We start from the raw sequence: 60948 nt of genomic DNA, 5'->3' as shown, positions 1-60948 counted from the left end.
CCCCTTATTCCTTCAGCCCCCTTCCCCCGACCCCTCCCAGCTCTGCATAATTCCTCAGAGATCATATAGGTCTCCACTTTAAATATAAATATATATATAAAACTTCCCCCTGTCTTTTTCTCCTCCTCTTGCTCTCCCCCCCTTTTTTTTTAATTTCCTATAATAAAGTTTCCTATTGGATAAAATCAGCTCCCTGATTTATGCCCGGCTCCTATTGGAAGTTCTCAGGGGCTGACATCACTTAGGAAAGCGAGGGGGTAGGGCTGCCAGATCAGTTTGTCACCACCCAGGCTCCCTAGCCTCTGGCTGGGTGCAACTTCCATTTTAGGTGTTGGATCTGAGAGAAAAAAAAAGAGGGAGAGAGAGAAAGAAGAGCAGGAAAGATCCTGAAAGGAGGAAGAGGTGGCGAAAAATCAACAACCTTGCTGGATTTGTCTTTCTCAGAACATTGACGAAGCCTTGGTTTTCTTTCTTAAAGGACTGGTTTTTAGAAGTCCACATTTGAGGTGTGTGCCTTTTTAAAAAATATGTGTATAGACGGGTAAAGGAGGATAAGCCAAGTTGAATTTTTGTCTTATGGTAACCGAGGGAATTTAAAAACGAGAGGGTCTGTTATGCTGACGGGTAACTTTTAAGCAGTTAATTTTTCTTTCTACTTATTTTGGGGAATTTTGGTATTTTTATCATATTTAAAGCAAAGTAAAATATTCAAGACCCAGAAACAAACTTCTGGTCTCTCTAATGTAGGGAGATGAATAGATTCAGGGGGGTGAGAGCAATTCCATAAATTTACATTTTGGTGTGTTCTTTGATTTTATGTATTTTTTTTCTAGGTTAGGCTAACAAACTTCTGTTTTCAGAGCCCAAACCAAAAGTTGGTTTTTTTGGCATGTTGCGTGTGGGTTGGGAAAGGAATTTGTCCGGGTCGGAAGCTAGTTATACAGATGGTTCTTCATACGTTTCAAAACTTTTTTTTCTCCCTTTTATCATTAGATTTGTGGAAGTGGAAAGTTGCAGGGAGCTTTGCAGCTTAAATGGTGATATTTTTTTCCCATAGAGAGTTTGAACGGCCCAGATCGGTTTCAGCCCTGCTGTTCCTGGGTGGATCCTTCTTTTACTTTTCCAGGTGTGGTGGGTAGGAGCCTCATTCTCCTTCTAGACTTAGCCTCCCTGCTTTGCCTTATAAAAGAAAATAAATGGATCCATGGTAACTGAATTGCCATCCCCTTACTTCTAAAACTACCTTTGCTAGCAAAGATTTGTGGAGGTATTGTATGTTCAGTCTGCATATACGATAACGTTTGGTTTATGTGCTTAAAGGAGTAAGGAAATTCTAATCATGCTTGTTAGTTCACCTGAGTAAAGTGGCACATGTGAAAATATTTTCAGCTTTGTGCTCTCTGAAAGGGCCTTGGATTAAAATAAGGTTAGGCTAAGAGTAAAACACTTACACAAACTTTAGTGTTTAGGATGCAGTTGAGAAAGCACAAGGGGAATTCTTATTTTTAAACCAAACTGAAAGTTGTTTTTTGGAGGTGAGTTTTTTATTTGGTTAATTTGCCGTGAAATCAGAAGTTTTTAAGATCTGAAGGCCCATGACTGCTTTCATATCTTATATTTAATTTTAAGATTTGTTTTTGTTTTGCAAACACATTCTTGTAAAAATACTGATGCCAGATAACCATATAACCAACTCATCAGTGGCTGAAAACTGGATGTTCTCTTCCTTCTCCCTTTGAAAATGCGAATCATTTGAAAATTAAAACTGCAATAGATACTGCCTAATTGTAACAAGGTGGGCCTTAATATGTAAGCTGCTCATTAGCTTTAAACTGGTATGTATCTATAATAATCCTCTGATTTTGTACCCCCCACCCCTTAATTCTTTTCAGACTAGAGCACTTCCTTGAATTTCTTTTCCAGACATGAGTATTTCTTGAAAGCTGATTTCATTCTTGTGAGGTTGTGGCTTCAGAGGAAATGGAACTTTGTTCCTTCTTTTAATATAATTTATGCAAGGGCTACAGTAAGATTTTAATGTCTGGATCTCCTAATTATAGCAAGTGCAGTTAAAAAGAAAGAAAAAGGACAGTGTGTACAGTTTGTTGGGCTGTAGTTCTTGTTTCATTTCCAGATTTTCAAATGCTCTTTCTGCCTTGACCCCAGCCTAGGGGTTTCTTGGTGGATCTTTGGAGAATTGGTCATGTTGCTACCGGAGTGTCAGTTTCCCACTCAGCCTTTAGGGGGAGGGATGAGGGAATCTGAAGAAGGAGTACAAAGGCAGTTTGAAAATAGATTCTGGATGACTGAGTGGTGGTGGTTTGGGTCCAGCTTTAAATGCTGGGCTTTGTGTAGCTGCAGTGAACATCCTAGTTAACTAGCGTCCAGGACTGTTTCACGAACTGAGGCATTGTTTTGACTGGTGTGTACTATTAGAGCCTTTTGGTTGATAAGATGGAAGATTTGTCTTTTACCTCACCTCTACTAGTTCTTCCCGGAAATATAATAAGGGGTGTGAATAAGTAAATCTTTTATTTTTTGTTTTGCTCCCCATTTTGGTTTTGGGGTAAAAAAAGACAAGTAAGTGAGAGTTGTGCAGATTTTTCTTTCCTTGTCTGACTCCTATATGCTGTTGGTTTCTTTGTTGTATGACTAAGGTATGGTATGTTCCAGGTGGGGGCCTCCTTTGGGTGCTTAGAGCCCTAGTGCCTTTCTTAGGGTTCCAGTTATGGAGAGTTAGAGGGGTTAGAACATGTTCTTTCAGCTAGGATAAAAATGGGGACTATTGGAAATCTTAAAAATAAAAAAAAAGCTCCAAGTAATTGCAATTCAGCCTTGAATTGGGTTTATGAGGTAGTTGCTCTCTAGGGATGAGTGAGAGAGGATGGATGCAAATAAATTAAGCATAGATCACTATTCAATTGGAATAGCAAAATGATTAGCCCTGTAATAATTTATTGCTTTCTATTTTGGTACCTGGTGGTCCCTTGTTAATAACTGCCCACCCTCCCTCCCCCACCCCCCTCCTTGTTTTTTTACTGAGTGCTAAGCATTTTGCATAAACTATTGTATTTACTTAATTTCCTACAACAACTTTTTGTTTGTTTGTTTCTTGGTTTATTTTTTGTTCTTTAAGGAATTTGAGCCTCAGAGAAGCTGAGGTTTGCTGAAAATTTCAGTGCTTGTAAGTGACCAAGGCCAGGATTACACCCTGGTCTGACTAACTACAAAGTTAGTGGACTTAACCACTAAAACACTGCCATTCTCCACAGAGAATAGAAACAAGAGCCAGAACTAAAATGAGCCCTTGCTAGAGGCGCATCTTGCTGAAGGTCAGTGCTCATTTAGATTTCCAACCCCCTCCGTGTTAGAGTAATGTACGTAAAAAAAAATCCATTTCCCATAAAGCCTGTGGGGAGGTGGGGAGCGAGCTATGTTAGAATGGCTATTATTTCAATCCTTAGAACAGGAGTCTTTCCATATGCACACCATTGCCCTCCTCGAATTTCTTAAACTTACTAGAAATGTCTCAAACTTCATTTGATTGTCAGTGAAATTTCTTCTTCCAGAGAATTTTCTGGCATGTGGTTTGGAATGATATTGCCAACTTGCAGGGAGAGGTTTGTAGCAGGTAGTTCAAATAATGTTTATCACACTGTATTAAAATTGTCTATTTATTTATTTTTTGAATTTTATTTAATTTATTTTTTATACAGCAGGTTCTTAGTAGTTATCTATTTTAATACATATTAGTATATATATTGTCAATCTCAATCTCCCAGTTCATCCCTCCCCCCTCCCCCCACTTTCCTCCTTTGGCGTCCATACATTTGTTCTCTACATCTGTGTCTCTATTAAATTATCTTTTATTTTTGTCTTTCCCTCTGTACTGACCTGCTTGAGTGTAGGTACTGTTTTACCTCTGTATCCTCTTAGCACCTATCTTAGTGTCTGGGATATATTGAGGTGCTTAGTAAGCTTTGGTTAAATAGGCACTATGGGAATCAGTGAGGGACTTTTGTGGGGAAGGCTGAAAGGAAGTTGAAATAGGAAGCAATTCAACAAAGATTAATAAAATTGCAATGTAATTTTGAAACTTTAGTCTGTAGTTTCAACCTTTTACACATCTCCCACCTTCCTTTTTTTTGTTTTTGCGGTACGCGGGCCTCTCACTGTTGTGGCCTCTCCCGTTGCGGTGCACAGGCTCCGGACACGCAGGCTCAGTGGCCATGGCTCACGGGCCCAGCCGCTCCGCGGCATGTGGGATCTTCCCGGACCGGGGCACGAACCTGTGTCCCCTGCATCGGCAGGTGGACTCTCAACCACTGTGCCACCAGGGAAGCCCCACCTTCCATTTTTAAATAAAGTTTCTGGAAATAATTGAAGATTTAAAATTTTAATTTCTCTTTAATCCTGTTTTCTTTCTGGGCAGACGGTACAAATAATAGTGTAAAAAGTAAGGGTCCGGGACTTCCCTGGTGGCGCAGTGGTTAAGAATCCGCCTGCCTGTGCAGGGGACATGGGTTCGAGCCCTCGTCCGGGAAGATCCCACACGCCACGGAGCAACTAAGCCCGTGTGCCACAACTACTGAGCCTGTGCTCTAGAGCCCGCAGATCACGACTACTGAGCCTGTGTGTCACAACTACTGAAGCCCATGCGCTTAGAGCCTGTGCTCCACAACAAGAGAAGCCACCACAGTGAGAAGCCCAAGCACCCCAACAGAGTAGCCCCTGCTCACCGCAACTAGAGAAAGCCCGTGTGCAGCAACGAAGACCTAACGCAGCCAAAAATAAATCAATAAATAAATTTAAAAAAAAGAAAAAAGTAAGGGTCCTAGTCAGTTCATTTCATACTATAGGCAGCTGTTAACTTCAACCACTGAAACCTTAAATGCAGCCATTTTCTTGGGGAGAGGAACTCATTACCCAGAACATATTAGGGCAGCAGCAGGGAACTATTGCTTTCAGCCATGTTGGAAGTGAATGGTTTTTATACTTGTTAATAAAAACAAAAAGCTTGGGAACATAGTGTTTTTTTTTTTTTTCCCTCGGTACGCGGGCCTCTCACTGTTGTGGCCTCTCCCGTTGCAGAGCACAGGCTCTGGACGCGCAGGCCCAGCGGCCACGGCTCACGGGCCCAGCCGCTCCACGGCATGTGGGATCTTCCCGGACTGGGACACAAACCCATGTCCCCTGCATCGGCAGGCGGACTCTCAACCACTGCGCCACCAGGGAAGCCCGGGAACATAGTTTTGAACATTAGTGCTTCAAAGAAAGTATGTTTGGATATCATTGTACTTTTTTCACTGCTTTCACTGTGAAACTTCAGGAGATTTTGTTCACAAAGTGGGAAGTTTATGAGTTTAAGAACCCAAATTAATTTTCATGGGAAATTTGGAATAATAGTAACAAGAAATTTGCCTAAAGGAACAAGCCATAGGTTATCAGTATGTGATTTCATGTTCTCTTCCCTTGCAAAAGGGGTTAAATGCTTTGAGAAGCTGAAATAGGGATTGCTCTGCCTAAATGCAGCTGCCTCCAAGGTTTGCAATAGAGGGCATTGATATAGCCTGGCAGGGAGATTGTGAAGGCGGGGAAGAAAAACTGTTCAAGTGGGATATAAGGGTATGGATTGATTTGTAGTTAGTTATATTGTATAATGTATTTTTAGAAGTAATTTTTTCCCACTAAGTCTACTTGGAATTGCGTGTTATTGATTATTAAATATTGAGTATTGAGAACGGGGCCCACATTTACTATTCTGGTTCAGGGACAGTGTTCCCCATTTTTAAGGCCATTTCCTCTCCAGTGAGTTCTTAAGCCTTTCTGGAGTGGTGTGGGCAATTTATTTTATTTTTTAAAAATTTATTTATTTATTTTTGGCTGCGCCGGGTCTTCGTTGCTGTGCGCAGGCTTTCTCTAGTTGAGGCGAGCGGGGTCTACTCTTTATTGCAGTGCGTGGGCTTCTCATTGCGGTGGCTTCTCTTGTTACGGAGCATGGGCTCTAGGCGCACAGGCTTCAGTAGTTGTGGCACGTGGGCTCAGTAGTTGTCGTTTGCGGGCTCTAGAGCACAAGCTCAGTAGTTGTGACGCATGGGCTTAGTTGCTGCGTGACATGTGGAATCTTCCCAGACGAGGGCTCGAACCCGTGTCCTCTGCACTGGCAGGCGGATTCTTAACCACTGCACCACCAGGGAAGTCCCGGGGTGGGCAATTTAAATCAGGCATGTAGTGGGAATTCTAAGGATCCAGAGTTTTCTTAAAGCCTTCTTTGATGGCTAACAGATAATTTGGGCATCACTTTCACAAAACTTGTGCCATTGTGTGATGATAAAAGAAACTTTAACTTTTTATTTTGAAAACATTTCAAGCTTACAGAAAAGTTGGAAGAGTAGCACAATAACTCCTATATACCTTTCATTCACCTTGACACCAATTGTTAAAATTTTGCCACAAATGCTTAATTATTCTGTATTTTTTGATCAATATGCTGACTAAACAGGGAATTTCCAATCTCAGTGTTCCATAAATGTAGAGAGGCAAGGCAGCTTTGCATGGTTAAGAGCATGGATGCCAGAGCCAGACTGCATGGGTTCAAATCGTCTACCACTTAACTAGCCAAGTAACCTTGGGAAAATTGTTTAATTGCTCTATGCCTTGACCTCCTTGTTTGTAAAATAAGGACAATAATATTAACCATCTCACAGGATTGTTGTGATGATGAAGTGACTTAATACGTGCAAAATTCATAGGATGTTGCCCAGCTCATGGGAACACCTTGTGTTTGCTATTAGAATGGATACTTTAAGTGAACTCAAACAAACATCATTTGTCTGTTGGACTAAGTTCCCTCTAAGGTGTCTTAAAACCTGAGACTCTATGGTGGATATAGATGCTTATATTACAGAATAAATGGGCATCCTGGATGGATAGGCTAACTTTTTTTCTTTAATGGGGAAAAAAGTGCCTTTAGCAATAGGCAGGTTTGGGGAGTTACATGGGCAGGGTTGTCCAAAATATGGGTGCTAGGGGAATGGATAACCCTTAATAAAGTAAAGTAAGGTGTGAGTGAGGGAGGAGAAGCTGGTGGCAAAGCTTGAATCTCTTGCAGTAATTTCTTAGGAGTCTTGGATACTTTAGGGGAAAAAACAGCAATACAAGTTTCTCCCACCTTTTTGTGTCTACAAGAGACAGAACTCTAGCACCCAAGGATAAACTTCCTTTAATCTTGGCAGAGAGTGGGTTGAAAAAGCTCTCTTTGGGTTTATTATTCTTGACTTTGAACCAGATTCTTTTCCTTGCTGTCTCACTTGTCCAACCAGGATTTTTTAGGATAACGTTAGTTTTGAATGTACAGGAAACAGTTACATAGCAATGAAGGCAGTTTTTTTTACTATGTCTTTCTTGAAATAAACCTCCCTTTTTAATGTTCAGGAAACATCATTTTCTATTTTCAACCTTTATTTAAACTGAGACTTGTAGAAATTTTGAGTTCATCAGTGCTTCCTATGAGAAGTGTGCCTCTAAGAAAAAAGTCTGCTCTTCTATGTGGAAAAGCTAAATTGTGGCCTGTGGGAAATACATATGTGTTAGATGCAGCCTTGCCTGGAAACTTTTGGTTTCTTCCAGCCTAAGATTTTCCTTCTTTTTTTCCTTCCCTCATACTAAATAACCCATGAAACTAGTGTTCTGAATAGTATTTAAACTTAATTTCTATTGACACTCCGTAGCTTCCTGTCATAACTCCTTCACCCAGCTCTCCATATTTTTTTTAAACCCCCATTTCCCTCTACTGATTCTCCTACATTTTCTTCTTTTCATTTGCTTTCCCCTTTTTATTTGGTGTCTCCCTTTGTCTTTTTGCCTCCCGTCTTTTTTCCCCTTAGATTGGTGGTCTTCATGGGCATCACTTTGCCTCACTGACACATAATGTGGAAGAAATTTCTTTTTTTTTCTTAATTTATTTATTCATTCATTTATTTTTGGCTGCGTTGGGTCTTTGTCGCTGAGCGCAGGCTTTCTCTAGTTGTGGCGAGCGGGGGCTACTCTTCGTTGCGGTGCACGGGCTTCTCATTGCGGTGGCTTCTGTTGTTGCAGAGCACGGGCTCTAGGCGTGCGGGCTTCAGTAGTTGTGGCACATGGGCTCAGTAGTTGTGGCATATGGGCTCAGTAGTTGTGGCGAGTGGGCTCTAGAGCGCAGGCTCAGTAGTTGTGGCGCATGGGCTTAGTTGCTCCACGGCATTTGGGATCTTCCCGGACCAGGGCTCAAACCCGTGTCTCCTGCATTGGCAGGCGGATTCTTAACCACTGTGCCACCAGGGAAGTCCTGGAAGAAATTTCTAGTTCTTAAAATAGAATAAATTGTACTCATGTGGTGAAGGTACAAGTATTAGGATACTGCTTTTGGTTTATTTCAATTAGGTCTAGATTAGGATTAAATGTTATGATTCAAGAAGATTGATTTCTTCTAGTAATTAAGATTAGGTTTTATTTTTTCGATTTTCAAATCTCATCCACATTTACTCATTAATTACTCATTTTGGTTCAGTTGACAGTAGAGCAAAAGATACTTAGTTTTCCCAAAGTACATTGTCAATTTTGTGTGTGCTTCCCATGTTCTGTATTGGAATGTGGTCTCATATTGAGAGGTCTCTTTGTGGAGTGAAAAGGTTTTTGTTTTAGGGAGCTTACATTTGAAAAACCAAAATATATTCTGGTGGTTGAGGTTATAAGGCATTGTTGTAGAAATTAAGTCAACTTCTCGGTACTTTTATCAAGGCACCTACAGTTCCCATTTCATTGCAAGTGAAGTAAATCTCATTGAAATAAAGTAGCTGGTGTATATTCAGTACACTTTTAAAAATAGAGTGGTCTATTTTAAAGGAGAAATTGGTGCCAATCTGATTTCTTTCCATTGTTTCTTTGTTGGAATGGGGGAAGTACTGTAACCTCTCTGTTCTTCTCTTCTCTGTTGACTACTTTGTAAACCAGGGCAGAATTGGCCATTTGAATGTCTGCCCCGCTGAAGGTCAGCCAAATCTGCAGGTAAGGCTACTGGAGACCCCAATTGATGGGCCTAAGGTCACAGTTAGAAAAAATGTGTAGAAAGAAAAATGAAATAATACTGATTTATTTTTCTAAACTTTAACTTTTTGTTTTCATTAAAAAAGTAAAACATCTTCATTCATTCATTCAAAAGAAATTTGAGAGCCTGCTATGCACCAAATAGACCTCACAGAGCTTACATTCTAGTTGGAAGAGATAGATACTAAGTAAGCAAGTAAATATATAGTAAGTCAGAGTGTGATAACACTATTGAGAAAAAAATAAAGCAGAATATGTAGGCTGGTGAATAAGAAGTGCAGGGGTGGGAGTGAGATTGTTTAATACAGAGTGGTCAGGGAGGGCCTCACTTACAAGGTATGTTTGAAAGAGACTTAAGAAATTAGAGATTGAAGTCCTATAGATATGGGTACAGAGTGCAGAGGCCCTGAGGCTGGTTTGTTACCAGCAAGCAAGAGAGATGGGGGCAGTATATGTGTTCAGAGAGGTCCAATGGGTGTGTGTTGGAGATAAGGGGGGACACAGTGTAGGACCTCCTCCTGCACTATACGGTACCAAGAAAAGTCTCCTCGCTTCAGACCCCAGAGACAACAGCTGTTAACGATTTTTTGTGTAGGCTTTGTAAGGAGTTGAAGGAACACCTGGCCCAGCCTCCATCTTCGTCCCATTGTAGAAGTTGCATGTGAGTATAGTCAGCACATAATTTGCAAAGTAGCAGAATTTGCATAGGTTGATGACCCTTGTCTTGGAGAATGATAAAAGTAAGGCAACTACTTAGAATAAGCTTGTATGTGTTTGGGATGGGAGATCAAAATTTTCTTCCCTAGAGAAATCTATTTCTCTACCTTCTTATCTACAGGTTCAAATTTCTATGAATAGTAGAAGTGACAGCCTTCTTTTTGAGTACATTGAGTTTCCTTTTGAGTACATTTGTTGATTTGGTTTATGACCAAATATTATGCCTACCCCGCTTATCTGCTGCTTTTCGTTTTGCTCATTAGACCAAAAAGCTCCTGCTTCCCCGCAGCCCTAATCATTGGAATTAAATGGCTTCAGGTACCATTTTATAGGTCACCGTATCCACATTTCTGTCTGGCACATCAGGGGACGTGATCAGTCCTGATAACTAACCGTATGTCTCTTTTCCCTTTCTATATGTGTGTTTAAGCAGTAATGGTTGTTAAAGCGTGTTGCTGAACCACTTGGCCTGGTTGGCTTTGGTGGGATTGAAGAAGAAGCACCAACTGTTTAGTGATTGATGTTCTGTGGCAACCCCATAATGGAAAGTAAAAGGATATTTGATTACCAGAGTAGCTGTGTCTTGAATCACCCATTCTTACTTTCCCTCTCAAGATTTCTGGTTTAGCTAGCCTGTCCTTCAGTGAAAGAATTTCTCTGTCTCTCTCTGTTAGGAGTTTAGCCCTAGAACTTGACCTGGTTACCCTCTATTCTTCTTTTTAATTATAACTATCTAGTTGTCATTCTGTTACATAATATCATCCTTGGGCCATGACCTCAATCAGGAAACATTTTTCCCCCTTCCATCCGCTTCCTCTTTGGTCAGGTAACTGTATATCATCTTGCAGGAAGTACTCTAGGCAATCAGGTTCCCCCAATTTTGAAGTTGCTTTAAATAACTGCTTGATGTATATTACTTCAGCATTTATAGATGTTTGTAGTTGTCTTGAAAGTATGTCTTGCCATGCCATTCTTCTTTCCTAAGTCTTCAGTGACATGCTTCTTTGTGGAAATATTTCTCTTTATGCCTCTTCTAAAAACATCTTGCTACTCACTTGCCCTTACTCAAACCAGAAGTTAGTGACTTGGATAAGTGTCAGAGGTAACACTTGAATCCAGAGTTTCTGGTTACTTCTATTGTCAACTGGGCTAAAATTATCTAGGGTCTTGAATGCTAGATTTAGGACTTCGGACTTCTTTGGGGATGGAATGTGGAACAGTCTTTGAAAATGTGGCACAGCTCTTTGTTCCTTGGAGGAAAGTTAAACTGAGTCATTTAAAAAATAACTGGGTTTACAAATTGGTACATTGTCTTCACAACAGTTGCAGGTTACATGGTGGCACATTTTAGATTATTAATAACTCGTGTTACTCTTGAATATGTACATATGTGACAACATGCATGCAGTATGAAATTATTATATTGGCAACTAGATGAACATTGAATCCTAGAATTGTGTATGGTTTCATTTTTATAAAAATATTTAATAAGATTTGGTTGGATTTTCATATTATTAAATAAAAATTCTAGCTCTGTATGTTAAATTAAAAAAAAATAGTTGGGTTGTCCAATCTGCAGTGTAAATAGGGATGTCCACCACTGTAGCAACTCAGGATTCCAAAGTGAGACAGTTCTTCCTTTTAGGTTCTGAGTCTAGAATATAGCATTTAGGATTGTGTCATTCTGGCCATTTATATATTTAAATCCATGCTTTCAAATCCAGACTGAACAATGAGCTGTCTGCTGAATAGTAAAGCAGGTCCAAATAATGTATTTTATAACTAATGCTTTTTTGGGAGAGGAATGTGGTGGTCAGAAGGTTGTCAGGGATAGGCCAGTACGGTGGTTCCCAGTAGCTGACTCTCAGAATCACTTTGAGGGCTTTTTGCAAACATGAATTCTGAGGCATTCCCTCCAGAAATTGAGGTATGAGGGTTGGGGAGGTAGATTTGGGAGATTGTATTTTTAAAAAAGCTTCCCAGGTGATTCTGATCACTTAGGCTTGAGGACCACAAGATCTGAACATTTGAGTTAAGCTACATATCTATATGATTTCTCAGATGGGTGGTTATTTACTTAGTATAAGAAGTAGAGAAGAATAGTTCATGGTAGTAGACACGGTAAGAAGGTGGCTAATTTGAAGTTTTCTACCTCTGTATCCCGTATTATTTTGGAATTACAGATGTCACTGCCTGATTTGGGGATTCTGCCAGCACTTAGTATGGAATTGAGGACTTGCCTCTTAGGGGGAAGGGAAACTTTTAGACCATATCTCCATTTCCCCTCTCCATTTTGAAATTGTGGAACAAATTCAGGAGAGGATGTTAACATTGAAACTCAGCTGGACAATTTGTTTAAAACTCGACAGGAAGGGCCAATGTTACTTCCTGTCTGAAAAGGAAGTGCTGGCTTCCTTCCCTTCCTCCTTGGCTAATGCTGGTCAACTTAGAATATGGGTGGGGGAGGGGCTGATCACATTACTACTTCAGCTGGCTGTTCGTTCCATGGGAGATAGGGCTATCATCAATGTTCAGTAGCACAAGCATTTGCTCCCTTCTTTCCTTGCTTGTAACATGGTGATGGGTGCTCTGTGGGCTCCTGTCTACTTGCCCTTATGTGATAGCCCTGTGCTAGGTTTGGCTGTTGCAGTCCAGGAAGGCTTCCAATCTCCCAGACATTATTTTACATTCAACCTTATACCTCCCCTGTATTCTCTGACATTTGAAAATAGATCAAGGAGTTGTAGGGAAGAAACTGCAATCCATTTGACACTGAGGGGTAGGTTGTGGAAAGGAGAACATAATTGGGCAGAGGGGAGTGGATGACAAAAGTTTCTTATTTTAAATTGAGCCAAGAAAGCATTCCTTCTAAGTGGGGCCAGTTGGCACTCTTCCTGCTATTTTAGTTCTGGCTTCTCCTTCCTACTGGCCAATTGTATTACGTGTTTGATGTGAGTTTGAACTGTGGTCTCTGGGGTTGGGGGGAGGGAGAGTGGTGGAAACAGCTGGCGCCTTCATCAAGCTATCTCAATTATGCTGCTTTTCAGGGTGCTTAGCGGGAGGGTGGTAGAGGAATTGGATGTGTGTTAGCAGAGTCCTAGCAACTCTCAGTAGTGGGATTGGATTCTTGGGCACTCTTAATGCTATGTGGGATGTTGGCTACTTGGAATGCAGCAAAACCTTTTCCCAATCACATTCTTTTCTCTGCCTCCCCTCCCTCCAGTTCTTTCAGCTTTGGGCCTGACTTGGAGAGAAAGGGGGTACGTGGGAAGTTATATAGCAAAACAAATTCATACTTTTCCAACCATTGAGTATTCAGCTTAAGTCTTGGACCCTTCCATTGACTTTCTCCTTACCCATTTGTTATTCCTTTGGTTGGGTTTTCTAAATGTCTGCAAACAGCCAGAGATACAAGTAGACCAGGACTTTTGAAGAAGTTGTGCTGAATTGCGATCAGTTGGCTATACTGGTCTCCTTCCCTCCTTCCCATCGTGGGTTTCTATATTTCTGAGTCAGCGTGCAGTTTGTCTCACCTACTCAGTTTGAGGCAGAGAACCTGCGGAGCATCCTTTTGGAGTAGCAGTAGCAGCATTGATACGGATGTGTCCAGTTCTGTCTGGGGTGTGTCTTTTATAACCCTCTTTTTTTTTTTTTTTTAAGTATCTCAGAAAACTCTTCTACTCTACTATTTTTATCTGCTTTTTATATAACCATCTCACACAGTAGTACTTAATTGACTGATTTATTTGGCCTGGGCTATAAATAAGGGAGAATTGGATAAGAATACCAACAATTGTAACTAATTTTTAAAATTATTCTTGAGTGAAAAAGGGAGTTAGTCCGATTTAGTGCTAGGTAAGAGATCTCTAACTTTTTTGTGTGTGTACTTCAGTGATAGAGTTTGCAGTGGCTAGGACCTGCTGTTAAGTTCTGTTCTAAAATGTAGTGTTGCTCAATATTCTTTTTTCTATCCCGTTCTAGAATGGCTGACTATTGTGTATATACCTGCCCCACTTCCTTTCATCTGGTTATATCATAGCCAGATATGGACTAATTCCTTCTAATTGTGCTGTTTTAGACTTATCTCCTTTTGCATCAGCATGTACTATCCGAATCAGGCTTCTGCACAGAGTACTTCTAGCAGATCCAAGAAGGGGAAAGGAGTGGAGGAGAAAGGGAGGAGAAAAGATGAGAAATGATAGTGTATTACTAGTTAGTTGCCTGGAATGTCCCTCTGGTTTGAGAACTGTGTGCTGAGCCTTATACTATGCTTTATGCAAGAATTGAGCCCTGGGGGCAAAGGGTGTTGTTTTGGATATCAAGAGTCTGGCTAAATAGAGCTTGACTTCTATCTGCATCTTTGCTTCTGAAGTTTAGAGCTGACGTCCAGTGGGCTTGTTTAAGATAGCAGAAAAATGTATCATTTATCCCATTCTTGGTGTCAGCTGTGGACCCTTACTAGGAAGGGAGGCTTTCTTTTCTGATGAGGTTCCAAGTCTACAGCCCCTGATCCACTCCAGGGGGAGTAGTGAGCGGGAAAAGCTGTTTGTTGTGTTGACTTTTTTTTGCTGCAAGAACTACTGTGCAATTCCTAGTGGGCCTCCTTTCATTCCCTAGGGAAGTAGATAACTTTGCTCCTAGCATCTGCTGATACCTATTCTGCCTCTTTGTAGGGTGGAGTCTGCTGCCTTTGTTTGTTCTGTTTGGGGCCTCTTAAAAAATCAGCTTTATGCTTGTGGGGAAAAGAGTTTGAAAGACTTTGAAAACAGTAGAAATGGGTGAGAGAGAAGTTGACAGAGGATGTGTCCTGAAGTAGTTTTTCCAGGTGGGAATATTCCATTGACTGAATTCAGGTTGGTTATCAGATTGCCACGATGAAGCTTTCTATGAGATGTATCACACGTAGCTGAGCTGAGTATAACACCAGTTTTAAGATCCGCGGTCTCCAAAGTGAAGAAACTAGCTAAGCGGGAATGTTGAAAATCCCCTCAGCCCCTCTGAACCCTTAGATCTTCACACAGTATCTTTCTGATGATTCTTAAAGGCCTGAGCTTTGTCCTATGTAGTGTTGGCTTGGGTCGGGGAGGAGGGTTGTTTTCCCTGAACATGATAAGGAATTGAGCAGGGCAAAGTGGGAGCTCTGGCTGGTGATTGGTAGACAGGATGCCCTGGAATGCAGTTGGCTTGAAGCCCAGAATCCAGCACTTTGTATTTGTTTGTTTCTGGGAGACTGTGGTCTGGTGCTACTGTGACAGGAAGTGAGAAAGCTGGGAGTGGGGGAATGGAGAGGGGCGATGTCTTTGTGGTTCTCCTGTGAAATCTCTTTGTCCCTGGAGAGCAGCCCTGCTACAGGGCTCTACTGAGAAGAGAGCAGCCTTTGTGTGTCTAATGGGTCTCAGAGCATCTAGCTACTCCGAGGGATTAGGGAGTGTGAATTCTGACTGTGGCCTCTTGCGTTTTAGCACTTGAGTTATATAAATGGCTTCGATCTCGTAGTATTGGGGATCTCACTGACTTTTATGTGTGCTACTATTATTTACAGATCTCTAGGATTTAATTAAGAAAGGAATTTTAAAGGAGATAGATGTTTATTTGTATTATGTTTATTCACTGTGTATATTGCAGATACCTTGTTGAGTCTGAAAGGAATAGAGAGAACCAGGCAATGCCGGGCCCCTACATTTTAGGTCTCATCCTTCCAGTTGACATCTTACTACATACAGAGCTGGAGAAACCTACCCATTTTTTATTTTAGTATTGAGAGGTACTGGCAATTCTCTGTTTGCGCTTAACTAGGGAATGGTTGGTAGTTTCCTAGGATTTTTTTTTCTCCTCTGTCTAGACTGAAATAGCACCTGTAACACTCTCTGTCCCCGCCCGCCGCCCCCCACCCCCTCCCGCCGCCTTTTCCTCTTGTTTTGTGTTTTCCCTGCCCTCCATTCCAGCTGTGAAACAGGCATCTCTTCTCACTTTGTGGATTGGGTGGCTGAGTCCTCAGCTTCTTGCCAGGCTGGCTAGTCCCTGAGCACACACACAAGCCGGCCTTTGATTACCCAGGAGGACAGCTGCCCTAGAGGCAGATTGCTAACATACCGCTAGAACAATCCCTCCCCTCTGTTCTGATGCTGGCTAGCACAGTCTTCCCTGCTTCTAGTTCCTTCTGTTTCCCACCCCACCTCTGATCTGATCTTTGCTTTTGGTTTAGTGAGATGTCACGTTAAAAATGAGAGTAGGGATGTTTGTGATTAGATTTCTTTCTTGAGCTGTGATTAGAGAATGTGACAAGTAGTCAGATTTCTATAGCGGGCCAGTCAGTGGAAAAGTAGGTGATTGTGTACCAAGTAATACTATTACTTTTGCTCCTCTCACCTTTTCTCCTGAGTTCTTTTTCCTTTTAAAATGGGAAATCTAAGGTATTTCTCAATTCTGGCCTTCTCCAGAATTGAGTGAGGTCTTGCTCTTTAGAATGAAGGCAATACCCAAAGGTCTAGGTGCTTCCACCTCATCCTTTCTCACTCCCCTCCCCCCCTCCCCCCAAAATTTACTTTTGGTCACCTTCTCTATTTGAGTTAGAATGACTTTTAACCACAGGAAGCGTAGAAAGTTCATACTCATTTCACTCTATCAAGGAGAAGGAACATGGACTTGGAGTAGAAGAGATGCGTTTCTACCACTTACTAGTTATATGATGACCTTGAGCAGGATAGTGAATACTTTTTTAAAAAATTAATTAAATTTAATTTATTTATTTTTGGCTGCATTGGGTCTTTGTTGCTGCACACGGGCTTTCTCTAGTTGCGGCACGCGGGCTTCTCATTGCAGTGGCTTCTCTTGTTGCAGAGCACTGGCTCTATGCACAGGGGCTTCATTAGTTGTGGCACGCGGGCTCAGCAGTTGTGGCTTGTGGGCTCTAGAGCGCAGGCTCAGTAGTTGTGGCGCGCAGGCTTAGTTGCTCCGCGGCATGTGGGATCTTCCCGGACCAGGGCTTGAACCTCTGTCCCCTGCATTGGCAGGTGGATTCTTAACCACTGTGCCACCAGGGAAGCCAGTACTTCTGATGCACAGTTTACTCATCTATAAAAGGGGCCAACATTACCTCAGAGGTTGTTGGGAAGAGTATCTGTGATAATTTATAGGGGGAGGTCAGTAATTAATGACTCACAACTTCTCTCCCCCTGTAAGGTCAGATTTTCTTCTTTTAGATAGGGAGAAACATTTCCTTCAGCTATCTGCCCTGAGCTGAAATGGGACCTTCATATTTCCTATGATTTCTTCATAGACTCACACCTTCTCTCTCTTGCTTGTCTCAAAAGGGAGGCATACTCTAAACCTAATGGAAGGGGTGTCTTGTTGCTCTCTTCAGGGCTCAGGGCTTTCTTAGGAAGCTGGACTGTAACTATGATTCAGTTACATGCTTTCAGCTTTTCCAAGTCATCTTCAAATGATGGGCAGAGAGATGGTGGGAATGCCAGGGATAGAAAGTTAGGAGGTTTGGTGAGAAGCTGCCACTTTAAAAAAGGACTGTGAGCTCAGACAGTTGGGTGGGCTCTAGTAAACCTTAAGGTTAAGCTTTTTTTCCATGAATTTTTTCCCTCTAGCCTAGGGTAGGGAAGAGTGTAAGGTGTCCTAGTTAATTTTAGGATTTCTCTTTTATGACAGGAGTTAAACACTACTGTTCCATTTTGACTAGACTTTTTCTAATTTCCCATTGTATACCTGACCTCCTCTCTTTTCCCCTTCTTTTGTAGAATGGAGAAAGGCATTTGGCCTCTCCCCTTCCTCCAGTCTGACACCTCCCTCTGTTTTTTGCCCCTCCTTCTTATCTTTGTTTCCTTATTGGCCTCTCCCTAAAGCTCTGCTTTCTCCTTATAAGGCTGCGTGAGGTGCCTTTGGCAGGGTTGCAACAGGGATACAGGTAAGTAACTTGATGTGTCTCAGAGGCTCAGGATTGAGAGAAAATTCAGTGTTATCTGTCCCAGTGGAAGGCCTTGGAGAGGCACGTGGGTGGTGGGGGAGGAGAAGGAGGTGGCCTGGCCTGAGAGATCAGAAGGGCTTGTTAGACCAGTCCTGTGTGTGTGTCATACACTCTCCAGAGAGAAGCAGGTTTTGTTTCTTTCCATACCCTTTCAGTCCTGGGCCCCCTCAGGAGCTGAGAGCCACACCCTTCCTTTGCTTCAAAGCCAGTCTAGCATTTAGACATTTTAGTATCTTATGGTTTGGGGGGTTCCCAGAATACTTGGGAGGGGAAAAGAGAGCAAGAAGAATGTTCCATCTGGTTTCTGAATTTAGGGTCAAGACGGTGGAGGTGATTTTTTTTTTTTTTCCTTTTAAAGTCACAGTAAAAACTTTAAATCCTGACAGGTAACAAGAATGTTTAAGGTGTCCTAGTGACCTATAGAGATTGCTAGCTCAGCCGCCTTGTAACAAGTATTTCTTTAAAAAAAAAATCCTTTCATATATTTATTTTCCCTTTTTTCTCTGAAACTCCAATGAGATAGAATGATCACTCCTTCCTAAGAGGAGGGTGATTTGCCGGAGACTCCCTTAATTCATCAGATTTGTGTTGGACACAGTGAGACCTAGTCCTTCCTTGTAAAACTGAGACTCCTTCAGTCAGCCTTTTGAGTGCTCTTAAGTGGAGAAACTGAGCCTATCATAAAGCAGATCCCCAGGGAAGCACAGAAACTGCTAAACACCTAAGACAATGCCATTTCTGGAATGTCAAGTTTTGTAATTCTGAGAAGTGCCCAGTTGACATGAGACTGTGAAGTGAGCAGAGTCCTTTCTCCATCTTATTGCAAGTCACGTTCAGAGACTTGGGGTTAGTGTGGGAGTGAGTTTTTCCAGCAGGGAGAAATATGAGAGTTGTTCTGACTGAGCTTTGAATTGTTCTAAGCTTTGGATGGTGGAACTTCAAGTGGTGGGTGGAGTACTAAGACTTTGGACTTTGGTATAAGCACTCTGTGATAAGAAGCCATAGAAAAACTATTGACAAAACACATTCCTTTTGATTTAAAAATAAGGTGCCAATTTTCTCTGTTTGTGGTTGAACAGCATTAATTGCTTTGAACTTGCGGCAAATGCCAGTTAATGCAAATGAATGCCTTTTCGGTGTTTGGAAGACCTACCTTTTTTGGTTTGAATGTTATGTAATACAGTTCTGTAGTGTTACAGGTGCTATATTTTATTGATTGGTATTCTTTAATAGAAGGCTCAGTGTGCTTTTTAAAAAAGCAGTTTGAAATCCCTAGGGTGATGTAGAAGAGGAATTTTGCTTATCATTGCATTTAGAGGGAAGGGATAACTTTCTGATAATCAAAAAAACTTTCTGATAATCAAAGGGATAATCAAAATTGGTTTTGATTTCATAATGAAGAAATAGGAAGAAGTGAAGAGGGCTGCGTTTGGACCTGGCTCTACAGAAGATAACACTTCTTTCCTAAGAACCCAAAGACTATTTTTCGGGGTTTAGAGTTCTCCATCTGAAGACACGTAACTTCTCTGCTTTCCGCAGAGGCCTCTATGCCTGATCCTGCTCATCTCTTTGGATATACTTCTCTGAAGTGCATGGAGGCGGCAGACACGTTCAGAGTTACCCAGCCTGTAGTTTTACATATATTAGCCCATTAAAGCTAAACTCTGAAAAGTAATAAAAAGTAAAACTTACAGGGGTTATTTATAACTTCTCCAAGGTCTCACAATTTGTTTTCGGCAGAGCCAGGACTTGAACTCCGGGTCTTTTGACCCCTGGCCTGGAGTTTAATTTTTTTTTTTTTTTCCCTTTAAGAGTGTGAAGGATTCCTGTAGTTTACAGAGCTACAGTAAGTGGGAGAGGGGAACATGTGGAGACGTGTGGTTTATTCAAAAGCCCTAACAACACGACCAAAACTCTAGTCTCTTGTGTTAACTGTTTGTAATAGTATTGTATTGGTAGCAGTAGCTTTCTGTGCGTCAAGACATTTTCTAAGTACTTTCCATGGATTGTCTCGTTTAATCATCACAACCACCCTGTGTATTTTATTTTTCCCATTTTACAGAAAAGAAACCTGAGGATTAGAGAGATTTGCCCAAAGTCATATAGCTAAGAATCAATGGAGCTGGGATTTGAACGCAGTCAGTGTGATTCCAAAGTTTATGTTCTTAACCTCTAAAAATTAAAATTTCAAATTATATTTCTATGGCCAATTTACAGTAGAACAAGTCATTGTGGGGACTGTGCTATTGGCAAGTGACTTTCTTCTTTTCCTCTTTTACCTGGTTGGCATTGTCAGACTGTTTGGTCTCTCTGGGTATTTGATTTAATTCAACTTCTTCTGGTTCAGAATTCTTACAGAAGAGATTGAATGTTTACTGTTGTCATTGCTTGAATGTGGGAGCCTTGTTGTAGACTCGTAGGTCTATAGGACCTATGGCTTGTTAAGAGTAAAACCAGGGCTTCCCTGGTGGCGCAGTGGTTAAGAGTCCTCCTGCCAATGCAGGGGACACAGGTTCGATCCCTGGTCCGGGAAGATCCCACATGCCGTGGAGCAACTAAGCCCATGTGCCACAGCTACTGAGCCTGCGCTCTAGAGCCTGTGAGCCACAGCTACCGAGCCCTCGTGTCACAACTACTGAAGCCCACACGCCGCAGCTACTGAAGCCTGTACGCCGCAACTACTGGAGCCCATGCTCTGCAACAGGAGAAGCCCCCGCAACGAGAAGCCCGTGCACCGCAGCGAAGAGTAGCCCCTGCTCACCGCAACTAGAGAAAGCCTGCACATAGCAACGAAGACCCAAATGCAGCCAAAAACAAAAAAATAAATAAAATAAATTTATTTTTTTTAAAAAAAGAGTAAAACCAGTTACTCTGAGAAAATCTACTGTTAGGGGAATTGCAAGGTTCACTTGTTCACTTTGCTCCTCTCCCTCACCTTGGCAATTCCTTGATGATCTTTTTTTATTTTTTGGCTGTGCAGCTTGGCTTGCAGGATCTTGGTTCCCTGACCAGGGATTGAACCCGGGATCACGACAGTGAAAGCCCCAAGTCCTAACCACTGGACCACCAGGAAATTCCCGATGAGCTTTTTTTAAGTGAGAACAAGTGTAATCCATAGTAAGTGGCCAGCCTGTAAAGATGTTGGCCTGTAGTCTTAAGGCTTTCCTGATTCTAACTGCCAACATCAGTTAATGGTTTGCAGATTCTGGTCTATAGTATAATTTTCTTATGATGTGTATGTTTGGCATGGAGAAGACTCTCAAGTCTCTGAGTTGTGAGGTGGGGTACTATATATCTTGCCTAACTGCTTCGTTCTCTTCCCCCACATATGCTTTCTTTTTCCTCCCATTTATTTCTTTTCTCCCACTTATTTCTTATTTGTAGACATTATGGATAACCCTTTAACCTAAAGATAAATGGAAATTTTTTCTTTTCCCTTTTTCCTGTGATGTTTGGGTAGAAAGCTCTTAAGAGTTGTAAGAGAGAGGTGCTGGACTGTCCATTTTATATTGGACTTAAGTTCAAAATTTGCTATTAACTGAGACCTTGGGTAATTTCTACACCTATAGCCTGTTTTCTCATTTGCAGTAAAACTTCCTTAGAGTTGCTGTAAGGATTGCCAGGATAGTAAATGTAAAACATTCAGTAATTGCTAGTTCTTTTCACCTTCCCTTTCTCCTTAGTAATAAACTGCTAAGGCCTCACACAGGGAATCGAGAGCTCATTGTAGCAGATGTGTAATTCTGTGATAACTGCCAGGCACTTAGGAGAAGCACCCTGTGTCCCAGAAACACTGGTCTAGGTGGGACCTCCTAGTAAATAGTGTTGGAGTAGGGAAACCAGCCTCATCCTCTCCTTAGAACCCAGTTATGCACTTGATCCAGTTAATTTCGTCTACTAGTTCACAAAATAGTTTTGGGCTGAGGCATTACTATTAAGTAATGTAATTGGAAGATAGAAACTAACTCTTGAAACAACTTAATACCTCACATTTGTATAGCATTAAATTCTCAGCCGATCCTCACAGCAACTCTGAGTTAGACGGGGCTGGTGGTATTGGCATCTTACAGATGAGAACGTGGCAGTGACTTACTGCCATTGTTGGCTAGTGGCAGAGCCAGGACTTGGACCTGTCTTCTGAGTCCAGTTCTGTCCTACAAAGCTCTGCTTCTGCCCTCTTTCAGGCAGAAAATTTCCCCCATGCTGTTAGGCCTAGGAATCTGATCTTCTTTTTCTTAACTTTTCTGCCTTCTTCTCCAAATTAGAGCCAGGTGGTCAGCTTTTAAAGCCACGAAGATGGGAGAAGCTGATGTTTTTCCAGATATTGCTTCCCGACCTAGAGCCCTGGGTAGAGGCCCTACTGCCCTTCCTAACTCCCTGTATTGTATTAGCTAAAGTTGTGGGGGCAGAAAGTGGCAATTTTATGGAAGGGTGACAGTTTCTCTGTGCAACAGGGAGTGTTGGCACTGTATGCCTGAAGTAGTGGTAGTTTGGTCTTTTATTAGCAAAGAAGATTACAGGGCAGAGACTGCCAGAGTGCTAACTACAGTTCAGACAGACCCTGTTGAAACCCAGAACTGGAAGAATCTCCCCAGCTCCGGGTCCTCTTGGTGTGGAAGGTTCATAGGTCATTGTACATAGCAGATGAGGGCAAGTGCAAATGAAGTAACAGAGATGGAAAGGGAGCAACATTCAAAAAAAATAAGGCTACTTATTAAAGACCTTTGAGTGGCCTGTTGGAGTGCAGGGTGGGAATTGAGAAAGTGACAATGGGCTTTGGACCTAAAGGAAGAACAGGAGTTGATAAGTGACTGCGGGAGCCCAGAGCCTGGGTAGGAGGACTTTGGAAAAAAGACTGCCACATTCTTGGATTTAGATCCACTGGAAGGAGACCTAGATCCACTGGAAGGAGTCTTGGTGATGGAGAATTAATTAAGGAGTTTATTGGGCACCTATTTATCAGTTCCTCTGGGTACTCTTGCTTGCTGAATACTACATATACTCTAAAGCAAGCAGGCCCAAGCGATTGTGCTTGGTGTAGGGCTCTGGGGAGCGTGGGAAAGGGAACTGAAGCTAAAGGCTTAGCCTAGGCTAGTCCCCACATGTCTTCCCCACGACGACTATTGCATTCGTTTCTCAATATCTTTGTGGGCATGCTGGGACTGGGCTCTGAAGTTTCTGCCTTAGGGGTGGGAAGGAGGGGGAAGGGCATTCCAACAGCCATTTTTTTTTTCCTTCCCAATTTGGTTGCTGGGAACAGGGGGTAAGTGAATATATATCCATATTATGACCTGCTCCTGGTTCTCTACAGAAATACATGTAGAGGAACTCTGACATGACAGTAGAATCCAGGTTTTAATGAAAACTACGACCAAGGTCCAAGTATTTGAAAACAGAGCAAAGTCCAAAGGGCATTTGTCACATTAAGCAATTCCAAGTCGTATTTTAAATTACTCCCTTCCATTCCCAGATTGTTTTTTCCCCAACACGTGCCCTTGCTGCTCTTTTTTTTTTTAATGTATTAGGTATATTTTATTTTCCTCTCATTCCTATTTTTCCTCCAAATATTTCTACAGCTCTCTTCTTCCTGCTTCCTCCTTGCTGTGGTGGCTGGGATGCTTCTCCCATGATATTTTGAATCTAGACTGGGCTGTTCTCTGTTAAACCAATCAGTTACGACCTTCTCTAAACAGGTGTGTATGTAAATATGTTTATTAAGAATAAAAAAAATTTTTAAGTGCCTTTTTTCTGGAGGGGTTGAGGAGAGGGTGGGGAATAGGGGAGAGGGTTTATTCTAAAACCTGCCTTTCAACGTGGTATATCTTGGGCTGACCAGAAAGTCTCTTATAGCCAACTTGTAAGAGAGAAACCCTACTAAATCCAACAGTATGACTACAATGCCCCTCCACTTACTAGCCAGCTTGCAGATTATGTAATAGGGTATGGGGAACTCTTCGCTTCTGAATATCATTTATTGTGGAAGTGGTACACATAAACCCTCTAGATACTTGGATATTTACCCTTAGTTGGAATATGTAAAGAGGTAAAAATGTAGCCTGTTTAGAGCTTTCTGCAGGATAACAGAGATGTAGGAAGTTCCAGCTATTAATTGAAGGTTAGAATACGAACTACTTCAAGGGGTAACTTTATAATTTAATATAATGCTCCTTTTCCTACTCCACAAAGAGATGTGAAGGTCACTGAAAATGTTGCCTTTTTACACATAGACTTTTTTATTCTGTTGCTTTCTTGCCTCTGTTAGCCAAGGCACACATTCTGCCCTCAATATTGTAGTATAGTGTTGTTTTTTTTTTTTTTTTTTGCGGTACGCGGGCCTCTCACTGTTGTGGCCTCTCCCGTTGCGGAGCACAGGCTCCGGATGCGCAGGCTCAGCGGCCATGGCTCACGGGCCCAGCCGCTCCGCGGCATGTGGGATCCTCCCAGACTGGAGCACGAACCCGTGTCCCCTGCATCGGCAGGCGGACTCTCAACCACTGCGCCACCAGGGAAGCCCTGTAGTATAGTTTTTAGAAGTAGAAAATCCCTTTATAAATGTATCCAATTTGAGGGCTTTAGTTTTATTTCCTGCCTTTGATGGTGGGAATTTTTTTTACTGCATCCATTTCTTACCGGCGTTTTAATTTAGCATATTCATTTAGTATATTTTGCCACCACTCCAGCAATTTCAGTGTTCAGATTTGGGAGAGGTTAAGTAAGATCTGTACTGCCCCCGTATCTCAGAGGTGGCTCGCCCCAGCAGGAGAGCGTGTGCTTGTCTATACTGTGGAGTTACATCTTTCATTGAGTTGATGCCAGCAAATTTTTCCAGGGGAGAATAACCTAATTTTAAACTCATGTCATGACTACAGCCCCTAGGCACATTCTCCCTTGGATCTAGTTGCACTTTTCCTTTCAATAGGTATTTCTTGTGGGGTGTTGAAGAGGGTAATGGCCAAAGGATCCTGCTTGAACAGACACTGGTGGTGGGTCCAGGCTTGGTGGTGGCTCTCTTTCTGTGCTGCAGTAAAACCACGAGAGGGCATCTTTGGCTCTGGGATTAATAATTCATCTGTCTTCTCTGACCTGTGACCTTTTCTTTCTCTCCTCTCTCTTACCTTTTCCCGGTAGTGTGAAGTGAGGGGGGCCTTCTCCCTCCTTCCTCCTCCCCCTGTGATCCACCTTCCCTTTTTACCCTGCCCTGCGGCGGCTCTGCCCCTTACCTTCATGGACGACTCAGAGGTGGAGTCGACCGCCAGCATCTTGGCCTCTGTGAAGGAACAAGAGGCCCAGTTTGAGAAGCTGACCCGGGCGCTGGAGGAGGAACGGCGCCACGTCTCGGCGCAACTGGAACGCGTCCGGGTCTCACCACAAGATGCCAACCCACTCATGGCCAACGGCACCCTCACCCGCCGGCATCAGGTAACCCCTCTCTCCATCAGACCTGCAGGTAGGACTTTGGCATGGTCATAGAGAGACTATGATCCTTCTTGGGAAACTACTCTCCTCGTGGTTATGGGCTGTCCAGTGCCCATGCCTCATGATAACCTTTACAGGCGTGATAAATACTGATTAAGAGATAGGGAATATTGCTGCTGTGCTGAGTTGGGTGGACTTATCTCTAGAAGCATCCATCTGACTTCTTGTTTGCTGGAGTGGGGTTTCTGGGTTGGGATGCAGTTCTAGTAATGGCAGATCCTATAATTTGAAGCTGTACTCAGGTTACTTGTTTTTTTTCTTGTATGTCCCCCCCCCCCGCCCCCATATCAGAAATTCAGGAAATTAAATGCCTACTTAGTGGTTGGGGCAGTTGGGCATCTTGTATCCTCCCTCAGAGAACAGTTTGCTCAGAAGGTGTGGCAGTCAGCGTTCATAAACTGTGCATCCCTGCGCCATGCTCTTCTTGTTGGCTGTGCAGATCATTCCTTGGAGGAAGGGGTTATTGTTAATTCTTTCGGTTAGAGGTGGAGAGCGAGCATCATGCTGCTGTTTAACCCAAATAACCACAGGAGCCAGTGGTCTCTGGGTTGGCTGACTCTGCTGTGACTTGGGAGAGTTGGTGTTAGAAATGAGAAGTATCTTGTGTTTCCTATGGTTTCTGTAGTCTGACTTCGCTGTGATGTAATCTGTCTGAGGTTTTGTGTGTGTGTGTGTGTGTGTGTGTGTGTGTGTGTGTGTGTGTAGTAGGCATTGCCTGATAGACTTCATTTTAAGAGATCTCTGATGGGAACGAAGAACAGTGCTCATGCTCCAATAAGTCCTTTCATTGATTACTTATTTATTTTTTAAGATGGAGAAGGTCCCTCATGCTAAGGAGCGTGTTGAGTGAGAGGATATAATTCCAATTGGGGATGATCAGGAATTTGGAAGCAGTGTGTTTGCAGTGTTCCTAGGATTTTTATAGGAACAAGAATAGAGGGTTAGGGTTGAGGGAGGGGTATGTATTGAAAAGGAGAGCAGGATTGCTCAGCCTTGGAGGTGGTGGGGAATTCCAGGATTTAGTACGTGGATTCTCTCTCTCTCTCTCTTTCTCTTTTATTTTTAACTTCTGCTCAGCAATGAAACCACACCCTTCCTTCTTCCTGAAAGTAATGTTTAACTTCCTTTCCCTACAGCATTACACTCCCTATGTAATGGGAGTAGGGTGGGGGAAGAGTCTCCCAAGGTGGCTGAATCTCACTGTATTCTTTTTGAAGGGGAGTAGTCAAATGTATTTTTACGTAGTATAATGTTATTAGATTATTTCCTGCTGTTTAAGACAGAGCAACTTAAGAATGACATTTTTGAACGTGTTCTGTGGCTCTAATAATTGGTGATGAAGATACTGAGACATCTGCTTGAGGGGAGTTGAGATACTTGTTTTCTTTCTACTTGGAAAGAGAAACTCATACTTCTTGCCTCTTTCTTTAAAAAGCTGCCTGGTATGGGAGTTTCCAGTGGTTGTAGAGCATGAAGATGCATGAAACAATAAAGAAGGCTTTGGAAACCCCCCAACCTAGGCTTTCCAAGTTTCCTTATGTTCTTATGGCTTTCCAAAAAGATTTCGTGGGGAACTTATCTGAGTCTCTGCTATTTATTCAGAAAATAGTTTTTGAGTACCTATTATGTGCCAGGCACTGATCAAGGCACTAGGGAGACAGTGAACAAAACTGACCAAAACCAAAACACAATAAACCTCTGCCCTCATAGAGCTTACGTTCCTATGTTCCAGAGACCCAGTCTGCCAGAGTTCTAGGCCCGGTTCCAGTTTTGAGGTGTTAAGTCTAAGGAGTGATGTGCTTCTTTTATCTGTACTGACAGAAGGACTCCAGGCCACAAATGTTTTCTTGAAAGGCCTTTTCCTGTTTGGAACAAAGATCATTTGTGTTTGATAGAGCAAAAGAAGGCCACAAAATGAATTGTCTTCTTGTGGGCTATGTTTCAGAACGGCCGGTTTGTGGGCGATGTTGACCTTGAGCGACAGAAATTTTCAGATCTAAAACTCAACGGACCCCAGGTAATTCTTTTGGCTCAAGGTCTGGGTTGCTTGTTCATATCTTTCTTACTTCCTCAGCTTAAGAGCATATTGGTGTCTTCTAAAGTGCCTGGCACATTGTAAGCGCCCATTAATTAGTTTCTTCATTTAGGAAAATTAAAAAATGGAGTTTCAAAGTATAAATGTAGTTTTATTTTGGAATTAATTGTAATGCCCATTGATCCAGTATTTGATCTCTCAATTACTGCATCCCTTTTCTAGAATGGGCGTGGTTCTACTTTGCAGAAAACCATGCCTAGAATCTGGCTGACCTTGAGCCTTAGGCATATCTGAAGAATAGCATAGAGCTATTCAGAAGATAGCTCTTATTGGGGTTTTCTGGTTCATCTTAAAAGTTCTTATTGGGTGAACTTTTTTTTTTTTGAAGGATCCCTCAGATGTAGATGTAGCTGCAGTTTAACACGGTTCATATTCACTTAGATGATCAGAACTGGGAAGTTATATCTGCTGTCTCTGTCACTTGGGTGTTGATGTAGCTATAGTTAACTCAGTTCCTGTTTGTTAAGTGACTAGAACTGGGAAATTATGTCTTCTGCCCTTTTGTACAAATTCAAAAGTGGGGACAGGCACCCCTCTAAAAATCCTGGGGCCCATAGAAGGTGCAGTGTCTTTAGGGAGGCAGTGCCTCTCATTGGGATGGATTGTTAGTATATATGGCTTAATAATAGCTCTTTCTGTTTTCTCTTTTCCATGTAGGATCACAGTCACCTTTTGTATAGCACCATCCCCAGGATGCAGGAGCCAGGGCAGATTGTGGAGACCTACACGGAGGAGGACCCTGAGGGAGCCATGTCTGTTGTCTCTGTGGAGACCTCGGATGATGGAACCACTCGGCGCACAGAGACCACAGTAAGCTAAGACTTGTATAAGGTCTGGGATGATGGGGAAGTTCTTCCTATGGTCTTCATTAAGGGGAGGGGCTGAGCACTTAATTAGGGTGGGTGAGGAGCCACTGATCTGTGGTAAAGGCATAGAGAAAGTGATCTCTGGGTAGACAGAGAAGATAGAAGAGATATGGGAAGATCTAATGGAATGAGGAAGAGTCTGCAGTAGCTTCCCTTAGAGGCATAGTTAACTGCCTGTGCAATTTTCCTGCCTGGAGAATTCCTATAAGATGGAGAGAAGGGTAGGTGGTAGATTGCATGGCATTTCTAGGTAAAGCGAGCTGGGGGTAGAGGTTCGTTTCTTTTCTTAGAGTGGTCTAGAATTTAAGCTTAATTTGTTCACTTCATTAATTTTTCTTTTCTCTTTCTTTACTTGAAGGTCAAGAAAGTAGTGAAGACTGTGACAACACGGACAGTCCAGCCAGTCCCTATGGGACCAGATGGGCTGCCTGTAGATGCCTCATCAGTTTCAAACAACTATATCCAGACTCTGGGTCGTGACTTCCGCAAGAATGGCAACGGGGGCCCTGGCCCCTATGTGGGGCAAGCAGGCACTGCTACCCTTCCCAGGAACTTCCACTACCCTCCTGATGGATATAGCCGCCACTATGAAGATGGTTATCCAAGTAGCAGTGACAACTATGGCAGTCTGTCCCGGGTGACCCGCATTGAGGAGCGGTATAGGCCCAGCATGGAAGGTTACCGGGCACCCAGTAGACAGGATGTCTATGGGCCCCAGCCACAGGTTCGGGTAGGTGGGAGCAGTGTGGATCTGCATCGTTTTCATCCAGAGCCTTATGGGCTCGAGGATGACCAGCGTAGCATGGGCTACGATGACGTGGATTACGGCATGATGTCTGATTATGGCACTGGCCGTCGGACTGGGACACCCTCTGACCCTCGGCGACGCCTCAGGTAGGCAAGAAAAAGGGAAGAAAAGGGTCTTTCAAAGACAGCAAAAAGGGGTTGCTCTTCCTTTTCCGTCTAAGTGCTTTTTGGGATCAGAGGTAGTTGTGGCCCCTCCTCTGCCTGTTTTTGTGGAAGACCACCCTTTTCTTCCCTTTTCTGATTTTACTAAGTATTGACATGCTTTTTTGTCTCTTTTTCATTGTAGAAATCATATATTTTAATTATAGAAAACAACTTGTGATGGTTATTGGTCTGTGTTCTGAAGAGTGGCCTTTGTTTCTGTGCCAAGAGTTTCTATATTTTCTGCCTAAGATTTGACCCCCTTTTGGAACCTGGTGTCTGAGGCTATGGAATATTTGTTCTTGTGAATTTCTTCAGCTTCTGGTTTGGTGTTAAGAACAAGGTTGAGGGTTTTAGGCCAGAATAGATAGTTAAGGGTATATATAAGAACCTTCGCTGTGATGGTTTTAATCTCAAATAAAAACAAACCTTGATCTCACGAAAACCCTGACACTTTGTGCTTAGGTGCTTACATTTGATTGTAAAGTGAAATGGGGGTGGCTTCCTTAGAGGGTGGTACATTATTGACACTCTGAAAGGTCACTAATTCCGACTTTACTGTTTATCCCTGGGGATTCTTTGGTGATGTGAAAAAGGTAGTAATTGACGTTTGGACTGGTAGATGGTTTGCCTTGAAAAAATGCTTTAGAATGCGAGTTGGCAAACCTTTTCTGTAAAGGACCAAATAGAACTAATTTAGACTTTGCAAACAGTATATCGTTTTTGTTGTATGCCGTTGTTCTTCTTTTTACAACCTTTTAAAAATATAAAAACCATTCTTAGTTTAGTTTTGGGACTGTACAGAAAACAGGTTTGGCCCATGGGCTGCCAATCCTGCTTTAGAATAAATCAGAGACTGTTTTCCAGGCAAAGAGAAACGATAAGAATGAAGGGAGAAGATTTATGGATGTCTTAATGGTAAGGATATCCTAACAGCTGTTGCTGAATTTCTGTATGAGGTCATGACTTTCTAAAACAAATGCCTTGGTGCTCATTTTACTTATATGACGTAGCTTTGGTGAACAGCAGACTGGGCTGGGCCCAGGGGTAGAGGCCTCATTACCTAAGCCTGAGTCACTCACCTTTCAGGTGTCTTTTGGACAGCAAATCCACCTCCCATGTGACTCATCTTTTATTCCTGGGGTGGGGGCACATCAGGCCTTAGTTGGTGCAACTTGGAGTAGTGGTAGATAACAGCTATCACCAAAGGAGTCTGCCTAGGGTGTTGGCTTCTTCTCTTTGTTGACAAGTCTGCTTTTTCTGACTTCCTCATTAGTAGAGGGATTGGATCTAGGTGGGTGCTGGTGGCCTGGTCATTCTGTGTTGTCCCTTGCTGTGGCAACTGACATAAAGAAAGAGGGCTTGGGCTTGGTTCTTGGGTTTATTCCAGGGTGATACTGGACTTGGAAACCTGCTTGACTAGCAAGAACATTTGCTGCTTCCTGTTCTGGGGCTAGGAGAGTAATACAAGGTCAAACGAAAACAGTAAGGCAGAATGATTTGTAGAAAAAGCACTGAACCAGAAGACCTTGGTTCTAGTTGTGCCTTTGCCACTAGCTGTGTAGCCTTAAGCAAGTCATTTAATCTTTCTGGGCACAGCTTTGTTATTTGTAAGACAAAGGAAAGAATGTCATGATCCACTTGTAAAAATAACTTGAGTGACCAAAATCTTCAGTTATGGTAGTTGTTTTGTAATTGCTTATATTAAAATAATAATAAAAGTAAAAACATCATCACTACAAAACTAGATAAGCACACCATCCATTGATAAAGAACTACTGTTAACATTTTGATGCTTTTCCTTTGAGTTCTTTTTCTTATACATGTAAACACACTCTGACTTTATTTTTTCCCTACTGAAATGGAATCTTAATATGCTGTTTAGTTGCCTACTTTTAAAACTCAGCTATATAACCTGCTTATTTTGTTTCACTGATATTGCAAAATAGTGATCTTTTACTAACTGCTTTGTCCATTTAAATCACTTTTGAGTGGTTGATGTTGACAGCTATGAGGCAGGCCCTCTGCTCAGGCTAAAACCTTGAGGGTTTGGTGACAGTGGGAGTGGTTTTGCGGAACAAACGACGGGCTTATTTGGAGAGTTCCACACAATGGATTCTCCTCTCTCCTGTGGGAGCCACAGAGTGAGATGAGCTCACTGATAATGGGTCTCTTCCTTCCTGGTGGTTATGAATAAATAATAGTGTGACAGACTCACCCTCTAGTGGTCGTTGGTAGTACTGAAATAGGAAGCAATATCTCTGGTTAGATGTTTTTCTTTACCTTCAGTTGCTCTGTCTGTTCCTTTTCATAGTGACTGGGTATCCCAAATGTGATGGTGGTCAGTAGTATCTATTTTGACAGAATTGGAAGTATTGTCTTTAGAAATTGGAGACTAGAAATTATGTCTCAAACACATTTGTTGAGTAGCAGAGATGACCTTGGGATGAACTAGTGCAAACTAATGTTCAAGCTTATACCTACCTCATCAATACCAAAGCCAAGTCCTCACATGAGGTGTTAAGACATCCTTTACTGCTTTTACTGTATCATCTCTTTTTTAATAATTTCCAAAATAGGGTAAGGAGAGACTTAAATGTGAAATGTGTTTAAGGGTCTTATTCCACCAGCTCTTTCCTGTGTGTAAGTAAATGCCTTATTTTCCCTTTAGCCTAAGGCCTTATGAGAGCTGTTCTCAGACATTGTTCGCTAATTTCTGTGGTACCAAGTCAGTTGGTTTCATTAACTCTGCTGTCTGAAGGCTTATTTCAATCTCTATCTGGAGAAGTTTAGTAGGTGTCAGATATCGTTCAAATGCTAAGCAGTCAGGATTTGGTTCTTTTTTGTGATTAACTCTCCGAATGCTTGTTGCTCCTCCAAGCTAGTAAACTTCACAGAAAAAAATGGCAGCTTTAATCTAATTGCAGATGCGTTTAAGATTATTGCCTTATCTCATTAAGAAAAATTGATCGGTATATTTTTTATGCAAAGGAGAGATAAGATCTAGTGTACTAGAGCTGGGGTTACTCATTCCTTGAAGATGAGGGGTAATGGGAGCCCCCCAAGAAACCAGGCTTAACAACTTAATGTATTCCTTTTTTCTTTCCGGTTCTTCCAACACTGCAGGAGCTATGAAGACATGATTGGTGAGGAGGTACCATCAGACCAGTACTATTGGGCTCCTTTGGCCCAGCACGAACGGGGAAGTTTAGCGAGCTTGGATAGCCTGCGCAAGGGAGGGCCTCCACCCCCAAATTGGAGACAGCCAGAGCTGCCAGAGGTGATAGCCATGCTAGGATTCCGTTTGGATGCTGTCAAGTCCAATGCAGCTGCATACCTGCAACACCTGTGCTACCGCAATGACAAGGTGAAGACTGACGTTCGGAAGCTCAAGGGTATCCCAGTACTGGTGGGCTTGTTAGACCACCCCAAGAAAGAAGTGCACCTTGGCGCCTGTGGAGCTCTCAAGAATATCTCTTTCGGGCGTGACCAGGATAACAAGATTGCTATAAAAAACTGTGATGGTGTTCCTGCTCTTGTGCGATTACTCCGAAAGGCTCGTGATATGGACCTCACTGAAGTTATTACTGGTGAGTTCTAGGCCCAAGGGAAGCTGCTAGGTTAGGGTCACTGTTATTCCTTAGAGAGATTGAGAACTAGAAGGATTTCTAGTCCTTTGACTGTTGATTAAATGTTGTGGCCTTTGGGTCAGATCCATCTCACAGATTTGGATCATGCAAGGTTTTCCAAATTTTAAAGCATTGTTTGCTAATGTTTTAAACGCAGAAGATTTCACTTAAAATTCCAGATTCTTGCCTTCTATTTTAAACGTGCGGGAACTGGTAGCAATGGATCTATTTTGCTACCTGGCAGTAGCTGGTCTGAGCTGATTGGGGCACGTGCTCTCCAGTTCGCAGTAATTTCCAACATGTTATCTCTGACCAACTGCCACTACCTAGGAAGTTGTCTCCCCAGAATTGAAGCTGAGTGTCAGTTGGCACTTAACCCATATTCTTGTAATTTCTTTAAAATACCTGCTTGTCCTGACTCACCTGCCTGGCATGTATAGGCATTTGTGCTTGTGGTCCTTGCTTTAGAAGAGTGGGTTTTCAGATTGTGGGTCATACTCCATTAGTGTGTATTGAACACAACTTTGTGGATCACAATCAGCGTTCCAAGAGAAAGAAAGAAAGAAAGAAAAAGAAATAGCATAGATCATTAGTTCTCAATTGGGGGTGATCTTGCCCCCCAGAGGAAATTTGCAATGTCTGGCAGTATTTCTGGTTGTCATAACTTGGGAAGGTTGGGAGGGAGTGCTATTAACATCAAATGAGTAAACGCTGGACATACACTAAACATTTAATGTTGGGCAGGACAGCTCCCCACAACAAAGAATTATCTGGCCCAAAATGTCAGTGGCGCTGGGATTGAGAAGTGGGTGTAGATAGCCTAGAGGGTATGGCTTATAATAAGTATTGTTTTATGAAACCTTACTTCATGGGATGTATATTTGTATTGAGCCATAATGTACAATGTATTATTGTGGGTCACAGGCTAGAGCTTGAATATCATTACAAGGTATTTGGTCATTGGGGAAGACTGAGAAATGTTGGAATAGGGCATTCTCTTTGGCATTCTTCAAGCATACTGTCTTGGGTGCTGGAGAGCTATCTGATGAGTTGTCTCTGCCAGGAACGCTGTGGAATCTCTCATCCCATGACTCAATCAAAATGGAGATTGTGGACCATGCACTGCATGCCTTGACAGATGAAGTGATCATTCCGCATTCTGGTTGGGAGCGGGAACCTAGTGAAGATTGTAAGCCGCGCCACATTGAGTGGGAGTCCGTGCTCACCAACACAGCTGGCTGCCTTAGGTAACATAAGGGTTCTGAGAGTATGAAGGTAGAATTTTTGAAGACTAACTTAAATTGCTTTTAAAAAAAGTTTAAACTCCTTAGCCTGTCACTCAGCCTCCGTTCCTATTTGTATTGCATACTATGACTTCAACCTGTTTTTCTACCTTTGTCACTACTCCCTTGCATATCATATATGCCTTATGTGGGGAACGGCAAGTAAACCACATATCTTCCTCACTTCTGTGCCTCTTTGACTTTGTTCATATAATTTGGTAAACATTTGTTCAATACCTACTCCACGTAAGGCAGTCGTTTAGTCCTAGGCTTGTGTGTACCTGTGTTCTTGCCTTCAATTATTTGTATTTCAAGTCAGGCTGCGATAAATGCAACAAATGGAGTACAAACTACTAGAAGGATAGAGTGAGGAAGAGCTCTTCCTCTGTCTGCAATGCCTTTCTCTGCTTATTTATCTTTTGAAGCTAAACTCAAGTGCTTTTATTTCATGTAAGTTTTCCTGATTTCTTTTTCTAATACCCCGTAAATGTGCGATATATTCTTTCTCTCTTTGGAGTATACCCCTATGTGCTCTGCCCCTATTCTTCACTTGTACTTCCATAGAAGAAGTATCTATTCTGTCTTAAATTATTGTTGTTGGTATACTTTATTTATACACCCCTCTCCCTGGCCTGGTTATAAATGTCCTGAAAGCAGGAACTGTTTTATTCAACTTTCTGTCAACTCCAGTGCCTTCCTTATAACAGGTACTCGTTTTTTGTTACAGTGAAAAGAAAAGATATTAAGGGGGCTTGTAGATGTTAAGGATATTAAGAGAGGGTTTCTAGATTTTAGTCATCTTGAAGCCTCTCCTTTTTCCCTCAGGAATGTCAGCTCGGAGAGGAGTGAAGCTCGCCGGAAACTTCGGGAATGTGACGGTTTGGTGGATGCTCTCATTTTCATTGTTCAGGCTGAGATTGGACAGAAAGATTCAGACAGCAAGGTAGGTTAATGGGTGAGAATTCCATTCACAACAACCATGAGGTACCCATAATGCAGACCTATCATCTCAGGCTTTCAAATAACATTAGATACCTATACCAGCCCCCACTCCTTAAAGTGGGCGTTCACCATAGACGAAAACTGTTTTCTTTAGAATTTCCTTCACCTATATATTTTAAAGCTGTTTAGCCATACTTGCATTTTTTTTCTGATTAGGAAAAAAGTCAGAGTGAGCCTGAGTTTTGTGTTAACACACCAAATGGTAGCAGAAACCTTCTGTTAGCCTGAGGCTACAAGAATTTTGAGAAGCGTGGGCACTTGAGGTATTGTGAGAGATGATGAATTGGGCTGTGCTTTTGAGGATAAATATTTTAATACGTGAATCGTGGAAGCCTGTACTTGCTAGGAAATCACTATAGTTGTTCTCTTCTCTCATTGAACCTTGTATTTTGTGATCCCAAGCTTGTGGAGAACTGTGTTTGTCTCCTTCGGAACTTGTCGTATCAAGTTCACCGAGAAATCCCACAAGCAGAACGTTACCAAGAGGCACCTCCCAATGTTGCCAACAGTACTGGGCCACATGCTGCCAGTTGCTTTGGGGCCAAGAAGGGCAAAGGTGAGTCTTGGTTCCTTGTTCCTTGCTCTTTAATGTAAGGATGGGGAGAGGAAGGAACACGTTTAGCTTTAGGTACAAAATACTTGCTGAGCAAGTACAGGAATCAGCCCAGTCAAGGGTGTCTTTTTGCTCTGCTGCCGCTTCCCCTGTGTCGTGTGCTTCATGGTGGTGACGGTGGTGGTGGTGGCGGTGGTGGTGGTATTGGCATCAGTAATTGGGCAGTGAAGGCCGAGAACTCAACTAATCTGGGGCCTTCTCCCCCATTCCTCCTTTGTGTTTCCTGTGTTTTTCTTTTCCTCTCCGCTTTCCTGCTTATTTTCCCATGATCCTGTTGACATCTCTCTGCCGCATTTTTCTTCCTTCATTTCTCTCCTCTACTTTCCACCTTGGGTGATGCACTGGAAGATGAGTGGTTCTCCAGAGGTGAGTGGAATCTTTTAAGGCGCTTACCTACTTCTAATTTGCATGTTTTGGTTTTAGCTTCCCTGGTGTTTCTTTGCCTAACCCTTCCCTGTGGATGCATGTAGGAAAATTCAGTTGAGGATGGCCACTGAAACAAGTGTAGCTCTTCTGAGCTAATGGCTCATGGCATGCTATTTCTGGACAGCAGCCCCAGTTATCAGGACTCAGGACGGCAGCAACAGTAGTGGTTATCCTTGTCTTACCCAAGTGCTGTCTGTTTTTTGTTCTTGTATCTGATAGGGACAAGCTGGGGATCCTGGTGTTTTGTCTGTTTGTCTGTTTTCTTGTTTTTTGCCCCTCTTGATGCATCTCTGATCCAAAGATTTTGACTGAAGAATAAAAAAATATACTGGATGGACTCTTCCCTTTCTTAAACTTTTTACCCCTTCCCCCTTTTTTTAATTTCCAAAGGGAAAAAACCCACAGAGGATCCAATAAATGATACAGTGGATTTCCCTAAAAGAACTAGTCCTGCTCGAGGTAAGTCATCTTTTTCTTCTCAGGCTCCATAGAGCTCATAAACGTAGTCCACAGATAGGTGCTTGGCAGCCTGACAGTAGGCTGTACAGTACGTTCACTGTTCTGTCTCCTCTGACTTAAGGATTTGAAGTGATGACAGAAGTATTTGGAAACTAATAACAGTAACTTTCAAAGGACTTCTTGTTATGGCAACTCTTCAGATTACTTGAGGATAAGGACCTGATGGTAGTCTAGACCAGAAACTTAAGTACCCTAAGTAGCCACTAGTTCTTGGGACTCAAACTTTACTTGTTATAAGAATTCTCTTTATCACAGTTTGGATCTTTATATTCATCAATATGGTGAGTCCAAAATTCACAGCTCCCCATGGATATAAAAATTCAGATGTTATTAAATTTGAGCCCCTTTCACTTAATCATAGTTCAGGTGGGCAGAATGACTCAGTTAAGTTAGAAATAATTCATCTGAGATGAGGAATCTTTAACTCTGAGTGCTATCGATGAGTAAATGAATCCCTTGAGTGCCAAGCAAGGTCAGAGTAAACTGTGGGAGGAGAGAAGAGGCTAGGAGGAGGGAGAGACAGGAGTTGCATATGAGTTGATATCTGTTTTGCTCTTGCCATGGTTGATTCATTCTTAAGGCTACATCTGACTACATCAGATGTAGTAGTCAGATCTCTTGAGTTTGCTGTTGGGTGGGTGGGAGGGTTTAGAGAGTTTACTGGTATTGGAGCATAAACCCATTAATCCAGAGTACTAACACTGGAGTTCAACCAGCCAGAGCCTGGTTCGTAGGTACTGATAAGCATCCTCTGCTTTCTTGTCCTTTCTTGTGCAGGCTATGAACTTTTATTTCAGCCAGAGGTGGTTCGGATATACATCTCACTCCTCAAGGAGAGCAAGAATCCTGCCATCCTAGAAGCCTCAGCAGGGGCCATCCAGAACTTGTGTGCTGGGCGCTGGACGGTGAGTACCTTTTACAAAATGGATTTGGAGATGGGAGGACTTAGCTAACTAGTTTGCTACCATTTATAATCTGTTCTACTTCTTTCCATGTGCTACTTGCAGTATGGTCGATATATCCGCTTAGCTCTGCGTCAAGAGAAGGCTCTTTCTGCCATTGCTGACCTCCTGACCAATGAACATGAGCGGGTCGTGAAAGCTGCCTCTGGAGCCCTGAGAAATCTGGCTGTGGATGCTCGCAACAAAGAATTAATTGGTGAGGAGCCGTTACCTTAGCATCTAGTACAGCACCTTTGATCCAACAGGTGCTAAATAATTTATTTGTTGAAAGGGCTGAGGAAGAATCCTAGTCCTCCGTAGTTTGTGAATCTGGAGGTTGGAGAAGGTTATAGTTCAATGGTTCTTGGAAAGACAAGAGGGGCTGATTCTTCAAAAATAGAATAACAATATCTATCTATTGAGCATGTACTTTGTTACTAGGGATTGTTAAGCATGTCTGTATATTCTCATTTAAATGTCACCACTTTACAAGGGTCCTTTTTTTAAAATTTTTTTGTTAGAATAAGGAAACTGAGGGTCAGGGAAGTTAAGTAATTTGTCCAGAGTTAATATAGCTCATAAGTGACAGAGCCCAGTTTTTGTTTTTCTTAAATTCACAATGACTGTTCTATTAAGCTATAATAGTAGTATAATATTCTGTAGTATAGTATTCAGTGTACTATTTTCATTAGACTATCTGAATGGACTGTGTAGCATATTTGAGATAAAGTATTCAGATTGTTTTAATGTGACTGAAAGAGAGAATAAATAAAAGAGTAGGAAGGACAGTATATCCATGGCTATTCCAGGTCCTTTGCTCTTTTGAAATGATAATCCTACAGGAGAAGGAAGTTGATTCATGTGGATAGTATCTATGCTTGATATGAGCAATGCGATTAAGTGTAGTGTTAGGCTCCTAACAACCTGACTCAGCTTGTTCTCCCCGCACACATTCCTCCTGTCTCACCGCTATAGGTAAACATGCTATTCCTAACTTGGTAAAGAATCTGCCAGGAGGGCAACAGAGCTCTTCCCAGAATTTCTCTGAGGACACTGTGGTCTCTGTTTTGAATACCATCAATGAAGTTATTGCTGAGAACTTGGAGGCTGCCAAAAAGCTTCGAGAAACACAGGGTATTGAGAAGCTGGTTTTGATCAACAAATCAGGGTGAGATTAACACTTAAAATTACAACTGGAAAAGTTTGAATATGAGAGAGGGGTTGCTGGGAAGGGGCTTTCCCCTTTTGCTTTTTAAGGTTATTTTCCCTTATTTACATGGAAAGTATAAAGAGGTATTGCTCTTTTTTCTGTCTTCATGTTGATCCATAAATTGATAAGACTCTTACATCAAACATTTCTTTGTGTCACCGTTTGAGTTAAAATATGGGACTTGGTGAATACTTGATCTTGCCCGTTTTGGGATTTATATCCGTACGTTACATTATATTAGAGAGTACAAGTTTTCAGCTTCTTCCCTCGTCTTACATCCAAATTCCATCTGGTGTTACTTTCCTCAAAAGGAACCGCTCAGAAAAAGAAGTTCGAGCAGCAGCGCTTGTATTACAGACAATCTGGGGATACAAGGAACTGAGGAAGCCACTGGAAAAAGAAGGATGGAAGAAGTCAGACTTTCAGGTAGAATAACTCTTGGGACTGAGACTTTCACCTTTTTTTCCCCTTGGTCTCAGGTAATGCTTTTGTCTTTGGTTCTTCTGTTTCACTGTCACACTGAGTCTACTTTTTTGTTTTTTTTCTTTTGTATTTTGACGGCATGTGGGATGGTTCCCCAACCAGGGATTGAACCTGGGCCTCTGCAGTGAAAACGCTGAATCCTAACCACTAGGCCACCAGGGAACTTCCCCTGAGTCTACTTTTGCCCCAAGTCTCTGTGTGTAAAGAAATCATTTATTAACTTTCCCCCCAAAATGGTGCCTATAGTTCATTTGCTGCTGAAATAGCTCTGGTCTTCCTCTGTGTCATAGCACAGTGTAAATGCCAGTGGTAATGAAGGATGATGATGGCCTTTTTGACTTTCTCCGAATCTGCCTTAGCCCTTTGAAGGAGTTTGCCATTTTCTGAACTGTCATTTTCTGAGACTGTATCTCCTTGATAGCGTGAGTGTTTGATACCTTTGTAATCTGTTCAGAACACAAATAGAAGCCTAATATCCTAGGTTTTTTTTTTTTTTTTTTTTAATTTATTTTATTTTATTTTATTTTTTGCTGCATTGGGTCTTCGTTGCTGCAAGCGGGCTTTTCTCTGGTTGCGGCGAGCGGGGGCTACTCGTTGTGGTATTCAGGCTTCTCATTGTGGTGGTTTCTCTTGTTGGGAGCATGGGCTCTAGGCGCGTGGGCTTCAGTAGTTGTGGCACACGGGCTTAGTAGTTGTGGCTCGCAGGTTCTAGAGCTCAGGCTCAGTAGTTGTGGCGCACAGGCTTAGTTGCTCCGCGGCATGTGGGATCTTCCCGGACCAGGGCTCGAACCTGTGTCCCCTGCATTGTCAGGCGAATTCCTAACCACTGTGCCACCAGAGAAGCCCTAATATCCTAGTTTTGTTTCACTATATAGGTGTTTATTTAACCCTTACGAGTTACCTTTTGGTAAGAATCGTATTCGGGAATAAGGACCTAGAAGTCTGAGCCCATTAAGGAATAAGATAAGGGTGAATTCAGTACTCTGTGACATTATTGTGTTTTGTTTGCCTCCAGGTGAATCTAAACAATGCTTCTCGAAGCCAGAGCAGTCATTCATATGATGATAGCACTCTCCCTCTCATTGACCGGAACCAGAAATCAGGTACAGTAACCAGGGGACATAGCCCTCTGCTTTTATTCCACTTCTGCTATTCTTCTGCTATTCTTTCGTTAGATGGCTTACCATCTAATGAAATAGCATATATATTTATTTCTGAATGAGCTTGTCTTTTGGTGGAGGGAGAGTAATACTTCACCTCAGGATTATAACCCAGAAGCTGGTAGACCTGAGCATCAGCAAATAAGACAGGCAGTTAGCCTGCGTGTGACTCCCCCATCTTTGCTTGTGGACTTAAAATGACCAGGGAGCGAACCCTACTCTGTTTCCTCTATTTAAGATATGCTCGGCATATAACAGTGTATAAATTTAAGATGTACAGCATAATGATTTGACATATGTATATAGATAGTGCCTGACTTAACGACGGTTTGGCTTATGATTTTTCGACTTTGTGGTGGCGCAAAAGTGATGTGCATTCAGTAGAAACTGTATTTCAATGCTGAGTTTTGCTCTTTTCCCTGGCTAGCGATAACATGGTGGGACAGCGTCTCACACTGCAGCATCGGCTGCAGCTCCCAGTTAGCCATGCAGTCATGAGGGTGGACAGCCGATACACTTATAGCCATTCTGTTTTTCACTTTTAGTACAGTATTCAATAAATTATATTATGAGGTATTCAACACTTTATTATAAAGTAGGCTTTGTGTTAGATGATTTTGTCCAACTGTAGGCTGATGTAAGTATTGTGAGCACGATTAAGGTAGGCTGGGCTAAGCTATGGTTGGTGGGTTAGGTGTATTAAAATGCATTTTCAACTTATATTTTCAACTTATGATAGGTTTATCAGGATGTAACCCCGTTGTAAGTCCGAGGAAGATCTGTATATTGCAAAATGATTTTTTTTCCCTTTTGAATTTTCATATAATACCAAGTAGTATATGTTTACTGTTGAAAAATTAGAAAATACAAACCAGAAAAATGACAACAAAAAAAGTCACTTATTTCTGTTATCCAGAGATAACCACTCCTATTCTGTATCCTCTAAACACTGCCATGTGAGCAGATACATTTTTCTTCAAAAGACAAATCATATATTTAGTGCTTATTGTAACCCTTTTAATCTTAGTGACACTTGGGTTTTGCCTCAGTCAGGGTTCTTAAAATGTGGTCTGAGGATCACCAAATCTGTTGACATTTGTGCTGATGGTGCATAAGCAGTGGTGGTGCTTTATTGCTGGAGGCTGAGTGTAAACCAGGGCGATGACACCAAACCAAACTAGTTGTTGTAGTCTTCGTTGCCATGTACTTGCAGTTATAAGAAGGGCCAGTTTTGGGAGGGTAGGGGGAAAAAAAGGAGCCAAGTTCACTTAAGAACGTACTTGATGGAACTGTAACAATGTTAATTTTATTGTTTCTGCTCTTGAGTACACAGCTTTTTAATAACCTGTGTTGATGATATAGGGGGTTCTCATAAAGCACCCTGCAGCATACCAAAGCATGATGGTAATCTTGAGGAAAAGCACTTGTGCTATTGTTGGAGTTACTAGGTACACTAACCACTTTTTTTTTTTGGAACACTATTTTTACTTTAAAAAAACAGACATTTTCTTGAAAATGAACACAGTGAGCTTGTCAGTTTGAGGAAAAATAACTGACAGTACTTGCCTGAATTTTCAAGAGAAAATTTTATTTTTATTTATTTATTTTTAAAATTTATTTATTTATTTATTCATGGCCGTGTTGGGTCTTCGTTTCTGTTCGAGGGCTTTCTCTAGTTGTGGCAAGCGGAGGGCACTCTTCATCGCGGTGCACGGGCCTCTCACTATCGTGGCCTCTCTTGTTGCAGAGCACAGGCTCCAGATGCGCAGGCTCAGTAGTTGTGGCTCATGGGCCTAGTTGCTCCGCGGCATGTGGGATCTTCCCAGACCAGGGCTTGAACCCGTGTGCCCTGCATTGGCAGGCAGATTCTCAACCACTGCACCACCAGGGAAGCCCGAAAATTTTAAATTTTGGAAGAATTGTATCTGTCACTGTGAGCCTGGTAACATCCCAATAGTTAATATACTTTTAAATGAAATCAGTGGCGATGTTAATGAATGTGATTTTTTTGATATTATATCATGAAATGTGTTAACATTTAGAAAATCTGCATAACTCTGTGAACCAGTATTTTCCAAGTGACCAGTGCATGATTTTCAAAATCATGCATGAGTAACTGATCCATTCAAAGTGTAAGACAGACCAATAGATATTAATTTAACAGACTATGAAGAGAGGCTTAGTTTGGATTCAGATTCCTTATTGCGCTAACCTTAAAGAAACTCGCCTTGTCGAGTATTAGTATACTATCAAAGAATATCCACAGTTATCTGAAAAGACTAATAAAGTTCTCCTCCCTTTTCCAACTTCTTATCTGTGTGATGCTGGATTTTCTTTATATAATTCATCCAAAATAACATCACAACGGATTGAATACAGAGGCAGATATGGGAATCTAGCTATCTTCTCTTTAAAGATGTGCAAAAATGTAAAACAGTGCTTTTTATTTTTTTTGATAAGTGTGTACGTTTTATAAAGCCATCTTGAACAATTTGGTACACTATCCACTGTGATGCTACTAAATAAGAATCAGTTTGATTCTTTTTTTTTACTTTCTGGTGAGAAGAAAACATTTTTAATTTTTATCCTTTTTTTTTTTTATTGGAGTGTAGTTGATTTACAGTGCTGTGTCAGTTTCTGCTGTACAGCAGAGTGAGTCATTTATGTTCATCCAAAATAACATCACAACGGATTGAATACAGAGGCAGATACGGGAATCTAGCTACCTTCTCTTAAACCAAACTTTAAATATGTGCAAAAATGTAAAACAATGCTTTCTTTAAAAAAATTAAAAGTATTATTTATGTTAACGGAATAAGTATTGTTCTTTTAAATGAAATAAATATTTAAAATAAATTTTAAATGAAATAAATATTTAAAAGCACTGTAGCTATTAATACATGTAGTCTATACCAGTGAACATTCTTTGGATCCTCATAACTTCTAAGAATATAAAGGGGCCCTGAGACCAAATAATTTGAAACCTGCTGGCTTAGAGTGAATCGTTTCTTATGTTAGAGTCTGGAGGAAAGGGATCTCTTTAAGTCCCATGAGGGCTTTGTCTAGAGCCTGGCACTTGTGGTAGGTGCTTAGTAAAAGTTTGATGGGAGGGAGGGGGAAGGGAGGACAGACTAGAGAGCAATTTTTATGAGTTTAGATTTTGAAGAGTTGGATTTTGACCTGGATAACTTTCTGACTCCCTGTAGATAAGAAACCTGATCGGGAAGAAATTCAGATGAGCAGTATGGGATCAAACACAAAATCATTAGGTAGGTGATTAATTCCTGCCTAAGGATATGGAGTAAGCCATATATATCATATGGGATGAGGAGAACTGTGTGGCTCTGTAGCTCTTTCCAGCACCCGCACCATTCACCTTCCTGGAAGGACACTGGCTGGACATTCCATTGGGAAGGATTCAAGGAAGTGTAGTAAAATCTGATCTGTCTACCTTTTTCCACATTCCCAAATGCTCAAAGGTTAAAAAAAAAAAGCTTCATATTCCTCCCCCATTAATACAGAATCAAGCGTGTGTCCCTAAACTGTTGCTCACAGCCTTTCACAGTCTGACGCCAGGTTCGCTCTGTCTTACTCTCCATATACTCTGTTTGAGCCCACCTAGTCTACTTGCTATCCTGTCTCTTCACTCTATACTTTTTTATCTTGCTCTTGTAATACCTCCTATTGGAATGTCCTTCCCACTTGCTTTGTAAACGGTCTTCATCCCCAAAGGCTTGGCTGAATTCCTGTCTACTTTGTTAGGTCCTTCCTAACTATTGCAGCTCACCTCACTATCTTCTCCTAATTCCAGTACCCTTCATAGATCTCTTCAGTTTAGCTTTATTATCATATATGATATATTTTGCCTTCCCAGTTAGATGTAAGTTTTTTTATGTCAAGGACCACCTGACCTTAATGCCTTTGGTAAAGCTCAAATGCTTTACCAAAGAGGTGCCTAAATCACGTTTCTCTGCCTAATACATATTTTACACTAGAGGGGAACATCATGTCTCTGTACTTCTTTTTTTTTTTAAACTAGATAACAACTATTCCACACTGAATGAGAGAGGAGACCACAATAGAACACTGGATCGATCTGGGGATCTAGGCGAAATGGAGCCATTGAAGGGAACGCCCCTGATGGTAAATTCTCTTTATATACTATTGTCCTTCTGAGGCTAGTTCTGTTTTGAAGCCTGCATGTCCTGTGAAATAGGAAAAAAGGACTTAGTGAAAGACAGCACCTTTCCTTGTAGGGGTTTTCAGGGGAAAAGTAGGAGTTTTGACTCACATTGGGATTTCTGGTGCCATTGTTCTGCGATGGTCGAGATGGGAGAAAGAAGGCTATAAATATGTTGCTTGTGTGGCTAGCGCCAGCTGACCTGTCCTCGCGTCGCTCCCTTTCTGTGCCTGCCTTTGTTTGAATATCTTGCCCTTCACTTACTATTACCTTGTTTTGTTTGAGTTTACGAATCTGGGGATTTTCCCTAGATCTGGCACGCACTCATGTTTTCTTACTCTCATACTAACACATTGCATGTGTTCACAGCAGGACGAGGGGCAGGAATCTCTGGAGGAAGAGGTGGATGTGTTGGTTTTGGATGATGAGGGGGACCAAATGTCTTACCCCCCCATGGTACGTCCTTCAGCCACCCCCAAGATCATCCTTGAGGAGGAGGTCTCTGTGCCAGCAGTTTGCCAATCATGCTGATCTGATCAGTCAGCCGCACGGGGCTTAGGGGTGCTGCTTCTGTGATTGTTACCTCTTAAGAGGCTGGGACGTGCCGCTGGTGATCTGATTCTCCATTATGTGCTGCTTTCTTCCCTTCAGATTTGCTCAGCTCTCTTTTGGTTCTCCTTATTCCCAACCCTATTAACATCTCTTTCTCTTTTTTCCCTACAGCAGAAGATTTAGCACCACTCTCTCCGCTACATCTGGGCTTATAATATATGTACTTTTATTTTTTGGTGGTGAAATGGACTGATGATTTTTCCCTTTCTTCGCTGGACTGTTGTGCCCACTGCCACACTGCCTCCTGCCCTTGTAGCCCTAAGTGGCTGCCTTCTTTCCATCAACTCCCTAACTTCTTCCAGTGAAGCTTAATTGTCCCTCCTCCCCCCTCCAGATCCCCTGCAATTACTCCCAAGAAGCCTGACTCAGTTATATGCATATCTTGAGAGACTGCTGCAGATTAGCTCTTTTTGCCAACTCTCCCTGGAACTCTTGGCCTTGTGTGGAGGGAGGGAGAGAGTGGGAATCCTCACTGGAAGCTATGGGAAGAATTGGAAGTTATATGCTATATATGCAGTGTCCAGCAATCTGATAAACCCATGATTCTTAAGCAAGATTTTTCTTCTCTTGGTAGGGAAGGGACCTTTACTTTTTTGGAGAGTGGAGGGCGTGAGCTCTTCCTTTATTCCTAATGACTATTTTTGAAGCAAAGACGGCCGGCGACATTGGCACATACCACTTGGCAAGGGCCCTTGAGCAAGTGAAGGTTTCCTAGAGCGGAGATTAAGAAACCTTGCCCTCCTCATCTCCAGGGCAGGGACCATCAAGGACCTACAGACTCCATCTCTTCTCCAAGCCTCATGCCAGCCCTGGGCTGCAGCTGCTGCCCCTTACTGAGGCTGTCCTTAACCCTCCTCTCCCATCCTGTGATAATAATGTCTGCTGACTTGGCCTGGCCATTTTCAAGAGGCTGTAGAAAGAGGAGAATATGTCAAGGAAGACTTCTTGGGTGAGAAGGAGCAGAAAGATGTCTTCTGGGGAGAAGAGCCTCTAGGAGGAGCGAGTAGGAATGTACATGAATCATTTAGTCTGAAACTGTCAGGAAGCTACAAAGCTGGCTTCCCCCTGCCCTTATTTCTCCTTTTTCTCACCCTTATAGCCCCATCCTCCCCTGCTTCCTCCCTGGATTGGTTGGCTGACTAAAGGACTTGATGTACATACTCCTGCCCCCTTTACCCTTAAAAAGGTGGGGTTCGCCCCTGGCTTTGCCTCTTCTTTGTGCCTTTGGCCTGGGGTGCATCTCCTCCTTCCCTTCCATGTGCCTTTCTTTGCCTCTGCAGTCTCATTTCTCATGATTTTGCAAATTATATTTTGTTGCTTTCTTACCTACTTCTTGGCCCTAAATAGCAGAAAGAAGAGGAGAGGTGACCTAGAGAACCTCAGTCTCTCCACTGGGAATTGGAATAGCCTCTAATTTTAGCCATAGAAGGTTTTTCTCAACTGTATATGTTGGGATTTTGCAAAAATCCTGTTCTGATGAACCTCCAAATGAGATTGGTGGGAGGAGTGAGTGGTGTGACTCTTGCTCCTTAGTTGCGCAGAATGATTGTCATCTCTGAAGGGGTTATAGGGAAGTCGTGTCCATATCCCCCTCCCCGACCACCCCCCCACCCCTGTTCCTCCTCCTTTTAGTTTAGTGTATATTAGCAGGTTGGGCTAGAGGAATCAGCTGCTATGCGGTTGATTTTTTTTGTTTTTTTTTTTTAACCCTTTCCCTTATTTGCCTTTTACTCCTCCCCTTAATCTAAAAGCTCTGTTTAATGCAACTGGAAATCTTTATGCTCCTCTCTCCCCCTTCCTTTATATATTGAGGCTTTGGGGTAGGAGAAAAGTGCACAACCCCCCACCCGCCTTCCCTCTGCATTAGAATTCCTTATTTACCCCTTTTCCCCTTCACATTTCGTCCCACTCCTTTTCTGGCAAAAAGGAGCCTTTTCCTTTCTGTGACCCTGAGAGCATACTGCACAGGGGAGATCGCCCCCATCCAGATGTGGCTCCACTCTTGGTTTCTCTTGTCTTCTTCTGCTCTTTTCCTGGTGCTCTTTTTGTCGGTGGGGTGTGGGTAATAGAACAGCCATGGGCTTTTGGGGACCTTTAACTGTTTTTTCCTTTTCATTTATAAAAACACTAAACGTTCAATTTCAGAGAACCAAAAATCCCACCTTCCCACCGAACACTACTAAGGGGCATGTCTTCTGCTCCATACCTTTTCTGTTTTTCTTTCTCTCTTGTTAATGCTTTTAAAAACAAATGAGTTTTTTTATATAAATAAAGTTTTTAAAGTGTGTATGTGGGGGGTGTGTGTCATTTCTTCACTTTAAGCTGTATCTCTTCTCTCCTTTTCATCTTGGTTACTTCCTTATGTATCAGTGTCCTTTTTCTCTGCAGAGCAACTAGAAGGGGATTGTACCAGGACTGATTTATTTTGAGCTCAATCCCAGCTCTTAACAAGGAACATTCCTTTTAATTATATATGAAACATTTTTCCTCTGAAGATTCTTAAAAATTAAATGTGGCTAAGTAGAGCACGGGAAGCTTATTGCTAACTTAGAGATAGGAAACTGAAGTATAAAGAATTAATAAGTCACTGGGATTCTTTTGCGACATTTGACAAAACTAACGTTGAATAAAGCTCATTGCAATTCATGACCCTCTTGAACATTTATGGGTAGAAGATTAGAAACTACCAGCTCCAGCTATCATCCTAATAAGTCTGAATATGTAGAATTAAAAGGCTCACTAGGCCATAATGTTGCTTCTCAGGCTATTCGCAATCTTTTAGTAAGATGATGAGGGGCAGGCCTATAGCTGCTTCCTCTGTGTCCTCCCAAGTAATATGTGGGTGGGTAGCAAATACTCATTGGATTACCAGGGGTTGTCTTTACTGTAGAGGCCAAGGATTAAGACCTACAGAAAGGGGCTTATTCCTCTGGGGCCCATATTTCCTGTTACGTTATTAAGAGTCGAGAATTTATGTAAAATGCTTTCTGTATGCCCGGTCTTTAGATTAAAAATATATAGCTGCTTCTGGTGATGCTCATGTCTCAATTTTGTTGAACTAGGTCTTGGGTATGAAAACTTTCTTGGGCTAGTTAAGACCAGGAAATCTAAGCATTGTAGCTGATAACCTTCTAAAGCTTGGTTTGTGTCTGGCAGTTGTAGTTTCAGAAGGATGAAGCACAGAGGCAAAAGCTATTAGTTTGCTTTGCAGAGAGGGTTGGCAGACCTGCTGGAGATTTTTTTTTTAATGTAGAAAAACCCGGCTACTGGTGAATAGCCTTTATTTCTGTCATATTCTTTATTATGCAGTGGCATTGAGCTACATAGAGACCTTACTCTTCTCTCGATTGGCCCATTTGTTTTATCTCATTCAATAAATATTTCCCCAGCGTCTTCCATATGCCAGGCATTGTTGTGTATGTTAGGCTTAGATTAGAGAATGAAACAGATGGACCCTTTCTCATGTGCAATCCATGAGAATTCTATGCGGCTGAGATCTGTGGTCTTTTAAAACCATTTTTCTGCCCTTAACTAAAACAAGGTGTTAAAAGAATGATTTGTAAAGTCCCTGTATCTTGTTTCTTGACGCTGATTTAGTAATGCTTTTGAAGGTTCTTGGTATCTCTTAATACGAACTTTAGGAATCCTGTGTATTTTGTCAAGATTTGCCCATTTGTTCCCTGATCCTTTAGAGCCTGAGTTGTTTTTTTTTTTCCCCTGGAGGCGGTTATAGATTATGCTCAACCACTCTTCTGCCTCAGTGAGTCTTTTTTGTGAACATGTTTGTGAAATAGCTGCAATGAGTCTTGCTGTGACATACTTTCTGACAGCTCAGAGCTATGACCTCACTTGGCCACTTGCTCTTTCTTGCTGAACTAATGCACTTTGTTACAGACTAGAAGTATCTCACCCAGGAAGAACTAAGGATCAGTTACTCTAGATCGTTATTTTTCATTTTGTCTGTCTTTATATCTGAAGTACAGGATAGTAAAGGTTTATCTTGGTATTTTCATAGATAGAGTTACAGACGAACTACACCCAGCCTTATAGATCTGAGCAAGTACACAGGAATTACCTGGGAAGCTTGTTAAAAATGCAGATTTCCATGCTGCGTTTCCAAAAATTGCTTAAATAAGTGGGACTCAGGAATCTGAAATCTTAAGTAACCTAGGTTATTCAAATGCCTGTGGTGAGTTAATTGCAACTTGAGACACTAAAGACTTGCTTAAGAATTCAGCTTCAAACTAGAATCCAGGATGACTGGCTTCGACTCCCCTGGCAGTGATACTGGTTTCATGGTGGGTGTGGTGATAACCACAAGAAAGGAGTGCTCATATAGGAAACAGTGTTTATCTCAAAGGAATGAATGATTGCTGTAGAATCTGAGATGACAGTGACAGGCTGACATGTAGCATGTAGGTAGGAGAAACTTCTTTTGTAAATCATGTCATCTATATAACGCCCAAGCTGATGAGAGGTGAACTTAGCCCTTGATAGGGGGCCCTCTAGGGCAATAGACAATTCCCTAGAGCCGATGGCTCTAACTAAAGTGTCACTTCCGGCTACAAAGGGTACCTCAGCTGGGAAGCAAGTGGCCCCATTGGCCAAAGCCAAGGAGGTGTGTCTGGAAATTTAAATCACTCCTGAGGGACAGCCTATGCCAAGAAAGCGCGCGCCTGCACGTGCCCACACCCACGACATTGTAGGAGCTAATTTCTTTTTTTTTTTTGGCTGTGCCCTGTGGCTTGTGGGATCTCAGTTCCCCACCCAGGGATTGAAGCTGGGCTATGGCAGTGAAAGCCCGGAATCCTAACCACTAGGCAACCAGGGAACTCCGCAAATTTCTTTTTCATGTAAATTTATGAAGTTGTTTTTTTTGGCTGCGGTGCGCGGCATGTGGGATCTTAATTCCCTGACCAGGGAGCAAACCCTCGCACCCTGCAGTGGAAGCACGGAGTCTTAACCACTGGACCGCCAGGGAAATCCCAACCTATGACCTCTTGACTTTGCTGCTGTCTACATCACTTAAAACATGAGTTCTTCAGCTGATCCACCCAGAATTTAGGGGCAGACATGGATGGAGAGGAAGCTGGAGGAAATGAGGTAGGGAAAGCATAAATGAAAATAGTCATTTTCATCTGTCTGTATTATATCCTGACTATTTTTTCCCTATTTATGTAGTATGAAATGCAGCCATGAATGGATTGAGTCAAGAGCATCATACCTGTTAGTGTAATTGTAGGAGCCATAAATATTATTGTAAGCATGTGACAACTAGCTATTTTGTTTTATTTTTAGCTGAGGAGAAACTGCTATGCTTCTCACTATATACATTTCTATCTTTATTGTTGAAAAGGACAGGTTCTTCCACTTCTATTTAGGATACAGAAGGGATTACTATCTTGCTGTCTTTGCCCAGGTATTTGTAGCGCTAATGGACAAGTAGTCTGATGCCATAAGGCATTTGTGCCTGAGGAAAAGAAAAAGAAACAGGAGATATTCACGCTAAGGTGCCAGGCACTTAACACTGCTCTCGTCTTCAATTCTTTTTTGCTCCATCCTTAAGGCAAAGTTAGCATCGGGCTTTTGCAAACTTTGCACTCTGGGCCTTTTTACAACCCAGTCTGTTAGAATCAAGGGTGAGGGGAGTATAGTGTGTATAGTTGGGACTAATTCAGACTTCTGTTTTTTGGCATTGTGGTGGATTGGATACTCTGAAAAGTACTTTCAGCAGAAACAAGATGCTGGGTAAAATGTATTTATTTTAAAAATAGTTAAAAACATATTGCTGAACAAGCACAAAAGTAAGGAATCCATAGATCTTAAAAAATGAAGTGAAAACTGGAATTGTAGGGAGTAAGCAACTGCTAGAGCTAGCTTTTACTCAGCTTTTGCCAAACTCAGCAGGCTTTCAGCATCTATTTTAGTGACTATGCAGGGTATGGGAAACAAAACGAAGGTGACTCCAAGTAAAGCCAGGATACCCTCAGTGTAAAGGTGAACAAGAAATCAACTCTGTGGAAGAGGGCAGCAAGGAATTTTAGGTCTCAACCTTGATATTACCCCAAAACTGGGCTCACCTCTTGGTGGGTGTCAAGCCAAAGACACAGCCAAGCCAAAGATCAGGAGAAAGAAAGATTTATTACTTGCAACAAGTAAGGAGAACACCAGGCATCTTTCCCAAAGCAGTGTCTCTCTGGATCAGCAAAATGGGGGAAGTTTTAAGCTAAGGCTACATGCATATTCATGAAGGAGCTTGGGCTCAGGAGAATTCACCATAGAATTGGGGCTAAGGTTGACAGAGTACAAGCTTTAGTTGATTGAAACCAGAAAAGGTCAACATCACCATCTTTAGGTTCCAGTTGATCTGGTGGTTGAGTGCCCAAGGGGATGTTTAAATTCTGAAAAACAGCTCAAGAAAGTGCTTCAGACTAATCTTTACCATTAAAACAGAACTGGGAGTCTCTAGAACTCATTTATTAGCCTTGCTGTTGTTACTTCTCTTGCCCAGTAACAATTTGTTCTTTTGTTCCCTTAAGATCATTATTACTGAGACCTGTTCAAGGGCAGGCATTGTGGCCAGGCTTAGATCGTAAAACGGCTTAGGCCTAAAATGGCTTCTCTTATGTCAAAAAGCTATATCTGGTTCTTTTCTGGGCTCCCTACTCTATCTGCTTAGAGTTCATCTTGCCTTCAGGTGATTTCCAGAAGCAAGTGCAATCCCTTGAAGACCTCAATTCCTATATATAAACTCCCAAAGCAAATCCTGCTTAAAAATTTTAAGATGCACAAAGAAATAAGATGCCACAAATGGAAAAGGGGCCAAAAAGTCACAGAAGCTGATCCTTAAATACTTCCGATGATAGCATTGTCACACAGACTAATGAAATAACTTTTTGATTAATGAGCTAATACAAGTTTGAAGCTAAGAGGTGACAAAAAACAACCCAGCAGATTTTTTTGGGGGAAAAAAAGCCTTTCTGAATTAGAAATGAAAAATACAAATTTGAAATAAAAACTCAGATTAAATTGGAGAAATTGAAGGGGTTCTAGTGAATTGGAAGATCTCAAGAAATTATACAGAATGCAGTCCAAAGAGAATGAAAGGAAGAATGGAAAATGGCAAAGAAGTTGAGAAGCAGACAATAGAGGACAAGTGAATGAGAAGATCTAATGTACTAAGGTATCTGGAGCTCCAGGAGGAGACAATAGGAAGAGACAATATCCAAGGAGGTAACCACCGATCAATTTTCATATTTGATGAAAGGCACTAAACCTCAGATTTGGGAATCCCGGTGAGTTCGCCAAGCAAGATGAAAAGCAGCTCGTATCTAGAGACATTGAGGTAAAATGGTCTCTATCTTGAGCAGCTAGAGATAAAATGCAGACAAACCTTAGAAAACAGCCTAGATGGGGGACTTGTCAGCACCAACAATGAAAGCCAGAAAACTGGAATTCTTTCGCTGCATCCCATTAACAAAAGAAGTTACCATGGAAGTTGACACTTGGTAAAACTTTTTTAAGAAAGAGGGCTAATTAGAAACATTTTCAGACAAAAGCAGAGTTTGCGCAGGTAAGTCAGGATTCCTGAGGCAGAAGGAAAATGGTCTTAAATGGAAAATCTGATTCAAGAAGGAACACTGAACAAAGATACTGGTAAATAATGTTGGTAAGAGTAGGTAAGCATTAAGTGTAAAAACTGTAATTTGTGGGAGGGAACTATGAGCTAGAATTAAAATACTGGACATCAATAACATGTAACTTGGGGTGACTAGAACACTAATTTTCATGTTCTTATATTCAGGAGGAAAGTGAATGTATTGATTAGCTTAAGACTTCTGTGAAACTGTACATATTAGCTAGAATAACCACTAGAGAACAGAGCATATCACCTTCAAACAAGTAGAGGGGAAAGAAGGCAAGAGGAGGATGGGGGGATCAGATCTGGTACTACCTCTGACAGAACAATCGAAACTCCCAGGGTACCAGTTATAGGAAGTGGTGAGGAGCCTACCCGTGTATCACGGAACTGGGACATAGTGTATGCAGAAAAAGAACAGTGAGTGAAGTGTAGGAGGGGGCAGAGAGAACAGGTCCAAGATAGTTTCCATTAAAGCAAAGTTAAAATTTAAATAAAAGTTATTTGCTGGGTTGTGTGTGAATTGGTCAGCCTGACTTAAAGATAGGAGGTTAGGGCAGAATATTTTCATATGTTGCCCACTGAATTGTTGACTCCTGGAATCCTTCAGGATATGGAACCTTATAGTTTTACATCAGAGGAAGAAGAGTTAAATGAAAATTGAATCCATGCCCTCTATGTTTCCAGACCCCAGACCCCAGACCAGGATCCAAATAAACACTATAGGAAGATGAGAAAAAAATCCAAACATGAAACATCCAAGCGAACCCTGCTCTCTGCTGCTAGTTACTTCTCTTTGCACTAGGAAACCATGCAGCTTCTTCAGAACAAAACAAAAAAAACTGCTCCCAAGCCAGAGAGTTCTCTAGTTTCATGCCCCTAGTGACATCACCAACATTCTAGGAAGAAAATTCTCTCCTCCTTTTAGTCCTTGTTTTCAGGACCTCCTTTCCCTTCTTAAATACTGATGTACCACCAGGATTCACACCTAGCCTGCTTCTGACTTTTTACTGACGGAATTCCTGGGAGGGACCTGGGTTCAACCTGATTCTCACCATGTCTGTATTTTTGAAAAGTCAGACCCCAGGCTCTCTTCTCAGTCTGGTTGAAGTCTAATGGTGGACCCTTGGTAATTCAGCTCTACTCCGTCTTGTAAAGTGTCTTGAATTCTGGTAACTCTTCTAGTGATGGTTATCTCATTGCGAGTTGCTTTGTAACTTGTATTTTACATAATGTCACTTAAGTGACACTGACTTTTGTAAAGTGAAATCCTACACATATTTGTTCAATAAATACTTTATACAGGTGCTAGGACCAAAGGCCATTTCTGTTTTTGAGCCCCAGGGATAGAGGCATTAAATTTATTAGTCAATGAGATAAGCATTATTATAATGATACGTTTCTAGCATTAGAAGAAGGGTGAAGTCTGCTTGGAGTGAGGGCAAGACTTCACTGAGAGGTGATATTTTGGTTGGTTTGAAAGTATAGCTCGCATTTCATCAATTGGAGAAGATGTGTCATGCAGGACAGATGGCATAATGTGAAAAATATTGAGGTGTGGGTATCCTCATAGGTGAGGGGAAGTTTATTTTATAAAAACATTTCATCTAATAAATGGGGTGATTGAAATATCACCATTTTGCCATCCTTAATAAATAGATCTTAGGCACTGAGCATCAACAGCTGCTAACATCACAAAAAGAGACAGATACCACCTACAAAGTGGTTTTTCAAAAAAACAAAAAACCTGAGTCTGATCAAACCTCTATATCCAATTACTATTTTATAGGAAATACAGAGGATGTGGGAAATGTTTAAGTACACTATGGGGATGCAATTAGCAAAATGGGGCAAGAATTACAAAACAAATGACCTAATTTTTAAAATAAATTAATTGCAAGAGGAAAAGAGATGGAAGGATACTTATAGACTGAAAGATATCAGTCAATCTACAGATTAAAAGACATCCACCAATCAATGCATGAGTCTTATTTGGTTCCTGATATAAACATAACATTTTATGAGAAAATTGGAAATTTGAACACTGGATACTTGATTTTCCTAAGGGATTATTATTTTTTAGATGTGACACTGGTATTGTTGGTTATAATTAATTCCTTGTCAGACTGAGCAATGTGATGAAATTCTAGTGGATGGAATGTTACGAGGAAGTTTGCTTCTAAGTAGTGTGGGGTAAGAGGTTAGAGGTGTAAATGAAACAAGATCGGCTGTGAGCTAATCATTAAAGCTGGTTATGGGTATGTGGAGGTTTATTATTGTATTTGATTTGATTTTTATGTATATTTGGAATTCCCCATAGTCAAAAGTTTTGAAAAATGGTGAAAGACAATTTGGGAGCTAATTGTTCCAGATATGGGACTAGGAAGGGGGGATGGTGGCGGCAACTATAATGCTTGGGTTATAAGTACTTTTACTGCCGTAAGCAGGCCAGTGGGATTCTGGGAGGCGTTGCCTCCAGAGCAGCCGCAAGGATGGGAGAGGGGCGCTGAGCAGAGGGGACAGCTGCTGTGTAGCTCGCCTACACATTTTAACAAGAACAGCTTTGCTTCTGACTTTTATTAAATTGGACTTCTCAGTGATATTTCATTTAAAAACAGGATTCTGAAGCTTTAAAAATTTTCACTATTAGGGGAACAACTGAATATTTTAAAGACTATCCCTTGAGCTGTTGTCCAGAAGACTGGAGGCAGGGAAATCAGCTAAGAGACTGTTGTGATATCACAAATGAATGAGAAGTTTGTTTTGAGGGGAATGTAGCTAATGAACATTTGGTCAGGAGGTAAACGTTTTATGAAAATGTTTGGTTTGTTTTTGGCTGCGTTGTGTCTTAGTTGCTGCACGCGGGCTTTCTCTAGTTGCAGCGAGCGGGGGCTACTCTTCGTTGTGGTGCGTGGGCTTCTCAGTGCAGTGGCTTCTCTTGTTGCAGAGCACGGGCTGTAGGGTGCACGGGCTTCAGTAGTTGTGGCACGTGGGCTCAGTAGTTGTAGCTCGCGGCCTTTAGAGCGCAGGCTCAGTAGTTGTGGCGCACGGGCTTAGTTGCTCCGCAGCATGTGGGATCTTCCCGGACCAGGGCTCCAACCTGTGTCCCCTGTATTGGCAGGCGGATTCTTAAACACTGTGCCACAAGGGAAGTCCCTATGATAATATTTGTAATAGTTGTTTCCCGGTCCACAAAGGACAACAAAGAGGGTGTGGAAATATGCTCACTCTTCTAACAAAGTCAGTCTCTCTGAGCACCTCCTAGAGTACAGGCTGGAAGCCAGCTCCCTCTCCTACCGCATTCTTAGCAGAACACCAGAACTCCTCCTTGCTGCAGTCTCAGCATCTTTGATCACAGTCTATTCTTGTCCTGTGCACCATGACTGATCTTATAGGGAGGTAGGGAATGGTGACCACTTCTATCATCACTGCCCCATCTCAACTACAGCTGCCTCAGGTATGCCCCACCACATCTACCTGACAGTACTCTGGATTCTTATAGCAGCTGAACTCCAGATTGTAAAACCCAAGAGTTAACCACCATTTCTTCCCTTATCTCCACAACCTTGGAGTCTATCTGCCTAGGAAAATCCACTGACCTTCCCTCCTATTACTGTCCCCTGGAGCTGATGTCTTCCTGACCCCTGTGCCTTTAAGCCACACATCCATCCACCAAGTTCCTGTGGCTAATAAAAATAAGCTATTAACATTCCAGACTTACAGGTGAAAATGATTTAGGTACATCCTCAGCGTTCTCCACCTCGCTGGCTTTCACTTCACTCTGCCTTGGTTCTGCTTGGTTTCTCAGAGTTTGTAGGTTTTTGTTCTTTTTTGAAAGCCTTGCCCCGGCCCCCTGACTTGCTGCTTGAGTGAAGCTTCTCTAGTTCTCTTTGTGCGTATCAAGACAGTTCTTAGGCGTCTTGAATTATGGAACTCCTTGAGAATCTGATGATAGTAACGGACTTTATCCAGAAAAGTGCACACACACAGTATTTTGCCTATAATTTCAAAGTCTAGATTTTTAAAGCTGTGCTCAGTGCATCAGGAAGTCTTTTGGTGGTGGTGGTGGGATTGCTTGATAAAAGCGCAATGTTCTTTGGCTCTACCCCAGACCTATTAGATCAGAATTTCTGGCGGTAGAGCCTAAGAATCAGCAATGTAAACAATCTCCCTGGTTGATTCTTAAGTACACTAAAATTTAAGAAAGTGTGCTATAAAGACTCAGTTTATCTTCCCAGTCTATCTCATCTTCCCCTCCCAGCCACTTAACTATGGTTCGAACTCCGGAGTCCTGGTCCTCTAGGGCTATAGTGAAGCCCCCTGTAGGAGAAACTCTAGAGTCTGACAATGTGGTTAGGTCTCTTTCATTTCCAGGCATAGTTCTAAATTTAGAGAGCCAAGGCATGTCTAAGAGAGCCACATTTCCTCCCTTCCTTTGATCCACCTTGCATCCATTCTTTATGTATTCACTTTCCCCAATCCAGAGTGGAAACTCCCTTCTAATGGAGACACAGATTCCCACCCAAAGCAAGATGTCTTGTGCCTCTGCATGTTTGCCTCATCTCATGTGTATTAGTCCTGTGGATAGCCAGTGGTTCAGAGTTAGAGGGCCTTGTAATTGGGGTAGAAGGATACAGTAAACAGGTTTGTGGGGTTAAATCTAAATGCTAGCAGGTCCAGGTACATCCTTGACGTTCCAAACTGACGACAGAGTAGAGAAGGTCACTGAGTAACTTCCTTTTAAATGATTCTTTTTACTGGCTATAAGCATTTTTTTAGATGTAATAACTGAAAACAATTTAGCAAGTACAGAAGTACAGTTTTTTATTTGTTTGTCTTAAAGCAGAAGATAAGTCAATTATAATCCTGGGTCCTGTCATCCAGAGGCAACTACTAGTAACATTTTGGCATCCTTCCATCTAGTATTTTCCTATTAAAAAAAAAAACCATAATAGAGCTTATACAATACAAACAACACAGTTACCTGCTTCTCTTGTCTAACATTGGTTTATAGCATTTCCCAGTTAATTCTTCAAGACCATAATTTTTTTTTCATGGCTGTATGATATTTAACCAAATGGATATACCATTATTTATTTAACTTGCTCAGTTGTTGGATACTTAGGTGTACTACCTATGTATGGTATCATAAATATGCTGTAATAAACATCTTTGTGCATAAATCTTTGTCATCTGGATTATTTCCTTAGAAGAGGAATTTCTGGGTCAAAAGTTAAGAACAACTTTTTTTTAAGAACATTTTTGAGGCTCTTGATATACTGTACGGAGCTATTTTCAAGCAAGGTTAGCTCCATGGGAACGTCTTAGCACACGCACACGTGGAAGCTGCACTACATGACAAAAGTACTTCAAAGGGTTTGCACACAAGCAAGATATTACAATGAAGTGTGGGTGAATAGGACTGAGAGGAGAGGGCCAATGGAAGCAACTCCTGGAGGAGGAGGTCTGTTTTGTTAATACTAGAGCAAAATCCTGTACCACATCCTCTCAGAGACTTCAGGCTTGAGTAAATATTATGACAGAGTTTTGGACTATGAACCCCAACCCAGTTTGCCATTGGTATTCTAATCTCTCAGGAGACTTGCCTCCTTTGTTCTTGTTCTTTCTGCTGTAGCTACTGTTATTTCCCCTTTGGCGCCTCTGCTAAGACTACTGCTGTCTTTTTCCTGTGCTGTTCCTGCCTTGAAATGGGAATAAAATTTTCTTCCTTTGATAAGTAGAAGTCCTTGTTGGCCAGCTCTGGATCCTCAGCTCTAGTGACCACCCGCCACCCTCCCATCCCTGCTCAAGAGTGGCTTTACCCACTCTTTCAATTTCTTGTAGTTCCCTTCATTCAAGAACTTGAAACATGTTCCCCAGAGACTGGGCTGGGGAAGCGTCTCATGCAAATAGAGCTCCAGTGTTCTGTCTTATCCTAGATTTCCTGAGGTTCACTTGCACACTGGGTCCCCCTTCCCCAATTAATAAATGAACACATCTCTGAGATTTTCTAACGTTAAACCATTTGAAAAATTGGAAGATTAGATTTAGATTATCTTCTGACATAGGTGAAAAACACTTGGGTACTAGTCCTATTTCTTCCTTTAACCAGTTGCATGACCACGGGGTAGTCTATGTACTCTCTGGGCCCCAATTTCCTCATCTATAAAATGAGTCATTTGGGTATTGTCATATTTAGGTTCCTGTCAACTCTGATAGTCTATGATCTGAAAGGAAATCGAGTTGTTTTTAAAGTTCACTGCCGAAACAAGAGATACAGAAAGCTAAGAATAAAGATAAACCTATTGGGTGATGAGTAGATCATTTGTAATTCAAACTGTTATATGGGTTAGCACAGAAATAGGTCCTTCTACGTAAGACTATGATAAAGCATCACAAATCAAAGAGGGAAGAAAAGTCAGTAGATGGTGTTGGGATGATGGAGTTAACAAGTAGGAAGAAAAAAATCTAAGATTTTTTTCCTCCCATACCACATAATACGTTTATTTAGATTTTAAAAGTTATATTTAAAAGGGGGAGAAAACAAGTGAATATTAGATTTTAGGGAGAAGAGCTTGCAAACTCTTTGAAAAAAGTTATAATATGTTTTTTTGGTGCAGTTACAAAAAAATTGAATGGAAAGTACAGAGAGTTTCCATATATCCCCTTACTTAGTGTCTCCCTACCCACCCCTGAACCAGTTCCCCTGTTATTGATATGGTGTATTCATGAGCCAACATTGGTTGATACATTGTTATTAATTGACATCCATACTTTACATTAGGGATCACTCTTTGTGTGAGTTTCTCTTTCTGTGGGTTTTGACAAATGTGTAATGTTTCCACCATTACAGTATCATACAGAATGGTTTCCCTACTTTAAAAATCTTCTGTCTTCCTCTAATTAATCCCTTCCTCCTCCCTAACCCCTGGCAAGGATGGTTTTTTTTTTTTTTTTACTATCTCCATAGTTTTGTCTCTTTCAGAATGTTTATAGTTGGAATCGTACATTAATGTAACTTTTTCAGATTGTCTTATTTCGCTTAGCAATATGCATTTAAGGTTCCTTCATGTCTTTTAATGGCTTGATAGCTCTTTTAAAAATATTACTGAATAAGATTTCATTTTTTTAATTTATTTTTTATTTATTTTTTAAAAAATTTTTTGTGGTAAGCGGGCCTCTCACTGTTGTGGCCTCTCCCGTTGCGGAGCACAGACATCCGGATGTGCAGGCTCAGCGGCCATGGGTCATGGGCCCAGTTGCTCCACGGCATGTGGGATCTTCCCGGACCGGGGCACGAACTCGTGTCCCCTGCATCGGCAGGCGGACTCTCGCCACCAGGGAAGCCCTGTTTTGTTTTTAATTTAATTTTATTTATTTTTTTATACAACAGGTTCTTATTAGTCATCAATTTTATACACATCAGTGTATACATGTCAATCCCAATCGCCCAATTCATCACCCCCCCCCCCCCCACCGCTTTCCCCTCTTGGTGTCCATACATTTGTTCTCTACATCTGTGTCTCAACTTCCGCCCTGAAAACCGGTTCATCTGCACCATTTTTCTAGGTTCCATAAATATGCGTTAATATGAGATATTTGTTTTTCTCTTTCTGACTTACTTCACTCTGTATGACAGTTTATAGATCCATCAGCGTCTCAACAAATGACGCAATTTCATTCCTTTTTATGGTTGAGTAATATTCCATTGTATATATGAACCACATCTTCTTTATCCATTTGTCTGTCGATGGGCATTTAGGTTGCTTCCATGACCTGGCTATTGTAAATAGTGCTGCAATGAACATTGGGGTGCATGTGTCTTTTTGAATTGTGGTTTTCTCTGGGTATATGCCCAATAGTGGGATTGCTAGATCATATGGTAATTCTATTTTTAGTTTTTTTTTTTTTGCGGTACGCAGGCCTCCCACTGTTGTGGCCTCTCCCGATGCGGAGCACAGGCCCCGGACGCGCAGGCTCAGCAGCCATGGCTCATGGGCCCAGCTGCTCCACGGCATGTGGGATCTTCCCGGACTGGGGCACGAACCCATGTCCCCTGCATCAGCAGGCGGACTCTCAACCACTGCACC

The 60948-nt window shown here is 41.8% G+C and overlaps 1 protein-coding gene across 9 annotated transcripts; it reads left to right on the top strand.

The window, feature by feature from the left end:
* The first annotated feature begins 260 nt into the window (after nt 1-260).
* CTNND1 (catenin delta 1) lies at nt 261-47506 on the top strand. 9 transcript variants are annotated; one of them, XM_067748927.1, is made up of 21 exons: nt 261-506; nt 8992-9045; nt 23353-23469; nt 24905-25195; nt 27198-27269; nt 28005-28157; nt 28572-29107; nt 32288-32751; nt 33854-34037; nt 34899-35016; nt 35478-35631; nt 36037-36054; nt 36505-36573; nt 37411-37538; nt 37641-37791; nt 38550-38742; nt 39096-39210; nt 40283-40370; nt 43634-43696; nt 44467-44570; nt 45331-47506. In XM_067748927.1, exons 4-21 carry the CDS (start codon nt 25001-25003, stop codon nt 45340-45342), a joined length of 2817 nt encoding a protein of 938 aa, XP_067605028.1. In that variant the 5' UTR covers nt 261-506; nt 8992-9045; nt 23353-23469; nt 24905-25000; the 3' UTR covers nt 45343-47506. The 9 variants fall into 9 exon arrangements, with proteins under 9 accessions (XP_067605028.1, XP_067605030.1, XP_067605027.1 ...); XM_067748929.1 differs by lacking the exon at nt 8992-9045 and having other exon boundaries at nt 45334-47506; XM_067748926.1 differs by lacking the exon at nt 8992-9045.
* The last annotated feature ends 13442 nt before the right edge of the window (nt 47507-60948 follow it).

The sequence above is a fragment of the Pseudorca crassidens genome, chromosome 9 (genome assembly GCF_039906515.1).
Source record: "Pseudorca crassidens isolate mPseCra1 chromosome 9, mPseCra1.hap1, whole genome shotgun sequence".
Classification (NCBI taxonomy): domain Eukaryota; kingdom Metazoa; phylum Chordata; class Mammalia; order Artiodactyla; family Delphinidae; genus Pseudorca; species Pseudorca crassidens.
Note: the sequence above shows the minus strand (reverse complement) of the source record. Positions and strands in the feature narration are given on the sequence as shown.

Bases quoted from the DNA above. Each gene is read 5' to 3' on its own strand.
- CTNND1 (XM_067748934.1), top strand. From the start codon at position 25,001: ATGGACGACTCAGAGGTGGAGTCGACCGCCAGCATCTTGGCCTCTGTG. The intron at 35,017-35,477 runs GTAGGTTAATGG...TGTGATCCCAAG, and splicing joins AGAAAGATTCAGACAGCAAG to CTTGTGGAGAACTGTGTTTG. The intron at 38,743-39,095 runs GTGAGATTAACA...TTTCCTCAAAAG, and splicing joins GTTTTGATCAACAAATCAGG to GAACCGCTCAGAAAAAGAAG.